General features: G+C 38.1%; 2 protein-coding genes across 2 annotated transcripts; both read left to right on the top strand.

Annotated features, from left to right (window-relative positions):
- Positions 1-20,387: 20,387 nt before the first annotated feature.
- Positions 20,388-40,845, top strand: LOC116246995 (chalcone synthase 6-4-like; the record flags this gene model as incomplete). Its single annotated transcript, XM_031618940.1, has 4 exons — positions 20,388-20,436; positions 20,700-21,685; positions 25,194-25,205; positions 40,402-40,845. Coding segments are annotated over 4 exons (1,491 nt in total), but the record flags the coding sequence as incomplete, so codon positions are not given.
- Positions 40,846-50,951: 10,106 nt separating this feature from the next.
- LOC116254403 (O-fucosyltransferase 2-like) lies at positions 50,952-71,302 on the top strand. Its single transcript, XM_031629785.2, has 10 exons — positions 50,952-51,386; positions 52,621-52,710; positions 52,874-52,973; positions 53,589-53,650; positions 54,976-55,064; positions 62,823-62,943; positions 63,044-63,187; positions 68,485-68,822; positions 69,400-69,640; positions 70,574-71,302. Exons 1-10 carry the CDS (start codon positions 51,006-51,008, stop codon positions 70,880-70,882), a joined length of 1,875 nt encoding a protein of 624 aa, XP_031485645.1. The 5' UTR covers positions 50,952-51,005; the 3' UTR covers positions 70,883-71,302.
- Positions 71,303-72,089: the final 787 nt, after the last annotated feature.

Genomic DNA, 72,089 nt, shown 5'->3' with positions numbered 1-72,089 from the left:
AGCAGAAATCAAAATCACCTAGAATTGATATCCTAAGTTCAAGATCAAATGAACATAAGTTACGATCCATATTCAGCTCCAAGTTTGATGTGATCTGTAAATCCAAACTTAGAATCCAATTAACAACTTTTCGAGATCTGGAATCTGATTTATGAGATCTAGGTTTGCATTCATGGCTTTCCCTAAGGTTGAGTAAAATTTTGAACATTATTAGGATTTCAGGGTTCCAATGATATGGGTTGGCCTAGCTAGGGTTTGCGTTTTTGGCTAGGAGTAGGTTTCTTGTAGTAGGCTTACTGCCTTGGTCATGTGTGGGCATTGAGAGAAGGTTTTACAAGGATCGGCCAAAGGACCGAGATCTATGATTGGGGTTGGGTTATAGTGGGTTATAAGGCCAGTCTATGCTAGGTCATAGAAGACTTGGACGTGAGTCAACTCTAAGTTATACCTTGACTATGCATGAACGTAGGGTGTTACAAAGCCTTTTATAAATGAGCTTTGATTTTAAAAATCACTTTTGGAAACATTGATTTTAAAGTGTGCTCAATTGGAATTTAGCTTGAATTGGGGTTATTCATTTCCCACATTATCGTCGAGAGCCCATTACTCATCCCATGCATGCTGATCCAACGAAAATGTACTTGTGCATTGTGTAAAACATATATCCATGTTTAGACCTTTACGATACAATTAATCTGAAAGGTAAAGTATATGAAGTATACAAAAAATACAACTTGGAAATAAAAATTAATACTAACATTAAATAAGAGAAAGGAGAAAACACACATACCTGACCTCCAAGTGACGAAAAATAAACTATCTAGGAAAGTAAGGAAATAACTAGGCTAGAACATGTTTAAAGCAAAATTAAAACTATGCTAGATTAAGCATACAAAGGTAGAAAAGGAAAACCTAAGACATGCTATTAGAGAACTAGAAAAGAGAAGAACCAAACTGGAAATAAGAAAGAAATGAGAAAAGAAGAAGAACCAAACTGGAAATAAGAAAGAAATGAGAAAAGAAGAAGAAAATTACTTAATTGGCCAACCCTGAGTCTGTTCCCTCTTGTTAAGCACGAGCCTAATTCTTCAAGACTGAGCTTAGTGAGTGATGCAGTTTTGGATATAAATATAATTTTCAATCTATTTCGCATTCATGTTCACATATATAATCAAATATTTTTTTGCAATACAAAGTGAAACCACACACCAATTATATTTATCAAAGTTCACTAATAGTGAGTCTGGTGGCGACAACTGTTTGACTATCAATATATATATCAAAATATAACAATTCACGTAGAATGAAAAGAAAACAAGAGTTTTAATACTCAAAAGGGAATACTTCTATTGCAACAATTACAGTTCTACATAGTCCCAAACTATCTAATAGTGTTGCACAAACGCTTACACTTACACAAAATGTTCTAAAAAGCACAAACAAATAAAAAAAAGAAAAGATCAAAATCTAAAGATGGTGGCCCTTTTGAAGACACTAGAGCTCCTTGATCTTCTTTAACATGTGCAGCTTTCATCGCTCTACCTCCCTCTTGAGTGGGTTATGAATTGTCAAAGAAACAATATTCTGCTATACATTACATTAGAACACAAAAAGAAAACTATACAATGTCACCTGTACACAAAAACAAGATACTTTCAATGTAAGTTTGTGTACTTGTGTGCTAGCCAGCTGCACAAAATGCAAACCAGTGTTTAATTTCTTGTGTGACGAAAGTGTCTAAGACTTGGTTAATGTCGGGTGACCCTAGTTCACTTGATCTTTCTTGCATGTACTCAAAACATACAACCCACTATTGTAAATTGTTAAATACAAAATAATCCTAAAAAGAAGCAAGTAGCTGCTACAAACCATAAATTTCATAGAATAATAATATAAACTATCAAATGATAATGAGAAATGTACCAAAATAACAAATGTTCAAGCAAAATGTGCACTTTCTCTCCAGAACAGTTTGTACTTTAAAACTAACTATAACTACTAATTAACAATTAATTTTCATCTAAAACTATTTTTTAACAAAAGATAACTAGGTTTCCTATTAAACAATGCTAATACAAATGGAAAATTACAACAAAAGAATGCTTAACATCATAGGGTGGATTTTCACTCTCAAGAAGATGAATATGTAGTAAATAGAAACTGCACCATGAGTTGGCTAAAATTATTGCTACCAACTACTCTTTATCAAAAAATAATGTTTCAAAAATGAAAGAACTAATTAATCTGTTAACTACAACAGAAATTTGCAGTAAAAATATAGGAAAAACAAGATAAAACATATAAGCACTTTGCTTGAAACTTGAAAAAGTTAAAAAGCACTTTGAACATTTAAATTAGTTATAATGAAAACTTAACAACTAATTTTTCCTTAAAAACTGATCCACATGAAGGATTATCATTAACCACAACTAGAGAAACATGATTTAGACTAGAAAACTGGAGTTAAATATTGTAAATTAAATTATACTAACCAGCAGACCTGTAAATCCTAGTTAGTGGTCTACACTTTATCAACTACTCTAAACTAGGTAAACTACAACTATATTAAACCAAGTTCCACAGCAGTTGCAACAACCAATCCAAACAAAATTTGCTGTAAAAGAAAAACGCAAAGAGCATGGCATAATATAACATAGCAAGCTATAAACATGACAGTAGAAACAATCAATGTAAACAAAACTTGCTATAAAAGAAAACACAAAGAGCATGACATAATATAACATAACAAGCGGTAAACATGAGTAAAAATCTTATGCCAAAGTTATGGACTTGCCAAAAACCAGTCTGCACTCTAAAATTGATTTTAAAACTGGATTTAACACCTAATTTACAGAATCTAAGGAATTAAAAAACAAAATAAATATTTTACCTATCCAAAGAACACCTAGCAAGATCCAAAGTATCCGAAAATCCAGTCCAGAATACTAATCTATGAAGCTATTGCAGAAATTATGGTAAAACTGAATACAAGTTATCTTAAAAGCAAAAGGAAAAACCGGAACTATTCTTCTAGATCACTAAAATGCAATCTACATATTAAAATAGTGCACTAATCAGTACTTACAGTAATTTCAACTAAAACTAACAAGGTTCACATAATAGACATCTACAAACTGAGACTATGAGAAAGACAACAAATAACAGCGCAAACTGTTGTAGAAGAACAAAAACTGAGTCCATATTTGAAAACCTACTTCAAGTATAGGGTGGACACTAAAATCAAGCGTATAACATTATTAAACAACTAATATGCTTAAATTTAAACTACTCTAAAGAAAGATAAGTATAAAACCTACGTAAAGATATTAATAGGTTAGCCAGCGGCTGCTAGATGCCTTTAGCAAGCTCGGTCCAACTGTTCCTTTTAGCAACTCTTTGCCGACAAAGACAACATTGTTTGCATTCCCAAAAATCTTTTGATCTGTTTTTCTGGAGTACTTCAGAAAAATGAGGTTTTATTTTAAATGAAAGAGGAAAGGATTCGCCCATCGGTACAAGGATTGACCATTCCCGGTGCCTTTACCTGGGGTAACCAATCTAAGGGCTATGTTTATTCTTGATGCATTTAGTTTTGGCTTAAACATATTTTCATTCTAAATGTGGTGTGGTGTTTGAGAAAATGTTGAAGATTTGTTATTCCAAGATTTTGAAAAAATTTTGAAGAATCATTTAAGAGTGTAAGACATTTTGATTTGAGAGATTTTGAATTGAAAAATCTTTGTAAATATCACTTGGAAGCCTTTGAAGATCACTTTTTGAAGTCACTTTAGTATTCTCGTAAGTCTTTAAGTTGGTTTGAGATTTTACTCTAATTCGGATACTACCTAGTTAGAGCTTAATCTCATTTTGCTTAAGTTCTTTTAAAAATGTGCTCGTGATCATTTGTGATGTTAAGTGAATGTGGATGTATGCATGTATTCAACCTACATGATTAGAAGCGAATCATCCATTCCTACCATAACATTCATCTAATTTATCATTTTATAATTGTCATAAATATTTTTTGTGACAAGAGAAAAGTTTTTGAAAATGAGATGAGATTGTAGACCATTAAGTATAATTCCAATATTGAGTTATTACTTGAGTTTTGATCTTGGTGAAGTCGGTAAATGAAAAGTTAAAACCTTAGATCTTGGAAGACAAATAGCCAAAAAAATGGAAATAATGAAATACTTTCATCCGAGAGTAGTAAGAAAAAAAAATAAAGAGAAAGAGATTTTAAAATCACAAAATAAAAGATTTTTTAAATAGAAAGAGAGAGGTATATATATATATATATATATAATATGAGAGCATGTGAAAGGAAATTATTAACTCAAATGGGGAGGAAGAAGAAGATTTTAGAAAACGAGAGAAAGAGAGATTTTAGAGAAAGAGATTTTTAGAGAAAAGGAGACTCTAGAGTGAGAGAAAGAGAGATGCACGTAGACATATTCATATGTCTGTGTATGAATATTTGTAAAAGAATATATTAAATCATAAAGAGAGAAAGAAAAAGTGAGATGGTTATGTGCATGTATACGTGTATATAACATATATACATGCATATGCTTTCATGAGAGTTGAAATAAAAAAATAACTTGAAAATATCTGACTTCAATTTTTCTATGTAGACCGAAGAGGAACTTGGACTCTTGCACGTGCCTAGGCTAAGTCTTTAAGGCTTTATTAAAGAGAGTATTTATTTTTGGAAATATTTGAGAAAACATGATTCCAAATATGAACATAAAATCATAATTATTTTTGCTACAAGAGAATATATTTCTTCTACCATTGAGTATGAAAGAAAATCAAACAACGTAATAAAGCACTCATTAGGGTGATTAAAAGAGAAACTAAGTATGATAATGACATGAAAATGCATTTTAACATATACATATTCGTTAAGGGTTTTCCCAGGTTGGACAAATCCCAACCTCAAAAATTAACATAATAATGAAAAGATGCCCACCCAAATACTCATTTTCGTCGTGCATTTGTTCATTATTTAATGAAAATTAATACATCATGCATAAGCATCATCTCAAGCATAAACAATAAATAAAGCAATATAACATGCATATTTTTGAAAATAAATGAAGAAAGGAAATTTATTTTGCCTTTCTCATACTCCTGGTGCACTCAAGATGTAGCTCTTGACTCCAGATAGAAAGTCATTAGAGCTTTCTTGCACGGCCATGGGGAGGTGGCAAGATGTTACAAAAATAAATGAGAGGAGAATTACATACCTCAAATACAGATGATATTAGGAATGAGTCTCATCCTTTGAATGATCCTACGGTCGCTTCGACGTGAGAAGGCACGCTTGCACGACCACGTCAGCGGGTGAATTTTTTAAAACAAAATAAAACAAAAATGACTAAATAAATAAATAATAATAAAAACTATTTATATAAGAGGCGTAAAACCATTTTTTATTTAAAATGTAAAAAAATGGTTTTTGTTACAAATGGGCCGCCGACTCCGTTTTGAGTGACTTTGGGCTTGTTTTAAATCTCGATTGGGTTGAATCAGTTTCTGATGCATTTGAGTGAATGATTTAAGCTCAAAAGCACATCTTGGCACGAGAACAAAACATAAAACAAAGGAAAGGTGCATGCATGCGCTTATGGCGCTCAATAGCATTAAATTTTGTGGTTTGGGTCTCGGCTTTGGAATTTGAGATTGAATTTCTCAATTTGGATCTAAACTTGGGTTTTGGATCTAATTCGGATATGAGAATTGAATTTTGGATTTAAATGTCATGTCTAAAGTTGGGTTTTGAATTTCAATTTTGTGTTTTGGGTTTGGACATAGGTTTAGAGATTTATTTTGGATCAAATAGTTTTGGATCTAGGATTGGGCTTAGGGTCTAAAAATATAAATCCAAATAATTGAGAATTTTGTTTAGGTGAAAATAAAATAGTCTTTTTGAAAAAATTTGGCGTGATAACAAACATGCATAGTTTTTACTATCTATTCACTAAGTACTTAGCACAATCTAAACACAAACTACTTAAATTACTTGTGAACATGCCCAAACATAATAGAATGGAGGTGAAATGGCATGGAATCATAAGCAAATGCAATAGAAAATGCTGCTAGGTGCAGCCAGCAGCATCGTTTGATAGCTAGGGAGATGCCAACCAATAAACCCTTAATTTGTACTAACTAAAACACTAAAGGTCACTAAAAATAACACACACTTATCTACTCTATGTCGATATGCCCAAAAACACAGAAAACAAGAGCTGGAATTGCATGTGATTGGAAGAAGTTTACTGAAATTAGGTGCTGGATGCTGCCAGCACCTTGTTTTTTTAAGTTTACTGAAATTAGGTGCTGAACACTATGAGCACCTTGTTTGCAACTGAAGACCAAAAAGTCTTCAGAACATTCAACCTACACACTATTTAATTAGCAAAAGATGAATAAAACTTACCTAATCTATATTATTTCACATTAAAATGTAATTAATTGATGCTAGGATAGAAGAAATTAAAAGAAAATACATATCAAATGCAAGCAGACCTTGTTCTATGCAGCTACAGCTAGAAATAACAGAAAAACAGTAGATGCGGTTCAATTGCTGGAAAAACCAGCGATATGCAGTGACATGATGAGAAAGAACAACCTATGCACTGTACACTATGCTATCTAACCTAGCTAGATGAAATCATGCACGTAAACATTAAAGACAACAAATGCACCTTGATTTTTGACAACCCAAACACTAATCTAACAATGCACAGAAAACACCTAGGAGAATATTGCAGAATCCTACTCTAGAAGATGAAAAAAGAGTTGAAAAAGCCTAAAACTAAAATGCAATGAACAAAAAAAAAAAAACCAAAAATGTGGGTGTAGCCTTGTTGACTTCTTGATTTGATACTCCAGGAATCCTCCATTGATGTGAATCCTTCATCCACCAGGCTGGTTCTATAGGTTTTAGAGAGAAAAGGCATGAAAGGAGAGGAGTCACTGTGGGGTTGAAGAATGCCCATCGAGGAGCCTCGCTTAGAGAGATCGATGGAGGATCTCCTCCTTGGGCTTCTCTGCTGCTTCATGGGATAGGGTTTCTGTCTAGCAAATTTTCTAAAAATCTCCAATAAAAAGTCTGATTTTCTAAAGGCCTCGTCATTAACGCTCATCTTTTAAAGTGGTTCTAGATGATCTGTTTTCATCACTAAAGAACTCATTTTAATTCTATTAGAGTCGAGTAACTTGTGACAAAAAGGCAAACCCAAATAATAAGCATGTGCAGGGAATCAAGGCTTAGGATTGACCACAAATATGAGTTTTTTTTAATAGTAAAAAATAATCTTATCATTGGGGGCCAAATTTCACTGTTTTGCACACAATTACATTGTTTTAACATCAATTTCGATCAAATTCGAACCACAACTCCTGAACCCTACACAAATGAAAACATGAAAATTTAGACATTAAATCACATCAAATTGTAAATAATACTAAAAATTAATGCATTTCATGCATTATCAGTGAGCCTAGTTTATCACTACTGTGAACTGAACCATGAACCTAACTCAGACTTGAAATAACTTTAAAATTTAACTTTGACCTAAGCCAAGCTGGCTAGCCTAAGCCAAGCTGGCTAGCCTAAGCCAAGCTGGCTAGACTCTTGTTTGGGTTTTCATCAAATTTACTAGGTCAAGTTAGTAGCTCTTAATCATGGAAAGGGGGAGGGGGTTGATCCCCTTTAATAGTCGGTAAGTATTAACAGTGGTGTTCTTTTTAATGAAAATATTCCTAATGTTGGAAAAGTTGAATACTATGGATATATCACTAGTATAATGAAGGTCAGTTACTGTGAGAGACTGAAGTATGTGTTATTCAAATGTGAATGATATGATGTCTTGACTACATGTTAGAGGGGCTTTAAATTGGATGAATTTGGGTTCACATGTGTTAACAACAACAATAAATGTATGGAGAATAATCCATTTGTTTTAACATCTCAATGTCAAAAAGTTTTTTATGTAAAGGATCCAATAGACAACGATTGGCATGTTGTTATTAAAACAAGACCAAGAGACTTGTACAACATATTAGGACATATGACAGGGTGTGATATATTAGTACAAACTCATCAAATAGTTAAGCTGACAACAAGGAAGATGATATCCATTGGATTAGGGATGACGAACATGCAATATTGGTTAATAATTGGTATGTTTATATCTGCTATGTCTTTCATTGTATAAATATGCCATCAAACTTGTCTATTGAAATGATAAGGTCCCTATACATGGGGTATAGTTGTCCACAAAAAGGTGAGCAGACTTGGTTTCTAGTATGACGGACACGGAAGTGACCAGTGAGCTAAGACCGACACAGAAGTAGGACTGACCATCGAGCATCCATCGTCATGGACCATTGAATTTCGTCATGGTGTCGGAGGGGAATGCTAAGTAAATCCAAAGATTATATGATGCACAATATGATTTTTGATAGATCTTTACTGAATGCTAAAAAGGTGATACATGCAAAGTTAGTGGTAAATGAAGTCTTTTGTTGGTCTTTAGTTGCCAATTTGATTTGATTATATCATGAGTATGCATGCATGAATGAGAACATTGCATGACCAGCTATATTATCCACCAAAAGGTCTATGTTAGAAAGGGGGAAATCATCTTTTTGAGTAGGTTTATTTAAGTCTTTGAAGTCTATGCATATTCTGATCTTCACATTCTTCTCAGGAGCAATCATGAGGTTGGCCAACCATTCTGGGCAGTCAATTGGTCTAACGAAGCCTGCTTTTAAAAGTTCTAGTACTTCTCCTTCAACTTTGTCTTCTAGCCTTGGGTCAACTTTTGCCAATTTCTATTTTTGCTGGTGTATAGTTTGGCTTCAGGGTCAAATGGTGTCCAACAAATTTTGAGTCTAAGCCATACATGTCTTCATAAGTCCATGTGAAGACCCTTTGATGTTCTTTTAGAAACTGAGTAAGTTTGTCTTGTTCTTCTTGACTTAGATTAGTCCCAATCTGAAGTATCCTAGGATCTTCGACTGTGCCAATATTTATTTTCTTGGTTGGGTCATTTAACAAAGATGAATGTTCATCTTGTTTCTGTGACCGAGTAAATTGTGGGAGCTGTGAAATGGAATGGTCAAACTCTTTTATCTCTTGAGAAATTGGCTCCTTTATCACCTTGTTTCTGCTGTTGATCTTATTGATTATGATGTTTCTGGATAGAAATGCTGAAGGGTTTTGGTGGACTGCCTTTGGATTAATTATTAGTTTTTTGAGGCATTAGGTGCCATTATGAAGTCCTGGATCTGAATGTGGGTGATTAGAGATTGAATTACAATGGAATGTATGCAAACAAATGTGAATGAAAGCATACAGATAGCTTGGGAAACAAAATGTTCATTCCATTGAAGGAAAAAAAGGGATGGTCTTGAACCCAACATACAAAGTATAATACTTTAATGTGCAAAAAAGGATTCTGACAAATGAAGGATTCAGACCCATCCCCTAAAACATCCACCTAGGCTACATGCTGGACTTGACAAAAACTGTCGACTTGGCTGTTAGTCCCTTGTATCCTAGTATTCCCTGTTTGGTTGGACAAGATCAAGGGTTCCATTCGTCCATCTTCCTTTTGTCCCAAACCCTTATGTGGCCTATACCCATGTTTGAGAAGCAAGTGAAATCCTTTCTTTATCTTTGAAAATTCTTCATATAGAGGGTGGTTCTTGATGCCTTGCAATCTTGCCTCTGATTTTGAAATAGGCTGTTTTGCGCCATTGTACCACTAAGTTTACTTGCTCTTCATGATTTGCCAATTTCAACCATTTTATGCTATCACTTAGATCCGTCTCATCTTTCTAGCGGATTTTTGAAAATTATATTGTACAGGCTGGCTTTGGTATCAAAGAGTAAGGTAGCCGACCTTTTGGGTTTTTGGCTGAAACAATAGTGATCATTCTCCTTTACTCCACTTAATATACCAATGTAGTGTGGAGGGAACAACATTGGCTTCGTGGATCCGTGATCTACCAAACAACAGATTGTATGATGTTGGTACATTGACCACGTAAAAGAGGGTAGAATACATGGGATAACTGATTGACAAGTCCAAGTAGATCCATCCCAAATCCGTAGATGGTTAGAGTATCTGATGCATAATCCTGTGCACAGACCCCTAAAGCTTTGGCTGTCTTTTCAGGACATATATTGAGGCTGCTGCCTCGTCAATCAAGACATGGGGAACTTTCATCATCTAGTGTGCACAAAACTATTATCAAATTGATGTGTCTTGAGCATGTCATCATCGGAAAACATGATTAGCGGGTTGGTCAGCATAGAATTAATTGTTTCTGCCATAGCTTGAGGGGAAGAATTAGGTTTTACTTTCACTTTACTAAGCATGCTTTCTAGTGCTTCCTCTTGCAGGGGAGATGCCTTGATCAAGTCCAAAATAGAGAAATTAGATATGATAGTGAATGGCCTAGAAAGTTCTCTCTCTTTCGTTGGCTTGGATGATTCAGGTTTGTCTTCATTCTCCTTCTTCTTCCTGAAAACAAGTTTAGAGATTGGCCTCTCATCGTTTGGCTCATTTTTGACAACTGATGTTTGCTTAGCTAGAGTTGAGACAAAGTGGGCTGGTGCTGATTCTGAGTGTCGAGTTGCTGTCACCAAATGTACCTATGGATCATTGCAGAGCCTTATGTTTTCTTGTGGGTGAAAAGGCAGCATCAAGACCATAGCTGCGGTTTGTTTTCCATGGTTATTGAAAGGGTTCTTTAGAATCCCTGGCTGATCTTCATCTACTAGTAGCTCCTTATCAATGCACTTTTGTATTATATGCTTTAAGACAATGCAGTCTTCTATTTCATGTCCAAAAACTTGATGGAATTTGTAGAATTAGTCCCTTATTTTACCCTTCATTTTTGGTGGGTCAGATATTTTGGGCAGCTTCACAAGATTCTCAAAAAGCATAAGTCTTAAGAGCTCAACCGTAGACTACTTTAATGGAGTAAATTTCTTGTATCGGGATGTTTTTTTTTCCTTTGTAGCTTCCCTGCTAGATGGTGACTTTTTTTTTTTGCCCATATTATTGTTTTGTTTATTTTGAATGGTATTGTCTTGTTTGAGGCTAGTTGTAGCTGGAAATAATGTATTGGCTTGGACTTTTGTTTTCTTCTTGGGCTCCTTCGTTGATTTAGGTGGGTCATCACAGTAGCCTTTGTTAATTGTTGCCTCGACCCTTTGTACCCTCTTGGTCAACTCTACAAATGACTTGCATGGAACTTGAATGTCCTACTTCTTTAATGGTTGATTACTATTATCAAGGATCATTAGAGGGGATGTTCTTCAGGGAGTGGGGGCTTCATCCTGTTATTAGTATCTCACGACCTTTAAATAAAATCTTTAACCTTTTCACCCAGTTTTTCATGTAGGGTGCCCAAGTGACTCGATGTAAGTGCAATCTCCTTGACATCAAACTTGAAAAATTGATAACCTTATCAAATTCCTTAAGTTCAATTGGACTAATGTTCTCTGCATACCATGCGGTTGTACCCCCTTCAAGAGTTTGAGGAAAACACCTAAAAAAGGCTTGATTGTTTCTTCTGATTTTGGAGCATGAAAAAATTGTCTAGATGATTCCTCAGGTCTCCTTTAACACTATACTTGGGAAAATACCATGTGAGATATATCTCCTATTTTCCTGGAAGATCTAGATAAAAGTATTCACAAGAGTGGACTTTCTTATCTTTATTTTGTATTGATATTATCATCCTTTCCATTTTTTCCATATTTTTGTCTACATCACGTCAACAGTTGTCTTAGGGGAAGGTTGTTTATTTTCTTAGTTCTTTGATGTTCCTTCCCCATTATGCCTTGGAGTGTTTGTCTTTGGCTTTTCAATGATGAAACCTTCTTGTATCAGTTACTCCATCATTTTTTGAAGCATGTAGAATGTTGAAAGATTGATGACATTTTCATTTCTTTGATTTTATTAGTTCTCAGAATTCATTTCCCCGGTAGTGTTATCTTGTGAACCTTGATCATTTTGATTCTGCATTCTTCTCATATTCACCATATTCCAAAGGTTGATTTTTCCAATCTTTGCCCAGAAAATGGACCTAAGAGAGATGGATGTGGTAGTTTAGGAATAGATGATTACGAGTAGACTTGAAAAACAATATAAAAAAGATAGAAAAGTTAAAATGACATTGATTTTTGAAAAAAATAATGATCACAAGAGTTTAACACCCTATTTTGATGGAGCGAAAGGGATAGAAAGAAAGACCTTTTATGTGTTTGGCTGACTAATTAATGGGGAAAGAAAAGGGTTTTCTAATGTAAGTTCAATCCCTTGAACAATGAAGAGATTGAGAGGGAAACAAATGGACATTTCTTGTCATTACCAAAATTGCCATCCAACCATTGCAATTTGCTCCCCAACCATTGCCGCCATCGTGCATGGACATCTTGCACACCGTGAACACCATAAAGAAGAAACACAATTCGAGAAGAAGCAGCAGAGATGTGTGGCTTCTCCTATGTGGGTATGCAACCCCTCTCCCTTTCTCTCTCTCCCTCTCTCTCTCTCACACACACACACACAAATAGGTAGGGGAGAACCTGGTCCTTTCTGCTAGATCTTTGGTCGATGGCAAAGGGAGGGGGCGGGCCCTCCCCTATCAACTGAAGCATGGGAAAGGGTCCGCCCCTCTCACTGCCTTGACGGTGGCATGCTGCCGATGGTAGGCATCTGCTGTCGACGGTAGGGAGGGAGAGGGGCAAGCCTTTCTCCTTTTCAGTCAATGGGGAAGGGCCTGCCCCTCCCCTTACTCTGCCATGATGAGAGAAGTCCTCCAACTCCCTCTTCTCTATTTTTTTTTAAATATTATTGTTTATAGTTTTTTTTTTTAAATCGAATGAAAAAACATACTGCTACATTTATTAATGAAGTGTGTGCATGTGTGGGAGAAAGAGAAAGAACATTGAGTGGGCTCATCTGCATTGTAGTTTTTAAGATACACCTCATTGTTGTCAACTAGTATCTTTTTGGTTGATTGAGGTACCTTGTTCATCTGTAATTGGAAGATATATATTTATAGGTAACTAGCATCCTCAAGTAAGGAAACTTATTTGTTCTTAGTGTGCTCATCTGCGCTGTATTCAAAGTTACTAACTTATCTCAAATTACAAGTATATAATTTCCGTTATTCATTTATTTTATTTTTAATGTTCTTCATGCATTTTGCTTAATATACTAACATTCTTTATGATGTTTCACAATTTGAGTTTTAAATTTTAATTGTACTATATTCCACATTTTATTTTAGAAGACATGAGAGATCACAATGAGTAACATTTTTTGAGGACTTGGATGAGAAAATGACAAGTTACAGTTCTTTTGTTGAGTTAAATTTTTTATTATTTTATATGTCAAAGGCATTGCCAGACACAGGTTATGCACTGACCAATTGGATTATCTTATGGATAAAGGAAAACAATTATAGATCAAATCATATATAAATTAAATGATGATGTACAATGCTGTAATATAACAAGGATGGTACAACAACTTTTAGAGAACTATGTAATATTCTTCAATGTGATTGTGGATTATACAGTAGAAGACATTTCAAAGTAGAAGAACAAGTTGCATTCTTCTTTATGATGTTATCTCACACATATAAACATCGATCAATGCAGTTTCATCATTCTATCGAGACAATGTCTCGACATTTTCATAGAGTATTGAGTTTAACAATTCTAGTAGAAGACAAATTCATTCAACAACCTGACGGATCAGCAGTGCCAAGTGAAATTTTGTGCAATAATCGATTTTATCCCTATGTTTAGATAATAACATGATTAATGTAGTTTTGATATTTTGTAACTTGTAAATATTATATTGACATTAGCTTATATTTTATAATTGTATTTGGTTCAATTGATGGAACACGTGTTCATTTTAAAGTATCCCCTGAAGATGCACCAAGATTTCATGGTAGAAAAGACTAGCCAATTCAAAATTTGTTGGTAACATGTTCTTTTGATATTAAGTTTGCTTGTATACTAGCTAGCTGGAAAGGAACTGCTTTTGAAAAATGCATTGATGAGAAAAGATACAGTAGAATTTTGAAAGGTAATTATAGTTCAAAACTTACATAATTAGTAATTTTATGAAATATGAACTTAAAAATGTGACTTATATTCATTGTTTTGAGTAAATATTATCTTGTTGATGTTGGCTCTCCATTAAAGGGTGAACTTGTTACATCCCTTAGAGGTGTAAGATATCATTTGAAAGAATAATCCAAGCTTGGTCCACAAAATGCAAAAGAGATGTTCAATCTTTAACATGCTTCTTTACAAAATGCTATTGAAAGATCTTTTGGTGCCCTGGAAAAAATATTGCCAATTATAGCTAATTTAATAGAGCCAATTTATTGATGAAATACACCAACATAAATCATCTTAGCATGTTGTATACAACCTAATTTTCTCATAGATTTCGATCAAAATGCTGGTATTATTGAAGATGTTGATGCTAAACTTATGAGTCAACCTAATGAGAATGAGTCTGTTCTAGTTGATTAATATGAAGTCTATAGGTTTGGAGAATTATGTGGCTACACTATCGATTTGAAGCTTCAATAAATTGATAGGACATGTTGATTTTTGTTTCTCTTATATTATTTCTCATTGTAGTCATTCTTCTAATAATTACATGTGATTTCCTTTTCAATATACATATGTTTTCTGACTTGTTTTACTATGCATTTAGCTAATAATTATGAAGAAGAATCAAATACAAATAGATGCAGGAAAGACTGAGAAGATACAAGGGAGCCAATGTATGGATGTTTTGCTCATTGATGCATTATTGCTTCAACAAATAATTGGCAATAAAGTGAATGAAACTTTACTACAACCATGTATGATAATGTTGTTGCAAAGTTGAATGATAAGTTGCGCAAGATGCTTACTAAAGATCACATAAAAAATCTCATGAAAACATTGAAGAGAATTTTAGTAACTATTATGATCTATCTTTAAAAGTGGTTTAAGTAGAGTTATCTTTGATCCAAGAACAAATATTAGACAGTTGAATCTGAACTATGGAAGCCAGTGATAGAGGTAAACTAATTTTATTTTTTACAATTTTTTTTATGTTAAATGTGACTTTCTTTATTTTTATTATTGTATTTTGTGTTTCTGTGCATAGGCAAATCCAATGGCAAGAAAATAGATGATGATACATGTGACAAACTATAAGAAATTAGTGAATTTATTTGGTAATGATAAAGCAAGAAGAGGAGCATCTATGACAGCTAAAAACAAAGCAAAGCTGAATGGCTTTAGTCAATGAAAATACGAGTGATACAATCTAGTTCATTGATGAAATGAGTTCTCAAAATAAAGTAGTGTTGAAACCATTTGGCAAACTTGGAGAAGAGTTTGAGGTTGAAGCTGAACCCAATACAAGTTCTGTGTCAAGGTGTAAAAGGAAAAAAGATATTTAAAAGTGATTGAGCTAATGAAAGATGTTTTTGAAAAAAATGTTAATGCAATTGAAAAAAGTAATGTTGTGTATAAGCGGAGACTTCAAGTAAATATCCAAAGGAAGATATATCTCCAAAGTTTGAAGCCATTTTTCTTGAAGAAAAGTTACGAACTGAAGCATATCATCATCTTACTGATGATGAAAAATGAAAACATTTTTTGCTTGTCCTTCTTTGAAGTGAAAAGAGATTATGTTTTGGATGCTTAGTAGAGCTGGAACTATTTGAGTCATGAACATCAGTTTTTATTTTTTATTTACACGAATTTTTCATCATTAGATACTTCAGCTATTTTTTAATAGTGAATTATTGAATTAGATTCCTTAGTTCAACTATTTGATTGAGCTATATTAGTTGATCTAGTGTCTTGTTAAAATTTTTTGCTTGTTTTTTAAGCTTCATGGGCCACCAAGATCATGGAGGTTTGTAGAAGGTACATGTGATTTGGTGTTTACTTTTATTTTCTTGTGGTTTGGATGCTCACGTGCATTTGGTGTCACTTTACTCAACAATCATCACTTGTGTTGAAGCTGCCTAGTGGCATTGAGATAGTATCTATAGTGATAGCTCTTTTTTATAAATGCATATGGTGTCACTTTACTCTTTTTTAGGAGCACTTCCTTCTTGAATGACATGTCTATAGAACCATTACTCTAATGCACTCGTGCAACCTTCAACAATGGTGGTGCCTTGCATTGCAAATTAAGTCAAGCCTTTGCAAGACAAGGCTAGGGCAAAAATTGTTATTAACAATCTCCTTGATTGATAGTGCTCCCACATTCTGAAAAGTTGTAAAGCCTGAAAATCAAAGGTGCCTAGCCCATTTGCAAAGAAAATTAGGCCAACATTATTAATCACCATAAATCGCTTAGTTTTTTCTTAGACTTTTTTGGATAGAGTCTTCATCTCTACCCCTGCTTTTTTAAATACGGTGTAAAAATAAACTAGACTAATGAATTGACCATTTGCTTTTTTTTTTTGTTATAGTCCAAGCTTTAACCCCACTTAACCCAAATAGAATCTCCTTCAGATTGTATTCTTTGTCATTGACTAGAAACTATTCATCCACTGGATTTTTGAGATGGCATATTCTTTCAGGGAGGTCCAAAATGCTTGATAACTCATCTAAGTTGACAGTCATCTCTCCCTAACAGAACAAAAAAGTATTGGTTGCTGGATTCCATCTTTCAACAAATGCATGTATGAGGTTGTCATTCACAAGTGACATGTTGATTGTGTTGTTGCTTCTATCCCACAATTCTCAAGATGGTATGGGAATGTGTAGGTGAAATGAGGTAGTCAGTCAATGTACCATCGAGGACTTGAGTCTAGATGGAAGGAAACGGGTTTCAGGAACTCCACAAAGATTGTTATGGATGACGTGACCTTTAGGATGGGTCCAAACTGTGGTGACTGAAATCAAGAAACTGGAAGAGTTAATAAATCGAACCCCAGACTGAGAAGAGGATAAACCTCACAAAGCAAAGTATGCCCTAAAGAAAATAGCATACATATATGTATTTACAAATAGTGTACATATATATACACAACATTTATATACAAAAAGATTCCCTAAAAAGACCTACTATGTAACTTTTTGGGAAAAAAACTTGGACTTTCTAAATTGAGTTGGGCTTTAAGATTAACAACATTTCCATATACATATCTGCCTTTATGCCAGAGTAGAGCTCATAGTACATGGGATTGACCTCTTCATTAGGCTTTAATTTATGGTTCTCTTCATTCTCCTTGATCCTTGTGCATATACCGGGCTAGTACCATAGCAAATGGGAAATAAAACCTAGATATGGATAAAGGTTGGTCCAGTCGTGGAACTTTCAGTTCTACTGCCCATAGGATAAGTACAGCGACATTATAACCGAGACTAATAAGGTAGAGATACTTTTCAAATATGAACACATGCACAAAATTTTGGCTCTAATGCAATGGGGCCTAAATGGAGATTAAAATTAAAAGACATCAAACATTGTTTTTATACAACTCCTAACTTAGGTGGGCTATATTTTTCTAAGTCTATGTAATCACGTATGAATCCTCCTCAATTAGCCCTATTAAAACAAACAATGCCTAAATCTACATGGGACACCTACGGTTTTAAAGGTTAGAGACATTTAGAAAATTAAACAAATAGAGTGCAAATTAATCAAATATGGACATGTCCTATCACGGTTGCTAAACTATTTGTATGTAAAATTTGGCTGCTCCACATGTAGATTATATAGTATTTGACTCGCCTCTGTTAGATGGGACCCAACCTGTCGGTACGAGGCTCGATCGTTCCTGGTGCATTTACTAGGGTAATTAAACCAAGGACTAAACTCTACCCTTCTATTTGTCTAGATGTCTAGATGTCATCTTTTTCCTAATACAAAAATGAAACAAACTTGCCCTAAATTTTGACAGTGATGGATTGCTAAGATCTAATTTAGCCTCAAAACTTAAGATTCATAATGACATTTCATTAGATTATTTTCATTGTCATCATAGGCCATGCAATGACTTTTCCTAAGCTATATGATGAATGCATCTTAATATTTTTTAAGAAAATTTGTTTTCAAATGCTTGTGCATTTCAAAATTTCTTTTGAAAGCATGAGTGCAAATTTGAAAATGATGTACTAACTTTGAATTACTTTGAATACCTAAATTATTACTTGGAGTATGGTAGTAAATTTAATTTGTTTAGGTTCTTATTAGTGGTGAATTGTATGTTTTATTCATGTAAATGTGTTTAATCTGAAATCAATGCATGCCCAATCTATGTGAACTTATTTGAGTATTTCAAGGATTATTGCTTACTCCCAAATTAAGATTGACATAAAAATAAGGGATTAATTGTCCTTAAATCTCAAGTAAATTTAGTGTGTAACAAACTAATAATGAAAATAGACTAAATGAAATGCATAAATAAAAAATTATGAGTAAATTAAATGAAATACATCAATTAGGAGTAAATTAAATGAAACACACAATCATCAATTAAGGACTAATAAACTAAATGAAATGCATGAATAATCATAAATCAAAACTAAATGTATGGACTAAAGATTAAATATAAACTAAATGGAATGCATTGATCCAATCACAAAATAAAAAAAATCTTAGAAAGAGATAAATGAAGAGGGAGAGAGAGGGATAACAGAGATAAAGAAACAGAGACAAAAGAAAAGAAAAGAAATACAAAGCGAGGGATAGATAGAGAGGGATAGTGAGAGAGAGACTGAGAGAAAAGAAGAGAAATAAGGAGAGAGTTGACAATGTGAGAAGAAGAGGAAAAATAGAGAACCAGATGGAGAGAGAGAGAGAGAGAGAGAGAGAGAAGGAAAATAGAGAGAAAAAGATAGGAAATAGAAAGGGAGAGAGAGGGGGCATACCTTACCCTTTTTATGCAGAGAGAGAGGGGGGGCATACCTTACCCCTTTTTATGCAGAGAGAGAGGGGCATACCTTACCCCTTTTTATGCATACTAATTAAAGAGAACCTTAGTCTAGGAGAGAGAGGGGGCATATCTTACCCCTTTTAATGCTTAATTGACAATGAAATTAAATTTGAATATGCAATAAACATGATGAAAAATAAAACCAAAATAACATAATGGAACTAAAACAAAGTTAAAAGAAATTGGAAATGAAGAACTTACCTAATAGAGTCTTCCTTGGAAGGCAAGGCGGGGGAGGAGATGAGAGAGAACGAGAAAATGAGGGAAAGAGATATAAGCTCAAGGGATGAAGCCAACGAGGGAATAATAAAGCTATTCATAATTGAGCCCCCCTCCCCTTTTTCAATTGCCCTCACAATCTATGAAATAGGCCATCACCCTCAAGAAAGGGAATAAGTACCATAAGAGCATTTTTGTCATTTTACAAACTAAAATAATAGGTCATAATGACCTAAAAAAGCATATAAGAGCCTACCAAGGGTGTTTTGGTAATTTTGTGTTTAAAATATATTTTCAAGAAAAAGAATAATTACCTTAAAAAGATTTTTTTTTTATTGCACAATATTACAAAAATTATTTGACCTGGGCAAGAGTCATTTTTGACCCATTGGACCCAACCAACCAAAAGTTGGCCAGGTAAAATACCAGCTTTAACCATTTTGGCCTAAACAAGCATGATTTGGCCACGCTGGCAGGCCAGGACGTCCGGTCCTAACCGGCCTGGGTCGGCCACGCATGGCCCTAGCATATAATTTGTTGCTGATTTGTGAATTGGATGGTAGAACCTGTTTGCCACCACCTTTCAGCATCATCCTTTAGTAGGTATTAGGTAAGTGATGTAATTAATTGTATTTTCTCCTACCACCCTAAGCAGTTGCAAGATGCATCCCACCTTGTGTACCCTATTTTTTACACTATCTATACCGCCTCATCTTGTTGATGAATGTGGCCCCATTTCAATGAATTGCTTGTATGTAACTAACGGTAGTTTGGCCTTGGGGGTGCGCTAGTGTCACCTAGGGGTCGTGTTGGATCCTTGGATCATCCACCAACATTTGTACCAACTGTAGTTCAAATTTACAGGGTAGTGAGCAATATGGTCAATTGATTTTCTAGTGGACTCTAGTCGGACTGTGCTGGAACACCAACCTCTACTCAGCTGGTTCAATCTTCTGAACTTGGAGCGTCGGCTTCAGAAGAAGTTGAGCTATCCTTTAGCTGCTCATTACTAGCTGGTCTATCATGTCTCTTATCCATTCACTTGTATCACTTGTATTTGTAAGTACACTAAGTTGGTTCACCTTTCAAAAGATGCAGTCTTCTTTTACCCAAAATCCAAAATTCTGGAAACACAAAGAAAACTTGGTTTCATTTAAAATGAAAATTTACACCTGACCGGCCTTAAGGAGAAGTTCACCAAAATATGTAAATTTTACATTCTTCTCTCACCATAACCATTGTTTTTTAGACAATCGCAGACATCGTATACCATTCATGTCTTAACATTCTTCTTGTACATACATAGCCCACTATATATCATATATATACCTGACCTAATCTTTCTTTATTTTCATTCCATATATATGATGGCTTTGATCTTTGATAAAAGATTGATAGCAAATATGTTGATACGTGATTGGGCTTTTTATTCGATATGCTTAATATGGGGCTTGTGAGTATGGATGCAGGTGGTAACTCTGGGATAAAGAAGAGGCACATGCAATTGACAGAAGAGATGTTGAAGGCAAACCCCAGCATCTGTGACCAGGCGGCTCCCTCCCTAGACGCGCGCCAAGCCATGCTGGTTAAAGAGGTGCCGCGCTTGGCGCAGGAGGCCGCGGTCAAGGCCATCGCCGAGTGGGCGCGGCCCAGGTCAAACATCACGCACCTCATCTTTTGTACCAGCAGCGGCGGGGAGCTGCCTGGTGCGGACTACCAACTCACCAACCTCTTGGGCCTGAACCCGGCAGTCAAGCGCGTCATGCTACCTCACCAGGGCTGTTTCGCCGGCAGCGCGGTCTTACGCATAGCCAAGGACTTCGCCGAGAACAACAGGGGGTCAAGGGTGTTGGTCGTATGCTGCGAGATGGTTGCAGTTACGTTCCACGGGCCCTGCGGGACGTACCCAGATGGCCTGGTTGGTTTAGCCCTTTTTGCCGATGGAGCGGCTGCAGTCATTGTTGGCGTGGACCCAGTCCCTAACATGGAGAAGCCGATTTTCGAGCTCGCTTGGACTGGTCAGACCATTTTGCCCGACAGCGAAGGGGCTGTGGGAGGGCACCTAGGCGCGGCGGGCTTGACTTTCCATCTCCAACAGAGTGTGCCGAGCCTCATCTCGACTAACATCGAGAAGGTTTTGGCAGAGGCCTTTGACCGACTCGGGGTCTCGGACTGGAACTCCATATTCTGGATCATGCACCCTGGCGGGCCTGCCGTCTTGAACCGAGTGGAGGAGAGGCTCAAGTTGAAAGCTGAGAAGCTAAGGGCGTCTAGGCGCGTGCTAAGCGAGTACGGCAACATGTCCAGTGCAACCGTGCTCTTTATCATGGACGAGGTGAGGAAGAGATCGATGGAGGATGGCGCGGCCACAACCGGAGAAGGGCTCGAGTGGGGTGTGCTCCTTGGGTTCGGACCTGGCCTCACTGTTGACACTGTCGTCCTACACAGCTTGCCTGTTGTGTTTTGATCTGCTGTGCACGTAGAACAGAAGTCAACAATCCTAGGAAAAGGTCACATTGTATGCCCGAGGTGACTGTCAGAATAAATTTTGATTAAAATGAGATTCTCTTAAAGTTCAACTTGAAAATCTGGTTTTACATTGAAAACAAATTAGATTCTGGATCACAAAAGCAATCCACAATCATACCAGCCCCTTTCCTAGAAAAACCTAGACCTGGACTTGGACCCACTCTAGCATCCTAGGTCCACCGATAGTAAATTTTTAAAGAAAAAGAAGAACAGAAAAGTAAGAGAATGATGAATCCACAGTTTTATGAATTGTCATCATTAACTAAACCCACAGTTTTAGGCAATAGTCATCGAAGGAGCCCACCATTTTAGAACATCATCATTAGGGGCTCATGTTTTCCAAAAGAAAGCCACTCAAGGCCCACTTGTTATAGCATAATCACTAGGAAGCCCACCTTTTTGAGCATAATCAATAGGACAACCACCTTTTTATTTTATTTATTTTTTAATGAAAAACTAAATAACATTATTGTTTACCTCACCCATTGCTTGCATCGCTCCTTACCTCATCTTCTTCTCAAATTACCACTATGCCCTCACTTCTCAACATACTGCCACTCTGCTGCTCCACCAAAGTGCACCCTCTCCAACTTACCTCTTCCTTTTTGGTCCATGTTGCTATCCTCCACATACTCCTAAAGCTTATAACCTTAGTTGCTTTTCTTAATAAAACTTCATGCTAGTTTAATTTCAGTTATGTAGTTCACGCTAAGTTTGTTTTCTCTCTTTAGTTATACTTTCATCATGCCCATGCTATATATCATGCAGTTAAATAGTTAGAGGTTAATAGAGTTATAAGCTTGCTTTGTCTAAACCATGTTCTTTGTAAGTAAACCACCCCATTTCATAAACCATGTTTAATTTGGAGGAGCTTAGCTTAATCAAATTTGAGATCTGAAACCTGAGTTTGATTCAAGTTAAGATTCAAACCATGCTAAACAAGTCCTATGCCTAAAGCCTACTCGATTCAATTAAATATTCCACTAGAGCTTACTTGAGGTGATTAATCTAAGTAAAATTCACTTTGGGTTAGGCACTGAATCGAGTCAAACTATGTTTGCCTAAACTCAGTGAGATCCATTTGATGTCTCTAATACAAATGGGCTCAAGCTCATGCAGACATCCAACCAGAGTCTCCTTAGAATCCACAACCCGCCTAGTCTTTGCACAAGATCATTTTTTGAATGCTCTAAATTATAAACTTGAGTCGTGAGAGATCTCAACCAGTGTACAAACATTGGTTAGAATCCCAAGCCCAACATTGATGAGATTAAAACTAACTTACCTTGCTCGAGGTGTCGAACATGAGCTAGGTCTAGATCCAGTCTAAATCAAGTCAAGGTCAACTAAGCCCACTTGATTCAGTTATGGCCAAGCAAACATGTAATGCCTTTAACATGGGCCACATCAAGCCCATGCCGTATGTTTGAGTCAAACTAAACCTTAGTAAACCCAAGCTTGTTTAACAGACCGTAGCTTAGATTATTCAAGGTCATTAACTAGGGTAAGCCTTGAGCCTAGGTGAGATTAAATCAAGCTAAGTCAAAACTTAGACACCACTTCTGCCTAACTTAGGGCAGTTAATTCTAAGTCAACATTGTTCTAGGTAATCGACCTTATCAAGGCCCGAATTTAGTGATACTACATTAGATTGAAGCCAACCCCTTAGATCCAATAACCTACCCTTCTACCCTAAATGAGCATTAAATCTGCCCAGGTAAGTAGATAATCTTAATTTAACCCCACTTAAAAACATTATATCACCGTAAAAACTGTAGCAGCCACCTTATCATTAGCAAGTTTAAAGTTTGTTAATCTCCAAACATCACATTCATGTAGGTTAGGGTTTGCATCATGAATTAGGTTCATGCATCTGCATGGTCAATGATGAGCTAAGAATATTGGAACTCTTTCTCTATTCGAACACCCTTAAATCTGAGGCCAATCTCGATTTTAGAAAACCGTCATTTGTGAAAACCAGCTACATTGCTCTCATCATGCATCATGTAAAATTTAGGTCATCATTGCATGGGAAATGATAAGAAGGGAATGAATAGAGCCCCTCTTATCTTATTCAATCAACCCTTTAAATGTGAGGCCACCTGTATTTTCGAAAACTAGGTTAATTTCACATTAATCATGCATCATAAAAATTATGGTCATATTTGCATGACTTGCTCTGATTAGGGACAAATAATGCCCCTTACTCTTATTCAAGCTCCATAAACTCTGAGGTCAAACTAGGAGTGCATTCCAAAACTAGAACATGTTTACCTTAAATTGCATTGTATTTAGGATGACATTTAGTTTCTTAAACAAGTAGGAAGGTCAAATTTAGTCCTTGGTTCGGTTACCCCTGGTAAAGGTGTGCCCATGAACGGCCAAAATTGTACCAATAGGTCAGGCCCCAAAACCACTTTCTTACTTCGTAGAAGCAATCATCTTCACGGTGATAAACTTTTCCATCCCAAAAAACTAGTGATCATAGTGGGACCTATCTCTACTACGGCTAGACATTGTTTCACTGCTTGTGTAAGACCCCAAAATGTTATCTGAACTTGAAGAATTTCAAATTTACATGTTTCATTCCTATGTATATACTACTTTGAACAACTAACAGGAATCAAGCACACTCACATAGAATTAAACAAAATATAACCTACTTCAATTATTATATTATTTGAAAACCTTGTTTGCCCCTGTCATTTTAACCCCCATGTTAGGCAGCATTGCATTCAAGCCCTTAGTCGTTCATTTTTCAAATCCCTTCACCTATACATGTCCGATTATCATGCCACTGAGTATCTTTCACAACTGAACTAATCCTAGGGTAGGGTAAGCCCTCTCATTAGTACCACTGGGGTCAATGACCTGGGTATATCTTCAAATACTATTGGTGAGATAAGTATGCAAACCATGGAATCCAAATAGAGATGTCTATGCCATGTGCTATAGGCTCTACCCAGGTATATGGGCATAACTTGATCGGACTATCGAAGATCTTGAGCATAAAACCCTCCAAGAATCCTCGTAACCCTTTTGAAAGCAATGCATATTAGAGCCACTAAATTGGGGAACCATGTAGGTATTATTATGTTTGTCTGGCTGTACTCAAACTTCAGGAAACCTGTATGGTTTCCTGGGTCAGACTCCACTCTCCAGAGTCAATCACATTTCTTCTCGAATTTCTTTCATTCTATGGGTGGATCAGTTATTGTCTTTCATTTCACGGTTATGTGAAAAAACAAGGTCATTCTCTATACCATTGTCCTAGGATGTTAACGGTAAATCTCTTTTCAAGCTTACGAATGGAGTCACCCTAAATCCCATTGTCCTGACACGTAAGAGGTATGTCCCTTTTCGACCTCACAAACAAGGTCACTCTCTAGCATCAACCATCCTTACAAACGAGGACTGATAATCCACATTGGAAGACTACCATGTTGGTAAATAACCAGTCATGTTAGAGGTAGATTCTCCATTCGACCTCATAAACAAGGTCACTCTCTACCATTAGCAATCCTTACAAATGAGGACATACTTGTCAAAAAATTGTCAAACTCTAAAACTCTTCATGATTTTTCATCATTGAGGCACTCCAAGAAAAAAATTTCAAACAGTCTCGGGGCAAATCCTTCTATACCTCAACATTGTTCTTACAATTCCATCTGAACTTTATATCCCTTATCAACTAATGAAACTTTCGAACATTCAAATCATATTTTTTTGATGTCTATGGATGGTAGAAATTAATGACTGATCTTAATGTACACATCTTTTGGACATAGTCTAGGGAATCGAACATGGTACTTCTCCCTTTTAGTTTTCCTCAAAAGATAGGGCAAATTTTAAATATTTTAAATCAGCTGAGGGATATATAGTGGCTGAAAGGACTTTGATATGATCAAATTATTCTATGGAGCCAAAGACATTAAGGTCAGGAAAAAATATTCTTTTGGCAATCTCTCACATGTTCAGACCCAACCAGAAATATTATACGACTTCCACTTTTGTTTCTGATAGAGGTTTAATAGAAATACTATAAAATGAGCATTGATCTTGAGCTCATAACTATCATACTTATTCATCTAAGTCGATGATCGAGAGGGACGAGTTGGCAAAAAGCTGATTTATGTCTGCCTCATAAAGGTTGTGACCTATGCATATTTATCTCTCCAAGACCTGCAAGCTGAAATGGGAAAGCAGTAGATAGACCTATACAATATCATAAAAAATGATGAAGTTCAGTAGTAGTTGTTGGGTAGCAAGGAATTTCCCCTAGTAGTGAAGGTCAGATGAAAAAGGAAAATCTTAAAACAAGGATAAAAAGAAGAAAGAAAGGAAAAATCTAGAAAGAAAAATGGAAAAGAAAAAGGTGAAAAAATGTATCAAACAAATGAAAAATGCTAAAAATTACATCTCAAAATTTTATTAGCACATGAAGGCTGAAATTCTTATGCATTGAATGTGAAAGTCTACAATATATGTGCAATTCTGGTAAAATGTTTGCTTCTTTCATCATATTTCTCATGAAGTGGAGAATGTCTCATATTTGATCATATCATAGAAATGAAAGTACTTTATAAAAAAATGATAGTAACTATTTAAAAGGAGTTTTGAAGTAAAAGTCAAGAGCAAAAATGTGACGAGTGATATTTTAGGCAAGTGGGGCCTGGATCAAGGTCCAAAACCAGACCCAAACTCCACATGTGTGAAAAGGAAGGCCCAATGCTGGGCTCTCCCTGTTAATCTATCTTGCTGGTTCGAACTTGACACGAAGGAACAAGAAGCAGAAGAAGGTACAGCAGCGGCGGAGGTGAAGGGCGGCGGAGCTGAGGTAAGCCTCTCTTGATTTCTCTTTGTTTCTTTTGTCTTCTTCTTTCTCGCCCTCTATCGCATCTTTATTCCTCTCCCTCTCATCGTTCTTTACTCTTCTCCCTCCCTGTCCCAAGTCCTCTTGCCTTCACCGTCTCTTGTCAACCCTCGCCATCTGCTCTCTCTCCCGCCAGTGTTTTCTCACCCTCGGTCTCTCTCACTCTCGCATGTCTCTCTGCACTCTCGCTCAACTGAGCACCCTGTCCCTCACTCTCTCTCTCGCCTGTCTTTTTCCCTTGCCCGAACTCACACCCTTTGTCTCTTTCTTTGTCTCTCCATTGCTGTATCTCCCTCCTGTGCATGTGTCTCCCACAGCTAACCATCTCCTTCTCAACCGGATGACCTCTTCTATCGTCTGACCTCTCCCTTTTGACCTCTCTCTTGCTCATTTTCACGCTCGCTAGAGCTGTCTTAGTTTTGACAGTTGGAGGACTGCACCTTTCCCCTTATATCAGTGAATAGAAGGTGTTGGAGGCGACAACAGCATATCACCTTGATCGTTTGGGGATCGGTCAAGCATTTGGGGTGGCTGCCGAGGACACTACAGCACCTAGGAGTCTAAAAGAGGGGTGAGCGAGGTCTAATCGAGCCTATTTTGTTTAATGCTTTCCTTAAGTGCATTTATAATTATTATTTGAGTATACTAGATTCAAAATCGAATGATTTAGGGTGCACGATAGAGATTTAAATACATGGAAGAATGTCTATGACTGTTTTTTGGAGGGGCGAGGATCTATGTATAATCTGTTGGATGTTACAATGCATGTGGGGAGGTAGCACCGATGTTGCTTTATAGGTTAAATTTATGGTTTGGAGGAAGGACGAAATATTTAAGTTATTGGGAGCCAGATGTACACTAGGGTGTGAAGGAAACACATAATTCTGGGTGATTTGCTTGATATATGCTATTGCAAGTGAAATAGTACAGTATCATCTTCATATTGCTAATGAGAAAGTAAAATTGCAAATAGTGATGTCTCAACAAGGTGTTAGGTGTCTAATTTATTGATGATGTGCCTAAAGATGCATTTGGGAATGTTCATGCTTAATGACCTCTTAAATATGTGAAAAACTTGAAGAAATGTTCGTCAGCCGATTCAAACTATTGGCATATGCTCGAGTTCATGGCCTATATCTCAATGGTCATATTTTTTACCTAAATAGATTTTAGAGTGAAAGGAATATAAGACTTATCGCTTTGAGTTTTCTCAGGTGCACCGGGCATGTCGAGTAAACCTTGAGCAATAGGATTTGGAGCTCGAAGCAATTTTGGGTATTTGTGGTGATGCACGATAGATATGGCAACATTCCTAGCAAATTCCTGTCTAGGGCCAAATTTAGGGTGTTTGCTTTTCAGGATCGTTAGAACCTATGATTGTGTTTTGTTGATTGATGTGTGCTATAACATGGTTATTACCACATGAACATATGTGATTGAATAATTAGGAGATTGGTTGATTGCTTTAAATTATTACACAATGACATATGCAAGCTGGAAATTATAATTGTTTAGGACAGATTAGGTAGGGTATCGAGTCGAGTATCTTTTCGACCCCAATTGTACATTAGTGAGCATCCTAGCATAATATTTGCATAAGACAAGTACGAGCTAATCACCAATCGAGACTACTTTCTGTGGTTGTGTTAAATTTTTGTATGATGTGATTGTTATGTTTGATTGATATGAATGCTATAAGATTTTTGTATGTATTGCTATTGGACAGTGATGCAATTGAATAAATTTGAAGGGTAGAAACACCTATAAAGTATGATGGCTAGCTAAGAGCGTTGGCTGAATGTGTAACTCTCTTATAGAGGTGTTTTGAGGTATGAGTGCACTTGTGAAGTGAACTAACCCTATGTGCTAGCCAATCTTATTGTGAATGTGACCTCATAATGGTAAATTAAGAAAGAATAATTGATGGGAGGCCAGTGGGTTATGACAATTTTGTTTGAGGTAGGTCCTGCCCTTGTGACTAGTCTTGTCTACACTCCACTGACAATATGTTTGGGATATGTCCAGCCCTCACCACTGGTTATGGCAAAGCTTCAGGATATTGTTGTTTGATGTGCTTAGAGCTTTGGGTTCCTGCCTTCCCAACGTGGATGTCATAGGAAAGGCTAAGCAACTCTCTTTAGAAATCACACATGCATGGATGATTGCTCTATCGTTGCAGCGTGAATATATTTGTATCATGTCTGTTAAGACGTGTTTATACTCAGTATTAGGCTTGAGAGGGCACTTGTGTAATAATGTTTCTTTTTAATGACTTTATTGTAACTTATCCCTCTCCTCTAGTCTATATAAAGAGGAGTTAGGGATTCTTTCGAGGTTAATCAAAGATTAGTTCTCTTAAATTCATCATGGTATCAGAGCACCAGCCGTCTCCTCCACAGCGAGTTGTCGCCGACTGAGCGGCGCCGGCCGCCGCCTCATCGGCGTCAGTTGCCGCCGCCCTTTGCCGCCCTGTCCATTGCCACCCGCTGTCCATTGCCGCCTCGCCCTTTGCCGCCCTGTCCATTGCCGCCTGATCCATCCCTGCTGCCCCTCGTCGCCCTACCCATTGTCTGTCTGCGCCGCCTCCGCCTGCGCCGCCTGCGCCCGTCTGCCTGCGCCCGTCCGCCTGCGCCGCCGCCGCGTGTGCACTCTGCCGTTGCTCCGCCCAGCAGACTGCTTCGCCTGTCATCTTCGCCGCCGCCTCAACGCTGATTTTTTTTTCCTCTCAGCGTCTTTCCGCTACATGCTGCTCCGCCGCTGCTCTGCACGCTGCTCCTCCGCTGCACGCTGCTCCGCCGCTGTTCCGCCGCTGCTCTGCCCGTGGTTCTGCACGCTGATTTTCTTCTCAGCGTCGTCTCTGGTATCTCTCTTCGTTCAGCTCTGCTGTTGCCTCTTCTCGCCGATCAGACTTCTGGATTGCTACCTGCGTTAACTGTATATTGCTTCATGATCAGCATGTTGTCTTTCGATATGTGATTGTATTCTTTTGCCTGCACTTCCTATTCTGTGGCTCGGTTTCCTCCTTTGTGTTGAAAGATGTCTGAAATTAGCAGTGGCGCTAATACCTCTTCCTTTGTATCGTCGGGAGAGATGAAAAGTTCCCCATTTTCCAGCATTATCACCAAAATGGATGGGGGTAATTACGAGATGTGGGCCATGCAAGTAAAAAGAACTTTGATCGCTCATGAGAAGGAACATCTAATTTTGGAGCCCGAGCCCGTACAGAAGGTAGGAAAATATACTACTTGGTTTAAAGATAATTCGTTGGTTATGGTATGGATTGTTGGTACTCTCTCACAAGAAATTGCAAATGAAGTCTTGCACAAGGACAGTGCAAAGGATATGTGGGATTCCCTTGCTGCCACGTATTCACAGGCAAGAAATGAAACGTGCATTATGCAGCTTCATCATGATATCCATCAGATGCGGCAAGATGGCAGACTTCTTCACACTTATTATTCTAGTCTCAAGTCCATGTTTGAGCGACTGAATAGCTACTTTCCCGCATGCAAGTGTGAACAACAAAAGGCATACAGAGATATGCTTATGGTAGGGGTCTTTCTTTCTGGTTTAGACTCTGTTTATGAATCCGCAAAGAACCAAATGCTTACTAGTCCCTCGATTCCTCCTATTGATGAGGCTTACAGTAGGCTCAGCAGAATTCCGATCTCTGCATCGACTGTTCCTGATACCACTTCTGCTATGCTTGCTACTCGTGGCAGAGGTGGACTCTTTTTTGCCAGAGGACGAGGGGGCCGTGGCCGTGGCAATACCCCTTCGCGCCCTGTATGTCAGTTTTGTCACCGCATTGGTCATACTGTGGATAAGTGTTGGCAAAAACATGGTCGTCCAGCTTTTGCAAATCAGACTGTATCTACTGATTCTCCTGAGCAGCCTAAGCCTCAGCACACTGCCTCCTCCAGTGAGTTGCATGTAGATGACATTCTCTCTCAGTTGAGACACTTGATTGGCGACAGCACCCATCAAGTCCCTGGTCCGACCACTTCTACTGTTCCTACCGCTGCGAGTGCTTCTTCATCTGGTATGTATTCTGCCTGTACAGTCTGCTCTCCTCCTGACACTACAGATTGGCTTATTGATTCTGGTGCATCGACACATCTCTGTGGGGATAAGACGCAATTCACCTCTTACGTCCCTACTCCACCGGGTCGTTCGGTTATTCTAGCAGATGGAAAAGATTCACCAGTTGTTGGACATGGAGAGGTCCAACTTACTTCATCATTGCCGCTGCAGCACGTTCTTCATGCACCAGAATTCCCCCATAGCCTACTTTCTATCAGTCAGATTACCAGAGAATTAAATTGTCGTGCTATATTTGACTCTTCCTCTCTTGTGTTTCAGGATATACTGACGGGCAGGGTGATTGGCAGTGGCCGTGAACAGGGAGGTCTCTACAGGCTAGTGCATTCCTTTCCCTTTGCTGGATCTACCTCGTCGGGGTCGTCCTCATCCTCGGCTTATACTTGGCATTTACGTTTTGGACATCTCCCGTTTCAGAAACTGCTGCATGTTCTCCCTCAGCTGTCTCATAAGTCGTCTTTTCAATGTGAGTCTTGTCAGTTAGGCAAACACCATCGGTCATCCTTTCCTCCGCGGTCTAGTAGAAGTAGCCACTCTGTGTTTGAGTTACTTCATTTTGATGTTTGGGGCCCGAGTCGTACTCCTGACCTTCAGGGTCATCGGTATTATCTTGTTGTTGTTGATGATTACAGTCGTGTTAGTTGGGTTTTTCTTATGAAACACAAATCTGAAGCGGGTCATGTAATCAAAAATTTTATCAATGAAATTCTGACTCAGTTTGATACTTGTGTCAAGATTGTGCGCTCTGACAATGCTCTTGAGTTCTGTGCTTCCTCTTTAGAACAATTTTTCAGGGATAAGGGTATCATTCACCAAACTTCTTGTGCCTATACCTCTCAACAAAACGGGGTTGCTGAAAGAAAACACCGCCATATTCTTGATGTCGCCAGAACCATTATCATACACAACCATGTTCCCCATTCTTATTGGGGAGATGCTGTTCTTACAGCATGCTATCTTATTAATCGCATGCCGTCATCTGTGTTGGGAGATCTTATTCCTTTCTCTGTTCTTTTTCCTGACAGAGAATTGTTTTCTGTTGCACCTCGTATTTTTGGATGTGTTGCCTTTGTTCAGTTGCTTGGTCCTGGGAGAGATAAGTTATCCCCTCGGGCTATCAAAACGATCTTTCTTTGTTATTCCCGCACTCAAAAGGGATATCGTTGTTATGATCCTTCTACTTGTCGATATTATGTCAGTGCTGATGTTACATTTTTTGAGTCCACCTCTTATTTCTCTTCAAATGGAACTCAATTAAGGGTGCCTGAATTTAGTGATGAAGTCCACCTTCCTTTACCTCTCATGAGTTATCCACAACCCGTTGCTTCGCGTTTTGGGGCTATTTACCAACGTCGCACTAAACCTGTTCAACCTGCCCCCTGTGCTCCTGTGCCTTCACCCAGCATGCCCAAGGTACTTCCTGAACACACAAATCCTGCTGACCATTCTTTATGTGATGATGCCACAGGGGACTCTCTCTGGTCCTCATATTAATGAACTTGATATGCCTATTGCTCAAAGGAAAGGCAAACGCAGTTGCACTATGCATCCTCTCTCTGGTCATTTGTCCATGGCTCGCCTCACTCCTACTTACCGACAGTTTGTCAAGGGACTGTCGGCTGTAGCTCTTCCACAGACTCCCATGGACGCTCTTTCTGATCCCAAATGGGCCGCAGCTATGCAAGAAGAGATGGATGCCCTTCAGTCTAGAGGCACGTGGACACTAGTTACTCCTTCATCTGATGCAGCTATTGTTGGTTGTCGATGGGTATTTACTGTTAAATACAGAGCAGATGGTAGCATTGAGAGATATAAGGCTCGCCTGGTTGCAAAAGGCTATACTCAGACTTATGGGGTTGATTATTATGATACCTTCTCTCCTGTGGCACGACATGCTTCTTTACGGGTTCTTCTCGCTGTGGCCGTCAGCAAGAATTGGTCTCTATCACAGCTTGATGTCAAAAATGCCTTTCTGTATGGTGACCTACATGAAGAAGTGTATATGCAGCAACCACCAGGGTTTGTTGCTGAGGGAGAGTGTCAGAAAGTGTGTAGATTGAGAAAGGCAATTTATGGTCTGAAACAAAGTCCTCGAGCTTGGTTTCAAAAATTATCAGAGAATATTGAGAATGAGGGCTTCAGACGTTCTTCGGCTGATCATTCCCTTTTTGTCAAGAAAACTTCTACAGGTACAGTTATAGTTCTTGTCTATGTTGATGATATCATTGTTACAGGGGATGATATTCAGGGGATTTCCAACATCAAGGGTGTCCTTGGACGACACTTTGTCACCAAGGATCTTGGTGAGCTACGCTATTTCCTAGGTATTGAGTTTGCTAGAAATCAGAAGGGTCTTATCATGTGCCAAAGGAAATACGTTACTGATGTTTTGCAAGAGACAGGTATGCTAGGATGTCGACCTGCCTCTACACCCATGGACATCAATACTCGCTTGTATGATGATGATACTGAAGATGTTGATGCTAGACAATATAGAGGGATTGTTGGGAAGCTCCTATATATCACTGTTACTCGACCTGATATTGCCTATGCTGTCAGCAGAGTGAGTCAATTTATGGATAAGCCCAAGAAAGTCCATTGGGATGCTGCCATGATGATTCTCAGGTATCTGAAAAATTCACCAGGAATGGGACTCTTCTTTCAAAATGGTACATCTCTCACTATATCTGTGTATGTTGATGCTGATTATGCGGGATGTCACCTTGACAGAAAATCCACTACTGGGTTTTGTGTGTATTGGATCCAACTTGGTCACATGGAAGAGTAAGAAGCAGACAGTGGTTGCCAGATCAAGTGCAGAATCTGAGTATAGAGCTATGGCTCAGGCTACTGCTGAAGTTATGTGGGTTAGATCTCTGATGTTGGATCTTACTGTGGAAGTGCCTCTTCCTATGCAATTGTTAGGTGATAACAAAGCTGCTCTGTTTATTGCTAATAATCCTGCTTTCCATGAGAGAACCAAGCATGTTGAAGTAGATTGTCACTATACCAGAGACATGATTCAAAAGGGGTTTGTAAGTACCTCCCATATTTCAACTACAGGGCAAACTGCTGATATTTTTACTAAAGCTCTTGCAAGAGGACCATTCCAAAGTTGTTGTTCCAAGTTGAGCTTGTTTGACATATACGCTCCAACTTGAGGGGGAGTGTTAAGACGTGTTTATACTCAGTATTAGGCTTGAGAGGGCACTTGTGTAATAATGTTTCTTTTGAATGACTTTCTTGTAACTTATCCCTCTCCTCTAGTCTATATAAAGAGGAGTTAGGGATTCTTTCGAGGTTAATCAAAGATTAGTTCTCTTAAATTCATCAATGTCAAACCACCACGGGGGTTATCTCCCGATTGTAGGTCGCCTGTGGTGCATACGTGCATGTGTTTGCACCCATAAGAGCAGTGTTATCACCCCAAATTTTTCCAAAAAGGTGTGTATTTTATTTTCATTCAAATCTCAATTATTTCATCTGGATTTAATTCTTAAGCCTAATTGTAGACCCAAAATAAATTCGTGACTATTCAATCCAAAATGAATTTCTAAACCCTCGTCCGATCCCAAACACAAAATTCAAATTCAAACCCAACTTTAGATGCAAGATTCGAACCCAAAATCCAACTCTTGGATCCGAATTAGATCCAAAACCCAAGTTTAAATCCAAATTGAGAATTTCAAACTTAAAATCCAAATCCAAGATCAAAATAATAAAATTTGATGCTATTAAGTGTTGTGCACCAGTACAACCTTTTCTTTTGTTTTATGTTTTGTCTTCATGCCAAAACATGTGTTTGAGCTTAAATTACTCACTAGAATGTGCCGGCGATCAACTGAACTTGATCCAGATTTAAAATGAGCCCGGAGTGACTCAAAACGGAGTCAGCCACCATTTGTAACAAAAATAATTTTTTCTTATTAGAAAATGGTTTTATGCTTTCTTATTAAAGAATTATTTATTTATTTATTTCATTTTATTTTGTTTTATTCAATTTTTTTTAAATTATGACCACTGAGTGCAATGGCGCACGCTCGATGGCGAGCGCTCGTGCATGCTTGCTCATGCGTGGCGCTGTGCATGTCAGGTGACGCGCCAGCGCCTGATGCACTGTGGTGCGATAGCGCCTCACGCACGACCAATCTAGGCTGCGCGTGCTGAGGCACCGAATCAGCGCAGCACACCATAGGCCCCCATTTTAGTGTTAAACCGCCCCCAAGGGGCGGTTTTGGCCTGGCAGGGTGGGCATTAGCTTTGAAGACACCCCAAAGGGAAGGGCTAGTGGCCAATCCCACTTGGTCAAAGCTTATTTAAAAATAAATAAAACTATTCAAAAATACTTGAAATTCGCATGAAAATCTTGTTCAATTAAAAAAAATCAAATTTTGAATTTTGCCACCAAAACTCACTATAAATACCCCCACAGTCCTCCCTCTTGGGTAGGAGCTAACCTTTGGGGGAGTTTCTAATGATTCTTTACTTGAAGATTTGACTCTTGTTCTCCATTTGTCTCTTCTTTTCTTCTTCTTCTTCAAGTTCCAACTCTTGAAGAGAGCATGAGAAGTTATTAGAGGTATGTAATCCTTATTCCATTTTAATTTTTGTTTCCCCTTGCCACCTCCCCATGGCCATGCAAGAAAGCTCAAATGATTTTCAATCTGGGGAACGAGAGCTACATCTTGAGTGCACGTGGAGTATGAGCACGGCGAGATAATTACATCTCTTCATTCATTTTCAAGGATATGCTTGTTTCATTGCTTTACTCATCATGTATGTTTTAGACGATGCTTATGCATGATGTATTAATTTTCTTTAATTAATGAGCAAATGCACGGTGAGAATGAGTTTTTGAGTTGAGATTTCTTCATTCTTGTGTTGATTTTTGAGGTTAAAATTTGTCCAACCGAAGAAAGCCCCTCACAAATTTGTACATATTAATATGCACTTTTCATGTCATTCTCATGCGTAGTTTCATAATCACCCAATTAGGGACCCCAATGAGTGCTTTCCTACGTTGCTCTTCATTTTATGTATGTTTGATTTTCTTCCATACCCAACAGTGGAAGAAATATATTCTCTTGTATCCAACAAACTAATAATGTTTTTCATGTTCACATACAAAAAATTTTAGAATAATATTCTAAAAGATTTTTAAAAGCAAGAACCCCCTCTAATGAGGCCATGGAGACTTAGCTTAGACTCTTGCATGAGTCCAAGTTCCTCTCTGGCTACATAAAAAATGAAGTCGAACATTTTCAAGTCATTTCTTCATTTTAATTTTCATGAACACATATACGTGTATACATGTCATGTGCATATATGTACAAATGACAATCTCCCTTTGTCCATCTCTTTTTATGATTTAACAAATTCTTTTACAAACTCTCATATATGTATATATATATATATATATATACGTGTATTATTTTTTAAAATCTCTTACTTTCTTTCTAAAATCTTTTCTTCTTCTCTATTTGACTTAAACCTCCTCTTCACAAGCTTTTATATATGTATCCATATGCATATATATACATATATATGTATATATAAATATGCATATGAATACATATCTCTCTCTCTTTAAAATCCTTTGTGATTTTCAAAATCTCATTCTCTCTCTCTCTTTCTCCATGTTCCTCTTATCTTTAAGTCTTCCCTCTTTTTCATTCTTTTGAACATTTTTCTTCCAAGACCTTTTTATTTACCGACTTCAGTAAGACCAAAAATCAAATAATGACCCAATATGGGAATCATGCTTGATGGTCTACAACCCCATTCCATTTAAAAAAAAAAATCTCTTTCATAACAATATTTATGTCAACCTAATAAATATCAATGAGAAACTTAGATGTATATTATCGTAGGAATGAATGGCTTCTTTTAATCATATACGATCAATGCATTCATACATCTACATTCACTTAATATCACAAATTATTAGAAGCACCTCTCTAAAAGAACTTAAGCAAGATGTGAAGCTCTAATTAGGTAGTAACCAAATTAGAGCGAAACCTCAAACTTACTTAAAGTCTTAAGAAAACACTAAAATGATTTGAAAAGGTGATTTTCAAATGTTTCAAAATGATATTTGTAAAGATTTTTCACTCAAGATTTTGCAAATCAAAACGTTTTATATTATCAAATGATTCTTCAAAACTTTCTCAAAATCTTGAAACATTAAATCTTCAATATTTTCTCAAACACTACATTTTATTTAAAATAAAAAAGATGTTTAAGCTAAAAGGAAATGCATCAAGAATTAACATAGCCCTTGGATTTATTAACCCCGGTAAAGGCGCAAAAAACGGTCGATCCTCGTACAGATGGGTGAGTCCCTTTCTCTTTCATTTCAAAACAAAACCTAATTTTTTTGGAGCGCTCCAAAAACCGAAAGATTTTTGCGGATGCGAACAAGCTGTCAATTCACTAAATCGAATGTAAATGAAATGAATGTAAGTAAAATGAATGTGAATGAAGTGAACCTTATAGGGTTGGGGATTTATCTAGTTTGTTGTCATACTGCATGGACCCGAGGCAACAGGTTGAACAGATGGCTCCCCTCACATCCTATTGGAGAGATTTTGGGTCTATAGTCATGCCGGTGTGCCATGTTTAGGTCACATTGATATCTTGTTTTTGTTAAACATCGGTGTTGTGGTTATATAGTATTTTTGTCATGTATCTTTGAGAAATATGAAGTAATTTTATATAAACTGAATTTGCTACATATTAGAATGTTTACCCCATTATCATTTTGAGGTGCATAGCCCCTTTTTAATTGTTGTGTTGTCATGTCTCAATGTTTTACATTTTAACAAAAAAAAAAATCTGGGGGTAAAAGTGCTGGGGTGTGACAGTCATGGTATCAAAGCTATGGGAAAACTCCACTACGGATGTGATTTAATATCTATCTGTGAAGGTTTGTTGCCTAGGTATGCCTAATGTTCACTATGATATGTACATATAGAATGGGTTGATGTTTTGAAATATTGTGACGATGCATTTTGCAATTTGGCTTGAAAGACTTGTCATAGACTTTGCAAAAGAATGAGGATTCTTTCTTCTACAAATGTAGTACCAAGGTGGGGGTAAGAAGCGAGGTGGGCTGGCTACTAAGGTACAGAGAGAGATGAGTCCGACCCATTCAAATGCACATACGTCACTGGACCCTAGTACTTTAGGGTAACTGTTCACCCAGACTGGTGTGGTGCAGACTCCACCTATAGGTCAACAAACTATACTGCTGACGACTTTATAGACATTGACCTTCTTAGTATAGTCGACAGTCAGTAACAAGATGAGCCATGCATCTCCTACAGAAGACACTACTACAAGAGTTCCATGATCGCAACAAAATCATATGAGCTTGGAGGAGAATGTTACGAAGCATCTATACTTAGAGGCATATTACCTTCATCTCTACACCACTAATGAGCCCAGAGTAGAAAAGTTTGTGCATGCATTGCGTGAGGGACTATAAAACAAGGTAATATCTAGCAAGCCTCGTGATTTGTATGAAGCGGTCACCATGGCTAGACTAGACGCATGGAGGAGGCAAGGACGCAGCCTGACCACCATAAGAAGCCAAGCTAATAGTTGCATGGTGGGTGGATGCATCCCAAGCACAACAACTTCACAGGCAAGGAACAACCTTATGGGAGGTGAGAGGATAGAGCATTCAGGCGGAACATGCCTACCTGTAGTGACATTACACAAGGGGCAATGACTACTTTGACTTTACCGAGACGTCCTACTTGCTCACGTGTGCATCTGAGGAAGCTATGTTATCGAAAGAGTGGAGTATTTACACTATGGAATGATTGAGCACTTCATCAAAGATTTTCCAAAAATGTGAGAAAAGACATCGAAGAAGCCCGAGGCTGGTCCTTCAAGTGCACAAAAGACTACCAGATGTGTCTATGCGAATTACCGCAGAGGAGTTTCAGGCACATAATCTTATCAAATGAACATTACTTGTTAGTTCTCACATTGCTAGAGTGTTATTTGATGCGGGTGTTGGCTCATTTTTTCACATCTAATTGATTTGCCACTTCACTAGAAATGTCGGCTAAGATGATGCTGTATGTCTTAAAAGTAACCAGCCATATTCATGCTCAAAACTCGTGTATCAGTATCTCCTTGATGTGGACATACATATCCATCAGCATCATTTGCCTACATAGTTGGTGATCATAAGTCTCAGTGAGTTCAATGTTATTTTGGGCATGGATTGACTATATACGCATTATGCCAATAAAGATTGTAGAAAGAAGCATATATAATTATTAACTCATGAGATGAAGTCAGTGGAATTCCAAACTCGAAAAGCCAGTTGAACTGATAAGATAATGATGTCTGCACTAACGGCTAAATGATTGTTAGAAAATGAGAGTGTTGCCCTCTTAGTCAATGTGTTGAATAGTGAAACTAAGCTAGTGAAGTTATGGGATGTAGCCATTGTGATGAGTACCCCAATGTGTTCCCTGAAGAGTTAACAAATTTGCCTTAAACACAAGAAGTTGAATTCAAGATAGAGTTGTTACCAAGGACATCCTCTATTTCTAAGGCACCATACCATATAGCACCGGTAGAGTCAGAAGAATGGAAGAAGCAACTACATGACCTCTTAGATAAGGACTTCATTCGTCCTAGCATGTCACCTTGGAGAGCACCATGTTATTTGTTAAGAATAATAATGGGACAATGCACTTGTGTATAGATTACCACATAGTGAATCAAGTCACCATCAAGAATGATATTTTCTCCCTAGAATTAAGGACTTGTTTGAACAGCTTAATAATGCAAATGTGTTCTCCAAGATTGACCTAAGGACATGTTGTCATCAATACAAGAGGAAGATGTTGGTAAGATTGCCTTTCGAACTAGATATGAGCACTATGAATTCAGGGTCTTGCCTTTTAGGTTGACCAATGCACCTGCAACATTTATAGACCTCATGAATTGGGTTTTCCAATACTACTTAGATCAATTTGTTATTATATTTGTGGATGACATTTTGGTATATTCAGATAGCGAGGCAAATCACAAAGATCACCTAAGGAGTGTGTTGGGGATTTTGTGCAAACATAAATTATATACCAAATACTCAAAATGCAAATTTTGGCTAGAGAAGATAAACTTCCTTGGTCATGTGATAACGAAAGATGAAGTTTTCATGAATCCAGCTAAGGTGTCGGTGGTACGGGACTGGAGGACGAACGTAGCGTAACTAAGGCTAGAGGCTTTTTGGGATTAGCAGGGTACTATCATAAGTTTATACAAGACTTTTTGGAAATAGTTATGTCTGTTCCCCTATGTCTAAGAGTCTGTATAGTCATTTACTTTGTTTTGCTATGTACTTCATTTGCTTATGTTGAGTTGTTGCTTATGCTTGTTCACTTGTAAGGGAGTACCCTCTCACCGGTCTAAACATGTTTTGGGATTTTATGTTTTCGGTGGTCGGCATTGGAATCCTTGTATGTGGCTTCGACCATCCTGTGTAAGCAAGTTGAGATCATACTCCTTTCTTACCTCTCTCGTGATATACAAGTTTTCCAAGATGAATGCATTGCGAGATTTATTTATTCACACAGCTTTATGCACTTGTTTTCCAAAATGATCTTTGCGCCTCTTTCGATAGTTTGAAGGTTGACGACAATTAGGTTTTTGTCGTGCCGCACAGACTAAAGGAGTCAGCCCGTGACAACTGGTATCAGAGCCACGTTCAGCTCAATTTGGCGAAGCGATTGGAGAGTCAATGTAGAATAACACACCGACAAGCATTGATCAAAGAGGATGTCCTGGCGACTCAATACAATCTGCGAAGCACCAAGGGTAGGGGAGTAGCCCAGTCTAACGAGATGGGCACATCTCATGGTCAGAAAGACCTGGTTGAAGTGGTGAACAAGTTGGTTATCGATGTGGCTACTCAAGAAAAAGCATTGGGCGATGCAGCCGAGTCCTTCGAGGAAATGATGGACGAAATGAAGGCCCTGCGGAAACAAATAGTCGATCTTATGGCCATGAACAGGTCACTTACTGACACAGTGACCGCACTGCAAGCTGAAGTCAAGGAACTTCAGGCAAGGAACTGCACACTACAGTGACAAGTTTCTATAGGTGGAGGTGACGATCGACCAACCAGAGTCGATGTTCAATGAACACAAAATACAACAGAAATCGAGATAGTCGAGTGATCGACAACTTTTTGTTTGAAGTGGAATATTACTTGGACCTTCAGGTCAAGACTGCCACCATGTTACTCGAGGGAGATGCTGTTGCATGGTGGAGACGGAAACAACTTGACATTCAAAAGGGGATCTGCACAATAGACACTTTCGATGATTTTCAGCAAGAGTTGAAATTACTTCATGCTCCCGAATGCAAGACGCCATGCTTATCGAATGGTCGGTGAATTGAAACCCACACGATCCTTGCGAGACTATGTGAGGTCCTACCAAAGGCTTATGTTGGATGTACCCGATATACCAAAACAAGATAAAGTGGACTGATTTATTTTGAGATTTCAGCCGTGGGCACAATCTGAAGTGGAAAGGTGTAATCTAGAGGCCTTGGAGCATGCTTATATGATATAAGAGTGCTTGGCCGATACCCAACGCAAGGGCTACACTAACACCTTCAAGCCTTCGAAGAAACCTGACCATGGAGGAAAGAAGGAGGATCGACAAGAACAAAAAGGTGAATCATCGACTCAACATCAAGTTGAGAAGAGACTTTCTTTCGTAATAACAACAATTTCCAAAATAAAATGCAAAATTGTTGGTTCTGCGGAGAGAGGCACTTAGCCAGGCTATGTCCAAAGCATCTAATAAAGAACAACCAAACAAGCCCTTCAAGACAGTCTACTAATGCGGTACAAGGTGAAGAAAGAGAAGGACCAAAGATGGGTGCACTTCAACTTCCGAATACTATGAAGATAGAGGAAAAAACGAAGGTGACAACGACACCTTCCAATGAACTCATGTATCTAGAGATTCTGGTAAATGGAAAGCCTACCATGGCTATTGTAGACACAGGTGCAACACACAACTTCGTCTCAGATGAAGAGGCAAGGAAATTAGGTCTCACCCTTGAGAAGGGAGAGTTATGCATGAAGGCGGTGAACTCAGAGACAAAACCTATCAACAAAGTAGCTCGGGATGCGGTCGTGAAGATTGAGAGTTGGTCTGGCAAAGCCAACTTCTCGGTGTTCCCGATGGATGATTTCCAGATGATTCTAGGCATGAAACTCCTTAGTACAACAAAATGGTCCTGATGCCGCACTTATGCAGTATCAGTATTATGGATGAGAAGTCCATTGCACGGTTCCAGCAATAATGGTAAAAAGGATAAGGGCAAGGTCGTGATGATATCCGTTCTTCAATTAAACAAAGGCCTGAAGTACAGTGAATATACATACTTTGTGGCAATCAGGTAAGTGACTAATGACTCCCCTGGTTTGGTCCCAGAGGCGTTTGCGCCAGTCTTAGCGAAATTCACAGGGACAATACCTACAGAGTTCCCTAGACGGTTGCTACGTCGACGTGAGGTGGATCATGCCATAGAACTCATTCCTGGTGCCAAACCCCCGACGATGGCACCTTATCGGATGACCCTACAGAATTGAAGGAACTTCGGCGACAGTTGGATGAGATGCTAGTTGGAGGTATAATTAGACCCTCCAAAGCTCCTTTTGGTATATCAATTTTATTTCAAGCAAAACATGATGACTTCAAAAGACTATGTGTGGATTATAGGGCATTAAACAAGGTAACAGTGAAGAATAAATATCTCTCACATTTGATTGTGGATCTTTTCGATCAGGTTGATGGAGCTCGAGTATTTTCCAAGCTGCATCATCGATCTGGATATTGGCAAGTTAAGATTGTTGATGGTGACAAGCCAAAGACAACTTGTGTCACTCGCTACGGTGCCTTCGAATTCTTCGTAATGCCTTTCGGGTTGACGAATGCTCCTATAACTTTTTCGACTCTAATAAACAAGATATTCTATCTGTACTTAGGTAAGTTCATGGCAGTCTATCTTGATGATATTATGGTGTATAGCAGCCAATGGAAGTCCATGTGGAACACCTATGGATAGTGTTCAAGGTGTTGAAGGAAAACAAACTATATGTGAAGCACAAGAAGTGCTTATTTGGCCAACCAAAAATTAGTTTTCTCTATGATATTGTGGGAAAAGGTCAACAGCGGATGGACACGAAAAAGGTGAGGGCTATTGAAGACTGGAAACCGCCAACCAATGTACTGGAGTTGCGTTCCTTTCTTGGCTTGTTGAACTATTATCAACAAATTCATTGATGGGTATTCTTTGATAGTTGCGTGTCTCACTGATTTACTGAAGAAAACCGAACTTGGGCTTGGGAAGGACTTGAAGAAGAAGCCTTTGAGAAGTTAAAGAGGGCCCTGACGCAGGAACCTGTGCTCAGGTTCCCCGACCACACCAAGAAATTTGAAGTCCACACAGATGCATCAGATTTTGCTATTGGTGGAGTGTTGATACAGGAAAGTCACCCGGTTGCCTATGAAAGTAAAGAGCTTAAGGTTGCGGAGCAACGGTACTCCATGCATGAAAGGGAAATGATGGTCATTATCCACTGTCTTCATACATGGAGGCATTATTTGTTGGGAGCTTAGTTTGTGGTGAAGACTGATAACATAGCTACAAGCTACTTCAAGACTCAAAAGAAGTTGAGCTAGAAGCAGGCCCATTGATAAAAATTCCTTACAGAATTTTATTTTGCCTTGGAGTACAAGGCAGAGAGAACAAACGTTCACTAAGTCGAAAGGCGCAGTTGGCAGCTACTCAGACAACATCATCCGAAACGCAACTTAAAAGTACTCTTCTTGGATAGATTAGGCATGAAACAGGACCCTGTGGCCAAGCACTTAGTCGTGGCAGTTGATGCGGGGAAAATGCGATGATTCTGGTTGCATGATGGACTTCTAATTGCAAAGGCTAGACGTATGTTTGTACCCAGATAGGACAATCTTCAGTGAGAGGTGCTAAAGGAATGTCATGACTCGTTGCGGCGCCATCCTGGCTAGGAGCAGATATTGGCACTCATGGAACGTGGTTATTATTAGCCACAGATGCGCGATGATGTTGAAGCATATGTGAAAACTTGCTTGATTTTTCAGCATGATAGGAGAACAAATTAGAAAACTGTCGGTCTCTTGGAGCCTCTTTCTATTCTAGAATGTCCGTGGGAATGCATCTCCATGGACTTCATCATCAGCTTACCCAAAGTTGATAATATCAGCTCCATTCTTGTGGTTGTGGATAGATTCTCGAAGTATGCCACCTTCATCCCAGCCTCTAAGGAATGTCCTATGGAGAAGACGATAGAGTTATTTGTAAAGCATAGAGTGAAGCACTCGGGTGTGCCAAAAAACATTGTAAGTAATCGTGACTTCCGCTTCACAGGAAAGTTCTAGCGCGAAGTATTTCGTTTGCCGAGTTCAAATTTATTATTCTCAACTAGTTTCCACCCACAAACTGATGGCCAAACTGAACGGATCAACGAATTGTTGAAACAATACCTTCGACATTATATCAATGTGAATAAGTAGAATTGGGTGAAATTGTAGGATGTAACTCAATTTTGCTATAATTTACATAAGAGCGAGTCTTCTAGACATAGTCCATTCGAAATAGTCACTGGGCAGCAACCGTTGATGCCTCATGCCCTTGCAATCCAAGAGAATGGATGACCTACTTTTTCCTACTTGTCTGGCAGGAACAGACAGAGTTGGTTAAGGCGTTCTTACATAAGGCTGCCAAAAAGATGAATAAATTTGCATATCAGAATTGAAGGCCAATGAAATGCCGAGTAGGTGATCAATTCTCATGAAACTTTATCCTGATCACATGGGCATCTTCCGTGGTCAACACAGATAATTAATCTGCAAGTATGAAGGCCCCTTTACAATGTTGAAGAGAATCGGGAAACTAGCTTACAAACTAGACTTGCCGCCAGACTTTAAGGTGCATTTAGTGTTCTATGTTTGTAACCTGAAGCCCTTCTACTTTGATGAGGAAGACCCTGATAGAAGCATTCTAGAACGAGACCCAATCATGCTGCGAGCCCTGCCGATCAAGCGAGCGACGAACTGACAGATGGAAGATATTCTTTGGCACAAAACAAACTATCTAGGCGAGCCAAAGAAGTACCAAGTGAAGTGAATAGGAGAGCAGAACCCAACCTGGGACTATGCATTCCGTATGAAGAAGCACTACCCACTGGAAGTCAAAGCCTATCATGAAGCAATTGGCACCAAGGATGACGCTTGATTTGAATGGGAGAGCCTGTTCTCTTGTGTCTAAGAGTCTGTACAGTCATTTGCTTTGTTTTGCTATGTAGTTCCTTTGCTTATGTTGAGTCTTTGCTTATGCTTGTTCACTTGTAAGGGAGTACCCTCCCATCGGTCTAAGTGTCATGATTTGGGTGGTCGGCATTGAAATCCTTGTATGCGGCTTCGGCCATCCTATGCAAGCAAGTTGAGATCATTCTTCTTTCTTACCTTTGTCATGATGTACAAGTTTTTCAAGATGAATACATTGCGAGATGTCTTTATTCACACAGCTTTCTTTATGCACTTGTTTTCCAAAACGATCTTTGTGCCCCTTTCGATGGTTTGAAGGCTGACAGCAATTAGGTTCTTGCTGTGCCACACGGACTGAAGGAGTCAGCCTGTGACAATGATGATGACTAACCTATTAAGAAAAAGAGTGAAGTTTGTTTGGGATGAGAAGTGAAGGGCAAACTTACCACCGCACCTATATTTATAGGTGGTCTATCTTTTTTCTCTCTCTCTCTCTTCTCTATATCTCCTCTCTACCTTTTCTTTCTCTTTCTCTCTTCATTCTCTCTTTCCTTTATCTCTTCTCTCTCTCCTTTCTTTTTTCACACGTAAAGAGCACCTCCCTTTAAAAGGGGTGGTGCACTCTCTTATGCTTATCTTAAATATATTATATCATACATTATTTCTAGTTAAGCTTAACTTTAATGAACCTTGTTGAGTTAATAAAAACATGTTTAGATTAACTTAATTAGTGTTGAGGCCCTAATTTTTTACTCGGACCAAAATGCACTTGTCAATTGATTAAATTCCAATAATGTGCCTGCATTTTTTAAAATAGTTCTACCTTTGACAATTTTTAAAAATTTCCATGCATATCTCCTAGGGTAAGTTTACTATTTGCCCTTATCTTATCACTTAGGGCCCATTTGATGGCCTGGAAAAGAACTGTAGCTGATGGAAAATAATTCAAATTTTTAAAATTTTTCTTTGCCATCAAACATGGAAACTTTTTTTTGACCGTTATAACTGGATCCGGAAATTTTTTTCCGGAAATATGTTTCCACTACGAGAGGTGGAAACATATTTCCGGGTAAATTTTTTTGCCCGTTAGGGCTCGACGCATTGCCTCCCTCTTGCCGCTGCCACCTCTCCTACAGCTCGTCGTCTCTTTCACCCTCTCTGTTGCTCCCTTGCAGCTCGTCGTCTCTTTCGCCCTCTCTGCTGCTCCCCTCATTGTCAACCTGCTGCTGCGCTGCTGCTGCCTTAATCCCTTTGTCGTCTATTTTGCCCTCTGCCTCAATCTCCTCCTCGTCTTAAACGCCCTTTCACTCTCCTCTCCTGCTGTGTATGCTGTGTAGGTAATCCTCTCTCTCTCTCTCTCTCTCTCTCTCTCTTTGTCTCTCTATTGAGCCATCGGCCATCTGCAAACGAGAGCGAGATAAGAAAGGAAAAAGCCTCTCCCAGATTATCCCAACCCTTCTATCTCTCTCTTGCCCTTTTTCGGTCTCTCTTTCTTTGTGGGTAGCCGTTGCTGAGCATCTTGCAATCAGGCAGTAGAACGCTCTCCGCCGACCGAGATCGATGGCACAGGTTCGCCTGAAACCCTAGAGCCGCTCACTTTTTCTTTTGGCAGATACGATTCTTGTAGTTCTGTACTCATGTGGATGCTTAGCAACGCAGCAGAAGTTCACCGCATTTCATTTCTTTGTCCGTTAAAGCAGGATTTCCCCTTCTTCTCCAGTCTTGGCTCGTATAACGAGTCTAATGGTAAATTGTGATGCAAAGGGTGTGAATCTTTCCATGTGTTATGGAATCGGGGATCACAGATAAGTTGGGGGATTGTGGCTTTGGAGGCAGGATTTTCGGAGTAGGCTTTTCCATGTCCTTCCGTTGGCAGTTCTAGCCTTCGTGGGATTTTCCTTCCAGTTGATTTTCATTTTGGTGGAGGTATGGCCTATTGAGTGTGGCATGCATTTCATCTACTTTTAAAAAATTGTTAGTTTTTTGTTGATGTTGTAGTGTCTTAGGATTATTAGATTGGGATAGGGATGCATTTTCATTACTGCATTGCTTGGCAGAAGAATTTATGTGTGTGAACTCTTGGATCTGCATTTGTTTCGTATATGAGTGGAGGAGAGCTTGACATCTTGAGGAGGCTTGCTTTGGTTAATTTGTATTGATGGTCTGGCTTATACAATGGATGCTCGCATTTTATTTTAGTAATTTAGCAATTGTTTCTTCACAAGGAAGTGATGATTCTAAATGATTTGTGTGCAGAATCTCCTCCAAGTAACTGGGGATTTTTGCATGTCTGTACAATGTTAAAATCACTTCATGTCTGTGCAGATTCTCCTACAAGTAACTGGGGATTTCTGCATGTCTGTACAATTTCAAGTTTAAGTTGTTTTAATAACTGATGACGAGAGCGCAGGGCCCTACCGGGGCTCCATGTCTCCGACAACGGCAACACTCACGGGCGCGTTAGGTGCTGCAAGAATGTACTCTGTTTCTAATGGATAGGGGCCATCTCAAGGTGAAGGGTTGCCGATCACAGGCCTGTGAACGTGCAGTCCGGTGACTGACATTGAAGCAGGGGATGAGATTTGGATGAAACTGTTAGTTTTGATGCTTTTTGAATTGATGGTTTCATTTCTATATTATTGGTACAAGAAGATAATTAATGATCGCTGATGATGATGATGATCAGTGTTGTTTAATTGGTGTCCTTCTGTCTGTCATGGGAGTTGCTATCTACTTACCGTCTTTTATTCTTCTTTTGGCTTCATGTGGCAGAGTTATCCCCAAGGCCTTGATGCCAAGAGAGGTAAATATGTATCCTGCACTCAACTTTCCTATATAAATGTAATTGTTGTATGTTGTGATTTTCTTATTGTATGTTTCACCTAAAAGATATGTGGAGAGACGGTGGGAGAATTGAGGGTTGTGACGAACTTGCACGAAAGGAAAGCAGAGATGGCGCGTCAAGCCGATGCCTTCATTGCATTCTGAAAATATATTTCTGTACCATCAAACTCAGAAATATAGAATTGAAAATATGTTTCTGAGTCATCACACACACACCAAAATTGGAATCGGAAAAATTTTTCCCATTCCATTTTTCCATTTCCTATATTTCCAGAAATATATTTTCAGAAATATATTTTCAGGCCATCAAACGGCCCCTTAAGGACATCATTGTTCCTCTTGATGAATTTATTATAATTTGAAATGTACATGTTTGATTCTCATTCCGATTGGAGCTACACAAAACACACGTCGTGATCTACCTCTTAGCATCTAGACTCTTCTAGGTAAACAACATAATTCTAGGGAAATAAATGAAAATACATTTAATAGACACGTTTAGAAATGTTGGTTTTACAAGTATACATGACAAAAAGACAATATGGAAACTTGACAATGGCATATGTAGACCAAATATGACTGTACCTTATGTACTCACATCTATGAAGGATCCCCTGTATCGTGTTGGGATTTACGTAGTATTTCCTCTTCATCCTTTCCATTTTGTAAGCATTGTGTATGTAACAATGGCATACATCTACTTCATACAAGGAAGGATGTGCTACCACATCCAAGTCTCACCTAATACTTTATCAAAGTAGCATAAATATCAAGGTAGCACAAATATCAAATTAAATAGTGCAATGGTAATTTACCTCTACAATTGTCTAAATAACACTTGCACTTCTATTGATTTGCACCTTACACATTTGGTTGTAAAGATGAGCACATACAACTACACCCTAGGCATAGTTGTCCATTGTTATAAGATCTTAAAAAAATTAGATAAAATCATGCATGTATCCTTCCTCGACAAACACAATGAATAAGCAACAAAAGAAAAAAAGAACCAGAAGAAGTAGCACAACTCCTTATGACCACTTCACCTGGGGTTTTTATGGGGATTGCTAACCCAAATTCACGCCTTAGAAACCTAATCTTAATGCAGCAATAGTTTCACCCTTTATAACCCTACTCAATCTCCTATTTAACTCCTATATTATTATGTCCATAGTTTATATAATCATCTGCATTATGCCAATCACAAGTGATCTATGACATTTCAATATAATATAATAACACATTTTATATTCTCCCATGGGATTATCGTTTTAAAGTTATTAAATTGGAATGTATTAGCAAAATGGGTTCCAGTGTTAGGACAACAAATGATAAATCATCCATATTAATTGGTTTTCTGTCTAGAATGCTGGTAAAATACATAGCCTTAAATTGCTCCATCTAGAACCTCATTATCTATGAATACTACCGGTGGTCTGCAAGCTAGTTACATTGGATAACAAAAGGCCCCTCACTTGCACCCACAAAACAACAAAGATAATGCATTGCCGAATTCCTACAAATAGTTAACTCCAATAACAAAAATAAATATGTAAAACGCTAATAAAAACCCCTTTTGTTTGTCAATAAAAACTACATTAGTGATAATTGTTGGAGACAATAGGCCATAAATCTGACAATGAAAAAGGTTGATGACAAAGAAATCACAAGTAACATATAACAAACATAAATATGTAAAAGACTAATAAAAACCCCTTTTATTTGTCAATAAAACCTACACTAGTGATAATTGTTGGAGACAATAGGCAATAAATAGAACAATAAAAAAGGTTGATGACAAAGAAATCACAAGTAACATCACATTGACATAACATTATCGATATTTTAGATCACAATAAAAGTGACATTCTATAATGAAAATGATCAATGCATTATTGAGACATGCTATTTGCAAATAAATTGTTCATGGTCTCAAACTAGTTGTTGTGCTCTCTTACAATTGCCGCCGACCCGATGACTTTTTCCTTCTATGCTCTCTTGAAACTATAAATCCATCATTTTCCTCCTCCAACTGCATGTTCTCATCCACATCTTGCTCATCTTCTTTATCTTCAACATACTCATCTCCTTCATATTAATCTTCTTCATCACCTGAGCGCACGACAAAATTTTCAGTTGTATTATTTTTTCGTTACTCTTCTCTTCATCTGCCTCTAGATTCTACTTTTTTTCCCCTTCTAGTGCAAAGTTTCATCCGCCTATCTTTGCCCCTTCTGTAATTGAAAGAAAATATTTTTGTGGCGGCCATTCACCTGCATAGTAACCCATTGCTTTTAGATTGTGATGACAATTCATCCATGGCTAGAGACTGTTTGACCCCTTCCCTAGGAGCACATTTTCTTAGTTTCACCTGGATTACTTCTTAGTGACATGCCATGTGCATCCGGTGGTACTCAACATGTACAATAGTCCTTTATGGAATATTATCCAGCTTCTAACCATGGCACTCATTATCAATGCCTGCATCTTCTAACTTTTCTCGCTTTTGTGCTGTTTTGAATGATTCTTCTTCGTTTTAGCCGGCCAGGGGTATTTTATCGTCTCTTTTACTCTCATTGCCTTCACTATAGAATTAGGTTGTTAACAGTTGCAAAATCAACATGTGCAAGTGGGCAGCAGGAAAATTTCACGAAGTTACCAACAGAAATGTCTTTGTTGTGTCCAATAAAAATCCTTCAATGAGTTGCATGAGAAACTTTTCCTCATTGCTAGTGGTATTCTCGTCTCACTTTTGGTGCTCTACTCTGCTGCATCACTCGAATGAGGCTACAGGGAAACTCAAGAGGCCACGGTGGTTCGAATGGTTGAGGATAAAATTGACCTTCAAACATAAGTGGAACCGTCCTTGAACGGGTTTCGGTGAGGAAGAGCAGGCTTGGTCTTCACATTTGCTAGTTGAGGTCAGGCTTGCGGGTCCCAATCTCCGGGGCCCACCACTTTTACAGTTAGTTTTAGTCCGGGGATAGTCCCAGGGACCTCATTATACAATCTTGTTCCTTTTTTATATCCGGTCGCCTTCTTAGAAAAACGAAGGTGCTCGATTGCCTCCTTACACCATGGTTGAATCGGAGGATGACGAGTCTTCTTCGCACGAGTTCACTAGGGTTCCCTCCTCGATCTACGCCGGATCCATCTCAACGACGCCGATAACTTGGCAGTCGTCTCTTGGGGCTTCAATTGCCGCCCGGTCAGATAACCCAAGGACAAGGGTCTTCGACGACGCCGGAACGGGAGGGAGATGGAGCTTCTGGCAAGGAAATGGGGGTCTGATCCTGGGGACCAACCCCACGAGGAAGAAGCTGCACCCAAGGACGAGGCGATTTCGGGGAATGATTGCGCTGTTAGGTCTTATCGCGGTGTTCTTGTTGATGAATTGGTGGTTTCTGTCGGGCGTCGAAGATGAGGACAGACTCCCCAGTCCGGTTTTTCTGTTTGAGGTATGCGCATCTCTGCGCGAATTCAAAAAGAAATATTTTTTGGTCGGGCTTCCAAAGGGAGCTTTGCATGATGCTGAACTGTGTCTCTTAATTCATCCGTATGCTTTTTTTATGATTTATGCTGAACTCGCGTAGGTGACTGCATTCTTTCCATGCCTAGGTGATTGCAACTGCTTTGTACATAGTTGGATCTAGTTATTGCCAACAAATATAAGGAAAGCTAGAAGAAGCAATTTGTCTTAATGTCACTGGCGTGTAAAAATATGTAGTAAATATGCTTTTCCAGAACGAAAATACTCAATGCAAGTAGCCCATTACCCATAGTCCATATAAAATTTTGACTTGTTCCGAATTCTTCTCACGATTTACATAAATAAACTTGTACAGGATTTCATTCTGGATACGGCTGGATCTTGGGTAGGTTCCATAGTAACTAAGCAATAAATAGACCGAATGCAAGGTAACCGTCTTAAGTTGGGACGGATTTGACGTGCAGTTCGGAACCAATTGAATCATAGATGGGCTCCGACTTGCAGAGTGCTCGAGGAGGATCTGAAGTGTTTCAAGCTACTAAACGTGTTGTATAAATATGTGATTCCGTTGCTTACTTCAGATCGCACGGTGCTCTGGCTTTCGTTTGCAAAAACTAAGGCGGCCTCATTGCATGGCAGTCCTGCTGTGATTTCAACGATTTATAAGTTGTTTAAGAGGCTTAATCGTTCGAGCGTGCTGGAAATATGGGACATGAAAATTATACCATAGCTTGGTGACGCACATGAAACAATCTGTTCAGCACAAACAGGCATGTCAACACTAAAACAGGAAATAAGCTAGACTACCCAAATTTACCAGCAACATTATATGACAAATATACAGCCTTACACGTTAAGTGGAGTTGGAAGGTGGTTTTTCCTTCAAAAATATGAAGTACGATAAAGTAATTCTTTTATGTCTACCTAATATGACTTGGGAAAGTAAGCTTGTTAAATCCAGGACTTGCTTGCTCTGATAAAGCATAAATCTGACCACCAGAAATGGGAATTCTGAGACCATCCAAAAGCTGTGAAACTTAATCGACTAACTTAAATGTTACATCAAAAACTATTGTTCAAACTGAATGTTACAACTCAAAATACAGCAAAAATGTATTATCTCATCTTTTAAACTCTGTAATCCAAATGTCTGTCATATTTATAACTGATTAGAAATTCAATGGTCTGTCTCATATTTCTAGGGCGAATGGAAGAAGTTTACAAAAGGAAAGGACCATCAGAGGTTTATGTATCCTAGACTTTTGGGATTAGCTGCCCATGCATTGGCTGAGGTACAGGTTATGTTGCCCATTTTACTTGCAAAATGTGCATGTGCATACGTTTACTTCTTGGTTTATTAAGCATAATAAATCTTCACTGCTTTATGGCTTGTGATCACATTATCTTTGCTTATTGGTCTGCTAGATTTCCTAAAATTCTTTGTCTTACCCTTAGGGAGTTGGAAGTCATGAACCTGAAGACCTGTGGCAGGAGACTTTTCTTTCTTCATCTGCTTGGAAACCTTGTTCAGATAAAGATGATTGGAAACAGTGTGGTACATAATCTTGTTAGTTTTTTGGTCCCTTCTTATTCCTATATAGATTATGCACTTTTACTGTAAGTGTGCACTACAGAAAGCCTCAGTCATTTCTTCCGAACTGTTATCTCACTTGAGTCTCATCTTGATATGCATCTGCTTTTTGGTTGCACACTATTCTAAAGAATCACTTTCTTCAACAGACAAACCCATATGCCAGTATTGTCACTTGTAAGTTTGTATATTGTTTGATATAGGTTTTAAGGTTTGGTTGGTCTTTGAATCCCCCATCCACTTCCAACTTAGAAAAGGTTTAACTGAAACAAAAAGTTCACATTGGGTTGAATTTTTGTTGAAAATGATTCTCAAAGTGAATAAAGGTTGTTCAATCCCATTTGTCAAAAGTTACCTGAAGGTGGTAAGGTCATTCTACTTTGAGTAATCTTCTTCTTCTTTTTTTTCCTCTTTTTAGACCTTTAAAGGAAACAAGAGAAATAGGAAAGTAGTATGTTTATGAAACCCACCCAATGCATGAGTAGGCGACAGATTGACCAGGGTTACTTGGCTTGCTGTTCTTATTGTGCTGATGCTGAACTGAGGTGGAACCTTATTGACCATTTGCTACTGTTGCAGAGCAAACAAATGGATACATTATTGTAAGTGCAAATGGTGGGATCAACCAGCAGAGAGTTGCTGTAAGTAATGTTCCTGCCGTTGCTTCCTTCTATGTATTTCTTTTAAGAATATATGCTATTATAGGGCTTTCACATTTTTTTATGCAACTGTTGATAGTTCAGCGTGTACTAATATATAGTATATTATATGTAATCTTCGAATTTTTAGTTATTGCACCATAACCTCTGTTACATTGTCCTACTAACATAGCCATGGTAAAATCAACCAGATACTGAGGTGTCAGTTCTAAATTGGGTGTGTCTTATAATTGCGCTGTTGCATAACCAGTAAAATGGAAGTTATATCTTACGGTGCATATGAAATAATCAGAATTTATTTTTTAATGAAAAGAACTTGATGTTATGAACTTATGCTATTTTATGATATGTTGTGTTATCCCTATTGTGTTTGGTCCAATCAATATGGTTGCCATAGACATTTTACAACATTGCAAGTGCCGAAATTTTTCATATTTCCTCCATTCTGGCTAGCATTTCTACACCTGTTTTCAGAGATCAGAGAATCAAAGTGAAAAAAAAATGCATACAAAAATTGTAATTGCTTGTTCGCATCTCCGTGCAAGATATGAACAAACTGTTCTGATACATATTTTTTTTGTGCTAACGAATCATTGAGAGCATGGTCAATGAGGGACCAGTTGTGGCTTCGACCTTACAAAAAACTCAGGGTAGTTTAACTTGCACTTGCCTACTAATTTGTCAAAATTGAAAGTCTTACACAAGTTGTTCAAGGACCTGAGAAGACTAATTGGGGCTGTGAAGACTAATTAGGACTTGGTAGTTCAAGTTAATTGACTATAAACAAATAACGCATATATTGACATGGAAAAGGATGCAGAAGCATAACACAATATATATATATATATATATATATATACACACACACACACACACACACACACACACACAAAGGATGCACATATAAATTTATGGGATGGGAATTAGATGGATGGCCAGTGACTAGGCTGACTAATTGACTAGTCTAACCAAATCGCTCATTTCAAAAAGAGATTGGTTCATAACTGACTGAAAGGGCATTATGATTGCTGATTTTTCCTTGCCGCTGGATGGAGTGTGGGCTCCAGTCATTTTTTATGCTAATGCAAATGTTAGGATTTTTGTTTTGACATCCCTCTTGCTATTCCTTTTTCTGTTTAGCTTTTCAGCAGGGTCACTTTGTATATCTTTGGCATCACTTCTCTTAATGCCTTCTAGGCATTCACTTTGAGTCTTGCACCTAGGCTTATTTTGTCTGCTTTCACACATGATTATACTAGTCCATATTTGTGAACAAATGTGTTGTGTTTTATGTGCATGAAATGCAGGTCTGTAATGCTGTTGCTGTTGCTCATTTACTCAATGCAACTCTAGTTGTTCCAAAATTTCTTTTCAATAGTGTTTGGAGAGATGAAAGGTGAATTTTACACATTTGTACATATTATGTTGTGTCAATTTAAAATACATTGTATGATTACTAATGGATTTGATTCCTATAAGTTTCAACATTTATTTAAAGACTTGTTGAACAGGAAGATGGTATGCAACCAGCTGACCTAAAAAATAGTATATTTTGTTGGCAGGCCTGGGAATTGATTTGCCATTTCCCTGGTGGAGCTGGATCCTTATTTTTTTAAGTTTTGTAATGAAATGATTTATTGTGAGAAACTCTAGAACTGATCACCGTAGAAAGTTTAGTAGGAAGGAAGAGAATAGAGTTGGGAACCATGCCTCACAACTGCACTTGTTGTGGGTAGAATCAATTGATTAAAAAATTTTTGTCGGATGAAATGTTGATCAATCTCAATATGTTTAGTTTTGCTATGCTGAATGGGGTTAAGAGAAATTTGAAGAGCACTTTAGTTGTTGATTAGCAATAAACAACATCATATAGACTCATTAAGCTCTGCAGTAGTGGCAGACATTGCCCTGTATTTAGCCTCTATACTTTTTCTAGCAACTGCCTTTCGTTTCCTCCTGCTCTAAGATACAAAGTTTGGCCCAATGAAAGCATGATATCCTGACACTAATTTTTGATCATCTGGATATCCAACCTAGTTTGCGTCTGTGTAAATCAATAAACCATGACAAGATTGAAAGTCGTACTTTGAGTATAAAGAAGACCATCACCAGTAGTGCCTTTCAAATATCTAAGGATTCTTTTAACTGCTTCCATGTAGCCTGCCTTTAGAGCGTGCATAAACTGAGAGACTTGATTGATGGCATAAGTAATATCATAACAAATAAATGTTAGGCAATGTAGCATCCCCACAATGCTACAATACCTTGTGGGATCGTGATAATTATCCCCATCTTGTTGACTTAACTTGTGATTTAAAACACTGGGAGTAGCAAGGGGTTTACAATCTTGCATTTCAGCCTTCTGTACAAGATCTAAGGTATATTTGTGCTGATTTAAGCGAAGAGTTCCATCATCCACTCAACTCCAAGAAAGTACCGTAGTTCACCATGATCCTTCATCTTAAACTGCCGACTCAAGATATCCTTAGTTGTTTGGATATGAGTTGGACTATTCCTGGTAATAATGGTATTATGAATATATGTCAACAAAATATAATGGTATCTTTACCTCAAAATATAAAAAGGGAATGGTCAAGTTGAGAATGTCGAAGCCCATGCTTCTGAATTTATAATAAAAAACTCTCAAACCAAGAACTAGATGCTCGCCTCAAACCATATATAGCTCTCTGCAACTAACAAGCATATTCCTTAGGGTCTCCTTCATGATATCCTAGGAGCTGCTCCATATACACCTCTTCTTTTAGTCATCCTGATAAATTCTTCTTGACAATGAAAACATATAATCTTCTTGTTGCCTTTATCCTCATAATTTCAATTAAAGTGAGGAGGCCTATAAGTTCTCATATGAGCGTCGGGTTTTGAGGTAGCAAGAACACTTTCATTCTTATCTTTAGAAAAATTGAGTCTATTTTCTTCCATTTGAAGCTCCGCTATGGCTTCATTTATAGATGACACTTTATGTCTATGGAGCAAAATAGTTTTGACTCCATCATATTCCGGTCTAAGACCAAGAATGAATTTATAAAGTTTTTCCTTTTGGATTTATTTTTCCCTTACTCCAATGTCTCTTGGATCATACTATTCGGGTTCAAATAAGGCAAGTTCATCTCATAATTGTTCCATTTCTCCAACATATTCCTTTATAGACTTATCCTCTTGTTGGAGACTTGCAATCTTCATTTGAAGATTGCACATGTAAGCCACATCTTTCATAGTGTGGAATTTCCAAGCTTCATGAGCAAAATTATGCTTTGCTATTTGGCCCATAGTAGTAGTATCGACACAAGCAATAATCTTGTCATGTCCTCTTCCACTCTTCCCATTTTCTCTCATATTCATTCATAACCTTATCTTTTTCTACTCCATCTAGTTCTTAGGCTTTTTCATCTATGGTTTTGGTTATGACTAATTATGGTTCACTTTTAGAACCATCAACAAGTCCCCATAAACCTTTACTTCCAATGAAATGTTCCATAGTTTTTGCCCAAGAAACATAATTTGATGAAGTAAGTTTAGGGAGAGGAGTAGAAGAAGTTCTATCATCCATAATGTGTACCTTGTAAGATGAAGTTGATGTAGCCAGAAGAGTAGTGTCAAAACAGCTCTCAACGTTTGTGAAAAATCTACGAAATCAGCCACCACAAAACAGCAAGAGGGTAGCTCCAAAAATATGAAGAGCTTGCTGCCACGAGGGAAGATATTACTAGGAAAACAGTCACAACTTTGGCAGCCACGAAAGCTTGATAAGATGTGCTCAATCCCATCACGTAGATCACTTTAAAGCCTCAAGAAGTAATTTGATGAAGTAAGTTTAGGGAGAGGAGTAGAAGAAGTTCTATCATCCATAATGTGTACCTTGTAAGATGAAGTTGATGTAGCCACAAGAGTAGTGTCAAAACAGCTCTCAACGTTTGTGAAAAATCTACGAAATCAGTCACCACAAAACAGTAAGAGGGTAGCTCCAAAAATATGAAGAGCTTGCTGCCACGAGGGAAGATATTACTCGGAAAACAGTCACAACTTTGGCAGCCACGGAAGCTTGACAAGATGTGCTCAATCCCATCACGTAGATCACTTTAAAGCCTCAAGAAGTAATTTCCAAGAGCCAGCAAAAGGAAAAAAACAACACCTTCTTGAGTTAAAACGCAGTTAGCAATATATCGAACACTTGGAGTGCTTCACAACTTCAAAGAAAGAGCACGTGCTGAAAACTTCAAACCTTGAAGGACAGCAAGACGAAGAGCTAAAACGTGGCTCTGATACCATGTAAATCAGACCCAAACTTGTCAAGACAAATGCTTCAAGAGAAACACTCTTGAAGCTTCCAATAACTTCAATAAGTAACACACACAAAGAACCTCAAACTTGAGGAGAAGAAGAATGTATTAATCTTGACAAAGTATACAAGAAGAGGCTAAAAAGCCATAATCTAACAAGGGTCCCAAGTGCCCTATTTATAGAAGAAATAAAAAAGGAGGAAGAGGAAGTGGCTGTTGGAGCTCCCAACGGCTAGAAATCTAGCCGTTGGGAACTCCCAACAGCTACTTCCTTTGTAAAATAAAAAATGAAAAAGTTCAGATAAAGGCACGAAAAATAAAGAAAAAATAAATACAAAAAGTCCTATGTATGCACACATATATTTATATATGCAAATCATACATCAAACTGCTAGGAGTTTAAGATATATGGTAGTAGATATCAAAACATGTATGTATACTTACATTATAAATTCTTACACTCCGCCGGTGGCTGATGTGACTTTATGGCGACCTCTTCTCTCTCCCATCTCTTCCCACCTTTTTTCTTCCTCTATCCTTCCTTTCTCTCTTCTCTCTGCTGATCGGGAGATAGTGGAGCAGCGTGAAAGGGGAACCTAATCACACGTGAGAGGTATGTGTGATTAGGTTCCCAACGTGGATGTAGTGGAGTGTGAGCAACTGCGTGGGAGTTGCGTTGGCAAGTTCTAAGTCAAATCTGGGCTCGTGGAAGAGTCGCTGCACATGGACCACATTCTTATCGGGGTTTTTTTTTTTGGCTGATTGTGGAAAAGTAGTTGCAAGTTGGGTATACTCTTATCAGATTGATTGTTTTTCTTATATGCATATGTGGATTCTAGTAAGCAATGATATGAAGCCTAATGCGTGGGAGTTTGGTGGACTGATTTACTGAACATTGAACAACAAGTTCATAGATTTTTTTTAAGTGCTTTGTTGATGCTAAAAAGTTCTGCTGCCTAGATCCTTTCAAGTTGATTGCTGTGATTGATGGACTGATTGACGGAAGAAAAAGTTGATAGATGTTTTTTTTAAGGACTTTTATTGATGCTGAAAAAACTTTGTTGCCTAAATCCTCTCAAGACCCAGCAAAGTTCATTGGGATGCAGCATTAATGGTGGTCAAATATTTGAAATTGTCTTCAAGTAAATGACTTTTATTCACAAAAGGCAAGACCTTGAAACTGGAAGCCTACAATAATGCTGACTATGCCGGCTCAATCGAAGACAGGAAGTCTACCACAGGATTCTGTGTATTTGTGGGAGGCAACCTTATATCCTAGAGAAGCAAACAACAAAGTGTGTTGTCAAGATCTAGTGCAGAATCTGAGTACAGGGCTATGACTCAAACTACTATTGAAATGACTTGGGCTAAGTCGATGTTGACTACCTGTGGTAGACTTCCTGTCTTCGCATGTTGTGTAGCTTAACAACATCTCTAGCAAAAAATGGGGTAGCCAAACCACAATGAAATATGTCACAGCCGGCAGCCTTAGAGAGAGAAAATCTTCTTATTAACTAACCCTAATCTCAATAATAAATAGTTTAGGGCGGCGGTAGAGACTTACAAATAACATCAACCAAAAATAGAGAAATCTTTAAAGAGAACTCTTAACGATTAAATATTGCAAAGAACAACAAAGTTGTTAAGCTACACAACATGCCAACCTTATATCCTAGAGAAGCAAACAACAAAGTGTGTTGTCAAGATCTAGTGCAGAATCTGAGTACAGGGCTATGACTCAAACTACTATTGAAATGACTTGGGCTAAGTCCATGCTATCTAGCCTAAGTGTGTCAATTCTTCTTCTCATGAGGATGTATTGTGACAATAGAGCAGCCACATACATTGCAAACTGTAGAAACACGAACCACAAGGAGAGAACAGAGAAAGAACACACGATATACGTGGAAAACCTCTGAAAGAGGTGAAAAACCACGGGGAAGCTCTGACCTAGGGGCAAACCGCAACCCTAGGAGAGAGAAAATAATATTCACTTAACTTAACAATTACACGTAAGTGAAGAATATATAGGAGGGAGAGAAAGAGTGCCGCCTAGGATACCGAGCCAGCCTCGGTACACGTGCCCCATAGGACCAGGTCCAGATATGGACCCGGTTCCCCATTACAATATATTTTAACACAAACAATCTAGTGTTCGATGAGAGAACTAAACATATTGAAGTGGATTGCCATTACATTCAGGACCTTGTTCAAGGAGGAACCATAGCCATCATTCATGTATCATCTGAAGATCAAACTGCAACTGTCTTCACCAAAGCTCTTCCTATTGGTGATTTCTTTAGATGTTGTGACAACCTGAGTATGATTAATATGTATGCTCTAGCTTGAGGGGGAGTGTTGAATTAGAAGACTTTAAGTTTCTAGGTGGTTCTTTGCAATATTTAATCGTTAAGAGTTCTCTTTAAAGATTTCTTTATTTTTGGTTGATGTTATTTGTAAGTCTCTACCGCCGCCCTAAACTATTTATTATTGAGATTAGGGTTAGTTAATAAGAAGATTTTCTCTCTCTAAGGCTGCCGGCTGTGACATATTTCATTGTGGTTTGGCTACCCCATTTTTTGCTAGAGATGTTGTTAAGCTACACAACATGCCAAGATGAATTATAAGTGATCATGATCCCTTATTTCTAAATAGCTTTTGGCAAAATTGTTTTGCTTTGCAGGGAACCACACTCAAATTAAGTACAACTTACCATCCACAAATGGATTATCAAATGGAAGTGGAGAGTTCGCATATGACACTGCCACTCATTTGCCCACCACTATGTCTCCCTTCATGATGGTGTATGGCAGGCCGCCTCTGGACTTATGTCGATTCCATCCTCATGCTAAACAACTAGACTTCCAATTACTTAGTGGAGATATAGTGTTAGAAGTCATGGCAGACTGGAGGCGCACAAATCTCATGGTGCAATAACACAACAAACATCATCAAGGTTTTTAATATCAAGTGGGGGACTGAATTTATCTTAAGAATTTTCGAGGAAGATACAGTGCTGAAAAGTAGGGGTATGTAAACTTTTTGCAAGACAAGTCACACAGACTCTTCTATTTACTGCTGCACCAGAGTCGCGTTGAGTCGGGTGCGCACCGGACATGGGTGGGGCTCTGACTCGCACCCGAGCCTAGTCAACACGAGTCGGATGCAGTCAGCCACTCCAGACTATATGTGTCCACTTCTGGCACGCACCCAACTCGCGACAAACTCGAGTCGGGTGCAGTCAACCTGCATCCGGTCTAAATCTGTCCCATTTTTTGGTATTATTGTTGTATACATTTTGGCATTTTATTTTAGATGCTTGTTCAATTGTTCTTGAATCTACTATAAAAGTTTCAAAGTTCAACTAACAAATATATATTGTCAGTCATGTACATATGCAGCTGTGCATATATAATTTGCAACTGATATAGTGATATATTGTCATGTTATAAACTTAGAATATATAATATAAGCTTTTTTATATATGCATTATGCAGCCGACCAGCTATGGTTAGTGTTGTTCTTTTGAAGTTTTAATTTCAAAATTTCAATTTCTGCTTCTATGATTCTATCAATTTTTTATGTTTTATGTTAGAGTGTTAGTATGTCATATTACTAAATCACTATATATAATATATTATATATAATATATGTTGTTTTGATATTTTCCTATGCAATACAATTATGCAAGTATGTTATATACATTAATAACTAAATTGTAATAATAATATATACATGCTTATTCTGTTATATATATAATAAATTAATAATAATCATAATAATAAAATATCCTCGCCGCACCGCCGCACCTAAATTTTTTGGGATGTGCTGCTCCGGCACCCGCCGACACCCACACTCGCACTTGCACTCTGCACTCATGTGACATAGTTTGCAAGGTGGGCCCCTTCCAAGTCTTGAAAAGAATCGGATGGATTGCCTAAGGTATCAACTTCCTAAGAACTCCACCATTCAACCAGTATTTTATATTTGTGGCTGAAACCCTGCTATCGAGGTAATCTTCCACCACTGTTCCCTACTCCGCTCTCCTCCACCCCTTGGAATATGCTCTTTCTATTTCGAAGCCTATGGCAGAGGGCTATATGAGGGTCATGAAAGTCTATAACGTAGTGGTTAGTGGAGTGGAAGGTGAGGCACACTAGGCTACATGGGAAGATTCCATCCAATTGCAGCAGCAATTCCCATTTTCCTGGCTAACCCTATTGAGAGTGTGTGAGTATTCTGCAATCCTCCTTTTCCTTCTTGCAGGTGTAGGAGAAGGTGAAGCAGAAGGTAGCAGCCTCTACCCACAACACACCTATATTCTGACAACCTTGATAAAAAAGGGGTCTTTTCTGCAAGATGTTCCTTGTGTTGGTTGGGGTTGTGTGAATAAGGTGTGCCTTATGCAATTTATAAATGAGCTCCTTTTATTTAACAATTTCAAAGCCATACTTGGGGTCAAGAGCTGTGGCCACTTCTTATGGCAAGTTTTAATGCTTTGTGTGTTGTTACAATGGGATGGACTGTAATTTCATATAGGCATCTCAACATTGTTGACAACTGATTATGGTTAGGTTAATGGTTGTCTAATGGAAGGATCAAGGATTGTAGACAAAGGTTTTAGATGCTTTTACAAAACCCAGATAAGACAGGTTTTTTCTGTTTTCCAAATCTGTCATAGATATGACCATATTGGGTAAAGAGCTTTAAAGAAAAAAATTTATTGAAGAGCACTTTATCACATGATTATGTTCTGCTTTTCTTCATTCTTGTTTCTGTCAATCTGAGATCCTCGTCCTTGCTTTACATTTGACGTTTTGGTGTAAAATAAGATGACAAGTTTGATATTTTCTCAGCAAATTTGGGGATATCTATCAGGAGGAATTTTTCATTAACTACCTGAAGGATGATATTAGAATCGTGAAGGAACTTCCAGAGGAACTTCAGTCACTAGACTTACGGGCAATTGGTAGCATAGTAAGTGTGAAGCTTGATATCTTTTGTATGATTACCCTTTGTACTAAGTGCTACCTTGTTCTAGTTTTATCTTATTTTACAACTAAACCTTTTTGATCAGGTGACTGATTCAGATATTAAGAAAGAGGCCAAGCCAAGTTTCTTCTTGAAAAGAATTTTGCCTATTCTTCTACAGAATCGTGTAGTTCATTTTGTGGGTTTTGCTCACCGCTTGGCATTTGATCCAGTTCCTGTTAAATTGCAGGTATTTTGACAACTTATATGATCTATGATATTTCTAAGTGACCTCATGTGTCACTTTCTTTTCTTTTCTGGCATGTATGAGCTTTGAGTTTAGCTTTCATTTGCATCTCTGTGTGTGCCATGTACTTCATGTGTTCATATAAGGCTTAATTGTCTTTCGTTTATGTGAAAGTAAACATTTTCATCCAGCAAGTGCCTTACATGATCCATTCACATGGTTGTTTCTCAAAAGGGTTCCGGGAAGTGATTCTATAGCATCTGATGTTTAGGGCCCTTATGGATGGCATGTCTTGAACCTAAGGTTTCACAAGTAGAAACTTAGTTTTGGAACTAGGTTTTTGAAAAAAAAAAAAAGAAAAAAAGAAAAAAAGAAAAAAAAAACTAGGTTTGTTTGTTTGGACGGCAATTGAAAACCTGGTTTTCACTATGTGTGATCCAGTTTTTTTTCAGATGCCAGTAACCAGGTTTTGAGGAGATATAATAAACTTGTTGACTAGGAGAAAAAACTTGTCTAGATCCAAATTCAAACAGGTAGTTGAATAATTGAAATACAAATTCAAAGGAAAAACTAAAATCCAAATTGAAATGCAAAAAGTGTTGAATCTAAATCTGGATTCTTAATCAAATCATGGCATGCCTAAAGATTCTCTGCACATATCAACAACATTTGGAGTCACTAACTTTGGATGTGTTGATAAATTGAAAATCACAAAAGGTTTCCACAGAAAACTAGTAAATTGGTGCTATGCTGGATACAAATTTTTTGTATTAAGCTAGTGGCATCATAAACTATGTTAAACTGCCGAGCGAATCAATATGGGGCTTATACCCTTAGCATATGTCAACATATCAACAACAACCAAACTCTTGCATGGAAGTGGTGAATAGTGCAGTCCCTTAAAACCATCAGATTCAAATGGTGCTAGAGGAAGAAGGCTAATTTCTACTTCAATAAATAATGGACTACAATAGAACATCAAGTTGAAGAGTGTTTAATTGTAACCATCTACAATTCGAGTTTAAGTCCATTGACACAAAATTTTCTTCTAACTAATGAACAGTAGCAACCAAAATCCCACCTTAACATTTGGAATATCATATCTTTATCAGTTTTGTGCACTGCTGCACCGGTAGTTTTTGCTTTCAGTAATGTTCTAGATTTCCTTTTCCTTTATTTCTTCTTTTTTCCTTCTGGCAAAAGATGCTGTGCTGCATCAGATGAAGGAGGCTCAGTGTATGTCTGAACATGACTTATTGACATTCTAAAAAGAAGCCTAAGGACCATTGTCAACAAATTTTAGCATATACCAGTTCTTTGCCACAATAACTTTCATTTAGAAGTCAACAAATTGAAAAGCAGGATTAGGGAAAGAAAACTAACATATTTATGTGTTTAGTTTAGCAGCATCACTAAAATATTCAATAATGCTGGTTTTTCTTGTCAAACCATGTTTGGTAAGAAAAAATCAAGTGTTGTGGCAAAAGAAAACCACATTGGGAGTGATCAAGAGGAGATGTCTGAAAATCACATTGGAAAACCACCTCTGATAGCTTATGAAACCATGCCTGAGGAGTGAGGACTCCGTTTGAGTCCATATATAGCCTTATTGAGTCTGCACACCTTGTGACACTTTCCCTAAATCTCAAACTCAGGAGGTTGCTGCATGTAGATAGTTTTAGAGAGATCCCATACAACAAGACATTCTTCACATCGAGATGATAGAGAGCCCAATCACTAAAACCACTATACCTGCTGCTTTTTTCTTTATGAATAAGGAGTGATCGAGAGGAGATCTTTAAAAACCACACTGGGAAACCACTTCTGACAGCTTATGAAACCACGCCCGACGACTTTGTTTGAGTCCATATATAGCCTTATTGAATCTGCACACCTTGTGAGTCTGTGACACTTTCCCTAAATCTCAAACTCAGAGGTTGCTGCATATAAATAGTTTCAAAGAGATCCCCATACATAAAAATATCCTTCACATTGAGCTGGTAGAGAGTCCAATCATGTTGAACATCTACAGATCTTATGAGCCTAATGGTCCTTAACCTCACCATTGGAGAGAAGGTCTCAAAAAAGTCTACTCCATTGGTTTGGGTATAACCTTTTGCAACCAGGATGACCTCATACCTCTCAATAGAGCCATCAAAATGATATTTGATGGTAAAGATCCACTTGGATCCCACTACATCACACTGTGGAGGGGGCTCCACTACCTCCCATGTCTCTCGTGAAATCAATGGATCCATCTCTTCCTACATAGCCTATTTCCATTTGACGTCAAGTAACCCTTGGTGATCACTCATGGGAACAACTTGACCTGTCATACCCTAAGAAAACTGCAGTAAACTGTGACTCACATGATTAGTAGACACAAAATGAGATATGGGGTGCATCGTGTTTTGTCACTTCCTTTTTCAAAGAGCAATAGGTAGTTCATCGCTAAGGTATGGGTCATTAGCCCCAGGGTCAATAATGTTAGGGTTTCTTACATCCTGAGAAGACATCGATGGATGATCCAGAGTGGGGTCCTATCGGTGTGAGTAACCAGTGGATGGTCATTGAAACAATGATGATGGAGATGAACATGGAACAAACTCTAAAGGAACATTTGAAGAATAGGTAAGGCTACAAAGCTGGGCATCTCAAGGCAAGTGTCAACAGGCTGAAAGAAAAGTTGAGATTCGAAGAAAGTCACATCCGCATTGATAAACACTCTATGGGATGTAGGATCAAAGCATTTAAAACCTCTTTGGTTGCTGGGATATCCAATGAATACACATTTAATGGCCTATGCATAAAGTTCATCTCGTTTAGGGCCAAGGATATGCATGAAACCTGTATAGCCAAAGGCTTTTGGAGGAATTTGAAATAAAGGTCTATGAGGATAAATCAATTGAATTGGAATTTTATCGTCAATGGCTAAAGAGGGTAATTGATTGGTATGATAGCAAGCAGTCAGGATGACATCACCCCAAAAATATGCAAGCATATGAGTTTGCAGCATAATTGTTTGGGCTGTATTTAAGAGTTGTCGACATTTTCTTTCAGCAACTCCATTTTGTTGAGAGGTATGAGGGCAAGTGAATTGGGGGCATATTCCAAATTCTGAGTAAAATTTCATCAAACTCGAGGATTTAAATTTGAGTGCATTGTCAGTGCGAAGAGACTTGACAATGGAATCAAATGGGGTTTTTATTTCAATGATGAATCTTTTGAGAATACAAATGACCTCAGTCCTTTCCTCTAACAAAATGACCCAAGTAACTCTAGAGAAATAATCAACTAGAACAAGATAATACTGAAATTGAGACCTACTACCAACATGACTAGGCCCCCAGACATCAATATGAATAAGTTCAGACAGACGTTGACTAGAAGAACTCTAATTAACTGGAAAGCTACTTCTAGTATGTTTGCTTAATTGGCAAGCTTCACATTGAAAGGACTCTGAGGCTGAAATTTGTGGACGAATAATTGAGAGATGTCTCAACTTGAGATGCCATTGCTAAGAGGTTGGTTTCAAAAGACTAGAAGATGCTACACTACCCATGGGTGCCGACAGGAAGTAGGCACCCCCTTTCTCATGGCTGCCATCAATCATCTTCATAGTTTGTAAGTCTTGAAAAGAACATGAACCAGGGTAAAAAAATGACTACGTTGCAAATCAGTAGCTAATTGTTTCATAGATATAAGACTAATAGGGAACTCTGGTGTGAACAAAACTTGTTTAGTTGTATGGTCATCAAAAGGCTTCACATCACCACTTCCAATGATAGGAGTCGGCAAGTTTCATATATTGAGGCTGAGCAAACCGAACCATGTGAGGCAGTTCCAGTGGGTCGACCATGCCTTTCCCAACATCGGTCCTCCAAGTGCCCTTATTTTTCACAATAAGTGCACTGAAATCTCTCACGTCCAACAGAACCACGACCAGTGCCTCTTTCCCTAGCACCTGAGAAGGAGCCCTACGCACGGCCTCATCGGCCATCGCATGTCATGTTGTACCTTCTATACCTATGTCACATGGGTACTTCTATTTGGGTGAGGTACCTGTGTCAACACCGGTACGTTATAGGTGTGCCTTTGGACACAGCCAGGACAGGGTCAGACTTGTGTTCGGTGCAGTCAACACCCCTTTGGCTGTATTTGTCCTTTTCTGTAGCTTGGTCAATTTTGACTGAGTCCGTTTTTGTCCACTAATTCGTTTTTTTTCTTTAAACCATGTGTATATAAGATGAAAACTGCGATCTGACTGCACTTGTTCGGCAAGACTTTCTGGCAACCAGCGATTTTTCTGGCAATTTAGTTTTCTTTAATAGAATGTTTTATATTGTTTTGTTTGTTTATATATATATATATATATATATATATATATACACACACTACACACACACACACACACATAGATATATATACATATGTGTCCCCGCACCCAAATTTTTTGAAAGTGCTCTGCACCCATACCTGCATCTATCTGACATAGTTATATACCTACATGTGCACTCACATGCTATGTCACATGAATGCGGGGTGTCGGTGCCGGTGCCGGTGTGACGTATCCCAAAAAATTTGGGTGCAAGGGTGCAGCGAGGGTGTATATATATATAATATATTTATTTTATATATATAAATGTATCTATTCATAATATATATAATTTTAGCTTGTTTCTTAGCTTAATCAGTCTTTTCTTTTTACTTTTATTACTTTACATAAAGAAAGAAAGGGACAGGGAGAAGAGAAAAAAATAATAGAAAATATTTTGAACTTGCATAAGAAAGGACGCAGTTGGAGTGTGTGTCGGAGCTGCACCAGCACCAGTGTCGTGTCGACACGGGGTGTGGCCCCTTTCTTGAAGAGACCGTGTGACATAGCTCACATGTATGACATAGGTTGATAAATATCTAGAACGTTTCTGTTCCTAAAATATACTTAATGCTACTAATACATTTTTCATCAGCCCATTTGGCTGATATGCATCATATTGGCCCATCACTGAAAGGATATAGGCCAATATGAATTTTGATGATTTTCCTTTATTCTTTAATTAATAAATCAGTTTTTGATTTTTTTTTAATACAATAATAGTAAATAGGCCTATATGCGAAATTTGTATTTGCCGATACAGTTGAATGCACCATGTCAGCCAGCAAAACAATATGAGCCCGATGCCAATTCTGGTAACACCCGTATCTTCTGTCAGTCTTATTCTTTTGATATGAAAATCTTTTTGCTTTCTGCATTTTGTTTTATTTATTTGAATTTATTCTAATATATGACATCCAAATAGAGACTTCGATGCAGATGCAATTTCCATGCTCTAAAGTTTGCTCACAAAATCCAAGAAACAGGTGCTTTGCTAGTGAGAAGGATGCATCAACAGACATTAACACAAAGTGTTCTTGACGATAATCTGCTTGGTCACTTCCGGGCAAGTTCCACTAGGACAGGAGAAAAGTTTGTTCTTGGGGCAAGTTCCAAGTATCTGGCTATGCATCTTCGGTTTGAAATTGACATGGCAGCTTATTCTTTATGTGAGTTTGGTGGTGGTGCAGAGGAAAAAAAGGAGTTGGACACTTTCCGTGCAATCCATTTTCCTGCTCTCACACTCTTTGCAAATAGTACAGAGTAAGGAGAGAATCTTTCATATCCTCATATGCAAATTGTCAAAAATGATGTCGTCACATATTTAAGCACACACACACACACACACACAGACACACACACACAGAGAGAGAGAGAGAGAGAGAGAGAGAGAGAGAGAGAGAGAGATGCAACTGCAAGGAAGGTTTAGTTGGTAATGAACGGATGTCTTTATATATTTACATTGAGAGAGGGAGAGAGATGCAACTGAAAGGAAGGTTCAGAGTTGGTGACAAATGGCAATTGATATCTGTTATTCTCAATAGTGGAATGTGTGGCCTCTGCATATTAGAAAAGTATCATGAATTTTAAAATTATGTTCCCCAACTTTTAGATAAATCGACACTATAAATTTCTTGTCAGTCTTCTTTAAAGCTAAAAATTGAATTGTTTCTATTATGTTTACTATGATGCTGAAGATTCATTGGCTTTATATTGCAATGTTTTAGGTTCATTATAGCTAGTTAACATTTTATTCTTTAAAAAATAACATACATTTAAGCATCTTATTCTAAAAGATAGATGTACCCTGCGTGTCTGACATGATTCTTATATCATGTAGGATGCTTCCTGCTGGAACACTAAGATCTGAAGGGCTTTGCCCACTGACTCCTGAAGAAGCAGCAATTATGCTTGCAGCACTTGGGCTTAAACGAACAACACGAATATACTTAGCAGGTGCACGTATTTATGGTGGAATATCGAGGATGGTTGCGTTGACCAGTTTGTTTCCTAATTTAGTTACAAAAGAAGACCTGCTTTCTTCCAAAGAAATAGAGCCATTCAAAAACTTCTCTTCTCAGGTAATTCAATGACTGCTGGTTCCCACGCTTTCTCTGCCTTTGAAAATATGGATTTCATTGTCCAGAAACTTCTATTACCAAAATTTCATTGTTTTTAATGATGGTGTTCATGCATCTGACTAAGCATTAAAGATATAGCAATTTTCGATAGAAGTCGTCTTCTAGTCATTACCAGGTTGTGTTTAGGTAAATGTAGCTTCCACTGGATAAATAAAATAAATAAATCTAGGGCCTGCACTGTAGCCACAGGAAACACGGTTTTCTCAAAAAAATGTGTTAAAAACATTCAAAACTGGTCAGCTGAAAAAAGGGAAGAAAACAAGTTTTTTGTAAAAATGCAAAAAATGTGTTTTTTTTTCGTTTTTTTTTTCATTTTTTCCTTTTTCCATGTTTTCACGTTTTTGTCACATGTTTTATAGTTTTTAATTATCAGATTTTTTTTTTTTACATTTTGCGCATTTTATTTCTAGGATTTTGGCCACCTTCCTCTTTCTTGCATAAAGATTAATTGTTTTAAAATTTGCCAAGTTCCCTTTTTTTTTCCCAACAAAGTTAACTCTGCCATTTTATGCTTGAGAAAAACTTCATCATTTAAAAAAGGAAAACGATATTTTGTGGCTATGGTCTGCAGCTGCATGTATGTGACATAGTGGATAATGTTGTATTATGACTTATGAGTTGATATGATCCTTATTTTCTATTTTGTCCTTACAGTTATGAAATTGGATATAGTTCTCTAACTTTTGATTTGGATGCCATGCTTGGCTAATACTTAGGTAGCATCTAGGTGTTCCAATCTATAGTTTGCTTTTTTCTACCTGAAGTCCATAACCAACCAACTCTCCTGGACAAGTGGAGAAGTGTGGTTTGATTCATGATTTGTGCTTAATTCAAGCAATTTTCCAGTCTGATGATGTATTTTTGTTATTGCAGCTGGCAGCCTTGGACTTCATAGGATGTGCTGCTGCTGATTCATTTGTGATGACTGATCCAGGAAGTCAACTGTCTTCATTGGTTGCTGGTTACAGGGCATACTTTGGTGGTGGAAGGTTACCAACTATACGACCTAATAAACGTAGGCTAGCTGGTCTTTTGTTGAAAAATTCTACGATAGAGTGGGGCGAGTTCCAGGTTAGGGTGAAAAAGGCATTCAGAGAGAGTGAGAAGATTCAAGGAAGGCCAAAGGGAAGGAGTATCTATAGGCATCCTCGATCTCATGAATGCATGTGTAAGATGGGGTGATATGCTTTGTGGCTTCAAAATTTGGCTCGTCAGTGATTTTGCAGTCATCATCAGATGCTCATGATGCATGTATACAGTCTCAAATGCACGTAAAATGATGGATATAAACCGTGAGACCTTGTTGACCCTCACATTGAAGATCTCATGCCTGATCATGGACATAAGATTAAAAGGACATCCTGCATGTTTGTTTCTCAATTGCGGTGAGGAAATGTACATAATGATGCTTTTCCATTTGCATATGAAGAAACATGTACTTGATTCTCTTTGATTCGCTAGACCTCCTTTGCATATGCAAAGGTGGACTCAGATTCTTTCGAGCCCATGTACTTGCAAAAAAGTAACAAATATATCCAATTTCATTTTTATTAAATGAAATTCATGCTGTTTCTGTTAGATAAAGCTAACATATTGTAGTTTGGGCTCTAATGTTGAAGATTGTTTGTCTTGTTGAAAGTGTTCTTCTCTTTTTCTAGTTTATGACTTGCTTAGATGAGATCTCTACACACAAGGTTTTCTTGTTCCAGCATTAACTTCATTTGATGGGAGGAATATAAATGCAAGAGAGAGGAACTGTTTCCCTGTGCTTGAGTCTACTTTGTGTTATGTTTGTTCACTTGTAATGGAGCACCCTCCCACCGGCCCTAGTGCATATTGGGGATTTTGTGTTTTGAGTGGTCGACATTTGAATCCTATGTAAGCGGCTTCGGCCCTAGTGCAAAGACTAGCTGGTCCTTGTGATGAATGCAATCTATGCTCATTACAAGTGTCTCCTTCCATTTCATTGCGTCCTTCCATTTTCGCATGCACTCATTGTTTTCAAGTTATCTACGTAGTCTTTTGCCCCTTAAAGTTTACGATAGACAGACAATCATCATGCCGCGCGAGCCGAAGGAAGTAAGCTCATGACAACTGGTATCAGCGCTAGAGTGAACATATGGCACGTTAAGTCGGTGTCAAGCTAACCAATGACTAGATGCTATCTGCGATAGTATGGTTGGAGACGAGACAAGTTCTTTAGCGGAGGGAGTACAGATTCGTCAACAAAAGAAGCATGCGACTAGTGGGACCTATGGAGCAATGGAAGCTAGGTTGGCTGCAATCAAGACGACCATTGCCTCCATGAGTTATTTGATGATCAAAACTACTCGGAGCTTCGAGGAATACAACATTGGGACTAAATTTAGACCAGGTGAACTCTCACTTG

The sequence above is a fragment of the Nymphaea colorata genome, chromosome 1 (genome assembly GCF_008831285.2).
Source record: "Nymphaea colorata isolate Beijing-Zhang1983 chromosome 1, ASM883128v2, whole genome shotgun sequence".
NCBI lineage: Eukaryota > Viridiplantae > Streptophyta > Magnoliopsida > Nymphaeales > Nymphaeaceae > Nymphaea > Nymphaea colorata.
The sequence above is the reverse complement of the archived record's forward strand: the minus strand, read 5'-3'. Positions and strand labels throughout refer to the sequence as shown.

What these genes read in the sequence shown, in the direction of transcription:
- LOC116254403 (XM_031629785.2), top strand. Translation starts at nt 51,006, where the DNA reads ATGGTTGAATCGGAGGATGACGAGTCTTCTTCGCACGAGTTCACTAGG. An exon ending in TCAACCAGCAGAGAGTTGCT is followed by an intron (nt 53,651 to 54,975) that starts GTAAGTAATGTT and finishes CATGAAATGCAG; the next exon opens with GTCTGTAATGCTGTTGCTGT. An exon ending in AGTGTTTGGAGAGATGAAAG is followed by an intron (nt 55,065 to 62,822) that starts GTGAATTTTACA and finishes ATATTTTCTCAG; the next exon opens with CAAATTTGGGGATATCTATC.